Source organism: Vombatus ursinus, unplaced genomic scaffold (assembly GCF_900497805.2).
Source record: "Vombatus ursinus unplaced genomic scaffold, bare-nosed wombat genome assembly UNPS02014774.1, whole genome shotgun sequence".
NCBI classification, from domain to species: Eukaryota; Metazoa; Chordata; class Mammalia; order Diprotodontia; family Vombatidae; genus Vombatus; species Vombatus ursinus.
Genome location: NW_020954552.1, coordinates 20,573,028 through 20,645,116, shown reverse-complemented (window position 1 = coordinate 20,645,116; position 72,089 = coordinate 20,573,028). Strand labels below are relative to the sequence as shown.

General features: G+C 38.6%; 2 protein-coding genes across 12 annotated transcripts; one reads left to right on the top strand and one right to left on the bottom strand.

The window, feature by feature from the left end:
- Positions 1 to 26,655: 26,655 nt before the first annotated feature.
- Positions 26,656 to 47,129, bottom strand: UTP15 (UTP15 small subunit processome component). Its single transcript, XM_027864139.1, has 13 exons — positions 46,953 to 47,129; positions 44,579 to 44,762; positions 43,767 to 43,859; positions 43,465 to 43,649; positions 41,232 to 41,410; positions 39,956 to 40,081; positions 38,241 to 38,376; positions 32,140 to 32,224; positions 29,261 to 29,410; positions 28,655 to 28,756; positions 28,354 to 28,487; positions 27,733 to 27,791; positions 26,656 to 27,136 (listed from the first exon to the last, which is right to left on the bottom strand). Exons 2-13 carry the CDS (start codon positions 44,666 to 44,668, stop codon positions 26,904 to 26,906), a joined length of 1,572 nt encoding a protein of 523 aa, XP_027719940.1. The 5' UTR covers positions 44,669 to 44,762; positions 46,953 to 47,129; the 3' UTR covers positions 26,656 to 26,903.
- Positions 47,130 to 47,223: 94 nt separating this feature from the next.
- Positions 47,224 to 64,393, top strand: ANKRA2 (ankyrin repeat family A member 2). 11 transcript variants are annotated; one of them, XM_027864200.1, is made up of 10 exons: positions 47,224 to 47,369; positions 48,355 to 48,484; positions 52,731 to 53,120; positions 55,560 to 55,718; positions 57,021 to 57,086; positions 58,172 to 58,269; positions 58,967 to 59,092; positions 59,494 to 59,560; positions 59,652 to 59,732; positions 61,906 to 64,393. In XM_027864200.1, exons 3-10 carry the CDS (start codon positions 52,832 to 52,834, stop codon positions 61,995 to 61,997), a joined length of 978 nt encoding a protein of 325 aa, XP_027720001.1. In that variant the 5' UTR covers positions 47,224 to 47,369; positions 48,355 to 48,484; positions 52,731 to 52,831; the 3' UTR covers positions 61,998 to 64,393. The 11 variants fall into 11 exon arrangements, with proteins under 11 accessions (XP_027720001.1, XP_027719994.1, XP_027719998.1 ...); XM_027864193.1 differs by having other exon boundaries at positions 48,279 to 48,484; XM_027864197.1 differs by having other exon boundaries at positions 48,261 to 48,484.
- The last annotated feature ends 7,696 nt before the right edge of the window (positions 64,394 to 72,089 follow it).

The following is a 72,089-nucleotide window of genomic DNA, read 5'->3' as shown; positions in this document are numbered from 1 at the left end:
AAGTCAGTCAGTGAATGAACAAACATTGACTAAGCACTTACTATATGTGCCAAATGCTTTACTAAGAAGTAGTTTAAAAAACGTTATTAAGAAACACATATGATCAGAAAGGGAGGCAGGGGAGTCATGGAGCAAGAGCGAGGGATGGCCAATGAACAACTCAAGGACAAGACAACACAGCATCCATGAAATGTTAAACAAACCCAGAATAGGTAATCTCGTAAATTAGTCCACAGAAGATTAACAGAAAGATCTGGCTAGACAAGAATCACATGAGATGGATGAGTTGAGATTGCATTAGTGCCCACATTCTGAGGACATCACCAATTTACTGAAATATCTAAGTGTAAGGAAAAAGACTTTGAAAAAAACCTAATAACTGACTTGGGGGAAAGTTAAAAAAAAAGTCTCCTCATCATAGACTGGAGTTAAGTGACTTGCCCAGGGTCACACAGCTAGTAAGTGTCAAGTGTCTGAGGTCAGGTCCTCCTGACTCTAGGGCCAGTGCTCTATTCACTGTGAACACAGTTTCACTCAATTGCTTTTCCATTTGAGAAAACAGTGAATTTACTTGCCCCATCCGGGGAATCAGTCAACAAAGATTTAAGTGCTTGCTGTGTGCTGGGCACTAAGGATACAGAGAAAGGCAAAACAATCCCTACTCTTTCAAGAGCTCACATTTTAGTGAGGAAGACAAATGAGAAAATACATAGGTATATACTGGGAGAGTAATCTCAGAGGGGAAGGCATTAGCAGCCGGGACTGGGAGAGGACTCCTGTAGAAGGTGGGATCTGAGCTAAGTATACAAGGAAGCAAGAAAACAAGGAGGTGGAAACAAGGAGGGACAGCATTCTAGGCATGGAAGTCAGTTCATTCAAAAGGACTGGAGAGGGAGTGTCACATTAAAAAATAGCAATTTGGCCAGTGTGGCTGGATCATAGAGTGAGTGAAGAGAGAAGGAAATGTAAGAAGACTAGATAGGTAGGAAGTAAGTTGAAAAGCCTAGAACTCTGATAAAAGGTTAGATTTCTGACCATAAGTGAGAAAAGGACCAAAATAAAGTCAAAATGCGTTCATGATTTAGATACTGTAAGCAAACTGGGAGAGCAAGGAACAGTTTACCTATCAGATTTATGGAGAACAGAGGAATTCATGACCAAACAGGAGATAGAGAACATTACGAATTACAAAATAGATAACTTTGATTACATTAAATTGAAAAGTTTTTGCACAAACAAAGCCAATGCAATCAAGATTAGAAGGAAAATAGAAAATTGGGAAAGATTTTTTACAACCAGTGTCTCTGATAAGGGCCTCATTTCTAAAATACATAGAGAATTAAGTCAAATTTATAAGAACACAAGTCATTCCCCAGTTGATAAATGGTCAAAGGATATGAACAGGCAGTTCTCAGATGAAGAAATTAAAGCCATCTATAGTCATATGAAAAAATGCTCTAAATCACTATTGATTAGAGAAATGAAAATCAAAACAACTCTGACGCATCACATAAATGAGAAGAGGATTGAACTGAGGAAGTTGGAGGAGGCAGAAAAGGATCAGGTATGAGTAGCCTGCCTGAAGGGAAAAGCTTCATCAGTCCTGGCTAAAAGAGCCAGCTGAAAGATCTTTCAGGTCTTCCTTGCTCAAGAAAGGTACATTTGACCCAGCATACCCTTTCTTCTTTCCTAGTCCCTCCCCAGAACGGATGGTCAATGGGGTAAGCAGGTTATAACTAAGGCTCAGGAGAAGGCTGGAAGGGCTTTGGCTTTCCCTGCAGGGTAGCTGCTTCCTAAGCACAGCACTCTGAGACAGATGGTAGAAGTTCCTGAAAGACCTCACTAAGCTCTGTCAGCTCAGGCTCAGTAGAGGCTGAGGAACCACAGAATCCCCAGTGGATGGTATATAGATAAATAGGTGACTCTGTCTGTAGCTACATAGCTGAACACCAACTATAGCAGAGATGTGACACCCAGTGGGGAGCAGCAGGCATATATCTGTTACCTGGTATGGAATAGGCAAGGATGTCAAAAGACTGGTAGCTCGATGATACCGGAGGCCTCTGAGGTTGCTTGTAGCTCTAAATCTATGACATGACACGATTTATGAATGAGTTGCCCCTCCATTACATCATGGTGGATGTGTTTCAGCCAGTTTGTTTATAAACAAAGGAGCTGGTACCAGCTCAGTGGACTGTCCAATGAGATTTCCCTCCATTTTAGGGATTGGTGGTGAGGGGAGATGCAATACTGCCAGTAAAAATGTGATTCTCTAAAATGATTCCCTGTGTTCTTTTTGCCCTGGGCAGATAGATGACATAACAGATAGAGTGCAGGGCCTGGGATCAGGAAGATTTAGCTTCCTGAGTTCAAATCTGGCCTCAGACAGCTGTGTGACCCTGAGCAGGTCACTTAACCCTGTTTGCCTCAGTTTCCTCACCTGTAAAAGGAGCTGGAGAAGGAAATGGCAAACCATTCCAGTATCTTTGCCAAGAAAACCCCAGATGGGGTCACAAAGAGTTGGACATGACTGAAAATGATTGAACAATCTGTGATGCAAGAGTTTCACATACAAACATTCTTTTCTCTCCTTCTCTACTAAATCTGAGGTCCTCAGAGCACACTTGCAGATATAGCTGAACTATTTCATGTTTAAAAGACAAACCTAAGAAAAATAGGGAGGCAAATACAAACTTTCTTCTTCAGTCAGAATACCCTAATGTGATTACAATCACCTTTAGGTGCACCAAAGAAGCTAAAAGTCCAGCAAGATGAAACACGGAGCATTATTTGTCTTCGATGCCTTCCAAATACTCGGTATTCTGCATTGTGAGAGCTAAATATTCCTTTATGATTCTCATGAATCAAACCTAGCACTCAAGATGTCACTGAACATTTTACAATCAAGTCTCTTAGACAAAAACACCCTCATTACAGGGTCCAGTTTGTATTTGTTTTTGCTCAGGCAGTCTTTTTAGTATTATCTAATTCTGTCACCCAAATGACTGAGATGATCAATGGGAGGTTTGAAATGCCTCCCTCCCCCCCCTTCCTCTTCCCCCTCCACCCCGGGCCCCAAGGTTAAAGATTTGGAACATCCCTTTGTAGAAAACTTTCAGAAATGGGGCCATTTTCTTACACAAAAATAGAACATATAACGAGAAAAGGAGGCAGTAGCAAATGGATTAAAGAAAGAAAGAAGGGTTTTGTAGCAGATTGGACAAGCTGAGGTTTGAGTTTTGCCTTTGATACTAACTGCATGACAAATTGTGCAAACTCTAAGTAAATCCCGTGGTGCTTGATAAAAGCACCCAGGCAGAAAGTAACATTTATCAGCCCAAACACATATTTGCTTTTCCCTTGGCAACCAAACTTCATTATTCTTCCATAAGGTAAGCATAACCTGTCGTATAATGCTGGTCGAATGGATCCAATCAGTTTTATTCCACAACATAAAAGGCAGGTTGCTGGTTTTCATCTGTCAGATGAAAGTGATATTTTTTCCAAGCCAAAATGTTGGAGTGGAATATTTCAAGTGTACATAAAAAGGAACAAACTTAAGATGGATTTAATAGACTTCCTCACCTCAAGAATCTTGGATTTCATCAGTCTGGGTGGTCTCTCCACCCATACAGACTGTGACACCTTTAGGACTAAGGAGAGGGTCTTTCAAGGCTGCCACAGCGGAAGAACCTGTCACCGGGTGGATGACCTGCAAGGTGCCTCCTCAGACTGAGGCTGTCCTCAAGCCAAAGCATCCCAGTATTCCAGAATTAGAAAAGACTTCAGGACCCATCTAGTCTAAGCTGACAAAGGTTTCAGCGGCTTCTGAGGTCCCGCTGTGCTCTAGCTGTGTCATCTTCAAGAAGCCACCATCCAGGCTTCACTTCAGACCTCTAGTGAAGACCCTACTACCTCCCAAGGCATCTCATTTAACACTTCTGTACTTAGGGTAGCCATGTGGCATAGTGGCTGGAGGGCCCGAGCCTGGAGTCAGTGAGGTCTGAAGTCAAATCCGACCTCAGACACTTACTAGTCGTGTGACCTTGGGCAAATCACTTAACTTGTCTGCTTCAGTTTCTTTGTCTATAAAATGGGGGATAATAATAGCACCTATCTCCCAGGGTTATTGTGATGATCCAAGTTTATAAAGAACTTAGCCTAGCACATAGTAGGCCTCATAAAAATGTTAAGAATGACGATGATTTATAAAGAACAATGCCTGGCACATAGTAGGCCTTATAAAAATGTTAAGGATGATGATGATGATGATGATGATGATGGTGATGATTACAATGATGATGATGATGATGATGAGATTTTGATGACAGTGATGATGATGATGACGATGACAATGATGGTGACAATTATGACAATGACGACGAGGATGATGGTGATGTTTTCCACATGACAATCTTCACCCCTTACTCCTAGTTCTATGCTCTGGGGCCACGCAGAACAAGTCTTATCCCTCTTTCACAAGATAATCCTTCAGCTATCTGAAGACAGAGATCACCTCTTCTCCAACTAATCAAACTAGTTCTTTCCATCATTCCCCATCACTGTACTTAAGCATTTAACAAATGTTTTTTCATTCATTTAAATGGCATGTTCCTTTATCATCCTTTATACCTCCTTCTAGATACTTTTTAGCTTGTCAATGTCCTTTTTAAACAAATGACACCAAGAACTGGGCATGCTCTTCCTGGTATAGTCTGAACAGAGTAGAGTACAGAGGAACTATCATTTCCCTAGTCCTGGCTTTTCTTAATGAAGCTTAAGATTGCATTAACTTTCATGGCTGTCACATTATACCATGGAGTCCACTAAGAACCTCTGATCTTCATTTAGAAAGATTGCTGTGATGAACAAGCAGATTTCAGAAAAACCTGGAAAGACTTGTACAAATTAATGAAAGTAAAATGAGCAGAACCAGGAAAACATTGTACACAATATCAGCAACATTGTATGATGATCAACTATGAATGACTCAGCTCTTTTCAGCAACACAACAACGTAAGAGAAGTACAAAGGACTCACAAAGGAAAATGTTATTCATATCCAGATAAAGAACTGATGAACTTTAAATGCAGATCGAAGCATATTTTTTTCACTTACTTTATTCTTTCTCATTTTTTTTTTTGATCTGTTTCTTCTTTCACAACTGTGACTAATATGGAAATATTTTTATATGATAGCACATGTATAAACTATATCAAACTGACTACCATTTTCAGAAAAGGGGAGGGGAGAAAAATTTGGAATTCAAAATCTTGTAAAAATGAATGCTAAAAAAGTTCTTGACATGTAACTGGGGAAAAAAATAAAATACCATTAAAAAAAAAAAAGAAAGATTGCTGCTATCTAGCCACACTTCACCCACCTCATACTTCTAAAGCTGATTTTTGGAACCCCAGAGTAGAATTTGACATTTAGCCCTACTAAATTTCATCTTATTAGATTTGGCTCAATTCTCTAGCCTGATGGGGCCATTTGGATCTTGACTCTGCCATCCAGTATGTTAAGTGATTCCTGCCAGTTTTGTGTTGGTTGCAAATTTGACAAGCATGCCATCTATGCCTCCATCCAAATCATTGATAAAAGGTGTTAGTTCATCAGTCAGGGCCAAGGACATTCTATTAAAGTTTTCTAAGTTGACATCCTCTTGCTTACAGCCATTCCCTCTTCTTTGGATACCAAGAATCACTAGATTTGTCTATTGCTATTCTTCCTATGCTGCAGCTACTCTTAATAAACATCCATCCATCACTATGTACTTCCTAGAAGCCTTCCCAACTTAGTAGGCTCTTCCAGAATCAGAATCATCAATCTAGAATTAGAAATGAGAATCAAAGACCATCTAATCCATCTCCATTCCTTTTAAGATGAAGAAACTGAGGCCCAGAGAGGTTCAGTGACTTGTCCAAAGTCACACAGATAATAAATGGTGGAGCTGGGATTTGAAACCAGGTCTTGTGAATTCTGCTTGTTTTTTTTTTTTTCTAGTATATTATGCCACCCCTCAACTTGTACATTCCACCGGCATAGCTTTGATGAACCCAGAGTCACCTCTGTGGTACAATGAGACACCATTGTTGTTGTTGTTGTTCTTTGAGGCAGCTAGGTGGTGCAGAGGGTAGAATTCTGGAACTGGATTAAGGAAGACCTAAATTCAAATCTGGCTTCAGACTCTAGCTGCATGACTCTGAGCCAGTTACTTTAATCTCTGTCTTAGTTTTCCCATCTATAAAATTAGGATAATAACAGCATACTATCTCCCAGAGTTAATATAAAGATAAAATGAGATAATATTTGTAAAGTACTTTGCAAACTTTAAAGCATTATATAAATGCTAGTTATTGTTATTATCATTTTGATCTAGACCTTTGATTTTTTTCAGCATGAGGAACCTCCAATGTGGAAATTTAAGAGTTGCACAAGGTGCTAAAAGGTCAAATCAAATGTTTATACAGCTAGTACATTATGTGTCAGACTTGGACTTGTCTTCCTGACTCGAAGGTTGACCTTCTAACCACTGTCAGACAATTGCTCACATAAATATACGGGTAATATGGGACGGAGGGAGAGAGACAGAGAGAGACAGAGACAGAGACAGAGAGACAGAGAGAGGGAGGGAGAGAGAGAGAAAGAGACATATATACATATGTGTGTATCTCTACATATAACCACTCACTAGTCAGGGGGAAAAAGTATGGTTCATGTTTATTCATTTTTTTCTATTAGAATGTAGCTTTTTAAATAGAAGAGATCCAAATCATTTACATTTTCTGTGTAGCAGATAGCCTTGTTGACTATTCCATTGTTGTTGGAATCATCTGTCATCTTTATTCAAAAGTCAGTTTCATTTGCTTATGCTTTAGCATCCTATCCTTTTTTTGATAAAGGGAGACCCCAAATCACAGACGAATAACATTTTAGAACTGGGATTCAGATGTCAATCACTGTTTTTGTAAATGAGCCTGACCACTAGCCAACCTGTCTCTCACAATTAGACTTAAAAACCCTTCGAGAAAGACAATGTCTCAAATAATCCCTGTTTATATTTCTAGTATTCTGCACAGGAACCCTTATTTAATTCAACAAACATTTATTAAGTGCCTACTTTGTACCAGGCCCACTGCACTAGGTGTAAAGAATACAAAGACAAAAAAATGTAATGATGCCTACTCTCAGATGGCTTCCAACCTACAAGGAGAACCTGGCTTATATGGAGAAAACATACATACACTAAACAAATAGAAAATCATTTTTGGTGGGAAGCATTAACAACCAGGGGATGAATCAGGAAAGGTCTCTTGTAGGAGGCGGTACAGGAGCTGAGCCTTGAAGGGAACTAGGGATTTGAGGAAGTGGACGTGAGATGGGGAGAGCATTCCAGGCATCAGGGACATCCTAGGCAAAGACACGTGGCAAGAGATGGATTGTAATGTATAGAAAACAGCGAGCAGGGTAGTTTGGCTGGAATATAGAGTTTGTGAGTGAGGGGAACATGAAATTGATCTGAAAAGACAGGTTGGACCCAGACTGAGAAGGGCTTTATGTGCCTGACAGCAGAATTCGTATTTTATCTTATGGCCAGCAGGGAGCCCCTGAAGCTTCTTAAGAAAAGGAGTGAGCCCGTCAGACCCAAGCTTTAAGATTTAGGATCCACACATTTGGCAAGAACTTATGTATGAATGTTGAGTTAGAGAAGGGAAAGATTGGAAGCAAGTAGTACTGCAATGGTACAGGTAGGGGTTGTAGTTGTTTAGTCATTTTCAATCTTATTCAACTCTTCATGACCCCATTTGGGGTTTTCTTAGCAAGGATACTGGAGTGGTTTGCCATTTCCTTCTCCAGCTCATTTTACAGATGAGGAAACTGAGACAAACAGGGTTAAGTGACTTGTCCAGGGTCACACAGCTAGGAAGTTTCTGAAGCCAGATATGAACTCAGGGAGATGAGTTTTCCTGATTCCCGGCCCTGCACTCTATCCATTGCTCTGCTTAGCTGCCAGATAGAGGTGATAATGGCCTAAACTAAGTAGTAAGAGGTGTCTTTACAGTAGAATCAACAAGACTTGGTAATTAATTGGACAGATGGGGAGCAAAGGGGGAGTGAGTGAGAGTACATGTAGTAGGTACTCAATAAATGTTAGTTCATGGTGATAATCCTGAATATCCCTAGAGTTACCTGTTTGCACAAATAGGTGCAACCCAGGGAGACAATGGCAAACTCTGTTCTGTCAACAACCATTACCTGGACTATTAAAGCTGCCTACTAGATGGGCATGCTTGTATGTGTTCAATAAATGCATGCTTACCCAAAAAATCAGCTTACAGGCAATCTCTTCTATTTTTTACCATATCCAGGAACTAAAGTTTTGGTCTTCTCACAGCTCAATCCACCTAGTTTACCCCAACAGAAACCCCGCAAAAGTCTGTTTTGTCACACACAGAAAAGCAATGGAAATACTTGGACCTTCACTGAGGATTTTATAGCATCATAGAATTAATTAGGTTGTAAGCTCCTTGAGGGTAGAACTGTCTTTTGCCTTTTTTTTTAAATCCTCAGCACTTAGCATAGTGCCTGGCACATAGTAAACAGTTAATAAATGTAATTGAGAGGGGCAGAGGTGTCAAACATGCTACTCCCGAGGGACCCAAAACACTCTTGAGTGTGGTAAGAACCAGACTAAAACATAATTGTGAAATATTTAACAAAATAAATAAAAATACAACAAAGCATAGATAACATTACCTTTTAAAACTACATCAATGTGCTGCCTGAAAGGATTTTTATGTATGGATTAGTGGCCCCCATCTCTATTTGGGTTTGATACCACTGCTCTAAGGTACTCTGTGGGCTATCTAGTTCAACCCTCTCCTTTATTTTTTTCCAATTTACTAGTATTTTATTTTTTCCAATTATATGTAAAGATAGTTTTCAACATTCACTTTTATATGATTTGAGTTCCAAACTTTTGTAAGATTTTGAGGTCCAAATTTTTTTCTCCCTCCCTCCCTTCCCTCTACCCTCCCCAAGACGGCAAGCCATCTGGTTATAGGTTACACATGTACAATCATATTAAACATATTTACACACTAGTCATGTTATGAAAGAAGAATCAGAATAAAAGGGAAAAACCATGAGAAAGAAAAAACCAAAAAGGTGAAAATAGAATGCTTTGATCTACATTCAGACTCCATAGTTCTTTCTCGGGAGGTGGATAGCATTTTCCATCATCAGTCTTTCTGAATTGTCTTGGATCATCGTATTGCTGAGAAGAGCTAAGTCTATCAAAGTTGATCATTGCACAATGTAGCTGTTACTGTGTACAATGTTCTTGGTTCTGCTCACTTCGTTCAACATCAGTTCATATAAGTCCTTCCAGGTTTTTCTGAACTCCACCTGCTCATCATTTCTTATAGCACAATAGTATTCTATTACATTCATGTACCACAACTTGTTCAGCCATTCCCCAACTGATGGGCATCCCCTCAATTTCCAACTCTTTGCCACCACAAAAAGAGCTGCTATAAATATTTTTGTATATGTGGGTCCTTTTCCCTTTTTTGTGATCTCTTTGGGATACCGACCTAGTAGTGGTATTGCTAGATCAAAGGGTATGCACAGTTTTATAGCCCTTTGGGCCTGGTTCCAAATTGTTCTCCAGGATGTCAACACTCTCTTTTAACAGATAAGATCCAAGGCATCATTACAAATGAGCTCAATGACTTGACCAAATGATAAGATTCAACCCAGATCCTTTGGCTCCAAACCTAATGCTCTTTCCACTGTACCACAATCTAGTTTTGGTCAGCAACCATGTAAGTATCACTGGAGAGGACTTTTTTTTTCCATTAAGAACTCAAGGGCTGGTGAGCCCTGTTTTTTTTGATAATTCTATCATTCCCCTAAAGCAGGAGTTAGGGAGTCAGCCTGGGGTAGGGGAAAGAACGCTGGACTGGGAGTCAGAAGAGCTAGATCTATACTCCATCTCTGTGATTTACTACCTTGTGTAGCCTCAGCCTATTCACTTAACTCTTCTGGGCCTCAATTTCCTCACTTGTAAAGTGAAAGAATTGGAACACGTGGTCTTTCACTCTTAAATCCTCAGTAAAGTAGCTCTGGTTTAATCTGCAGCCAATCTGGCCTAGGTTGTGGTAGGCTTGGCATCGTAGTCATCACAGGAATCCTCTGCACTCCCTTCCCAAGTCACTCAATGTTTTCTGAAAAATATGAGAATTAGAAACCCCAGATCTAATGCTGACTCCCTTCTAAGTAGACCCAAACCCAGATAGCATGGTACTATGGAAGGACCACTGAATCTGGAGCAACATGGCCTGGATTTGAATCCCAGCTCTACCATTTGCCCCCTGTGTGACCCTGGGCAAATTACCTAACCTTTTTCAGCCTTAGTTTCCTCATCTATAAAATGGGGGGGGGTTGAATTAGATAACCTCTAAACTCTCCTTCAGTTCTAATTCTAATTCTATGAATTTATTAATCTATTCTAAAAGGTGTAAGTGTATTTTTTTTTAACTTGGTAGGGTTTTTTTTCTTAAATAATATTGTCTTCAATCGTAATGCTCCAGGATGAACTTGGGTGACTCAAACATTGACATTACATATTGCCAAGACCCTGAGTCACCAGCTAAGTAACTAGTGTTTGCTCAAAACAACCCTGAGACCTTATGACCTGATTGCAAACAGAAAAACCTACATTGGTTGAAGTGAGTATCAAATTACTCTTATTCTAACTAGCAAATAACCAGCAGGCCCCTTTTCTGAGAAAGGCAGCAAGAGACCCTGTAATGTATTTTAATGCTCACCGAACATGAACAGTGGTTGATGGCCCCATGTTTAAACAATGAGAGTTGCTATAGCATTTATACCAGCAAAGGTCCAACAGAAGCAGTATTTCATTTGCAGGTACAATCTGCCATTAGATCATTGGAGGCACTTGAATTGCGAAACTCCAGAAATCTTTCAAAGACCAGAAATTATTAGACTAGATTTGCTTTAAAACCCCTGTACCAAATAATAGTGTATTTTCACTAGAAGCAAACTAACCAAGGGTATTAGACTAGATAATCTTATAAGGTCCCTTTTAACTCTAAATATAAGATCCTAGAAGAGAATACATACATACACATAAAGAGAGAGAGGGAGAATATATACACACACATATGTATACTACATAATACACACACACACACATACACATATATATAGGAGAGAGAGAGAGAGAGAGAAAGAGAGAGAGAGAGAGAGTATTGCATTTATAGTATATTTTGGGCTTCTTCCAGTGTTGCCAAAATGTTGGGCTTTGAACTTCATATTCTACATACACTTGTACATATGTGCATGCATGTGCATATATGTGTATGTTTATGTGCCATATATGTATATATACCTAGACATACATATAGGTATATATACATATATAAATATGTAATATATAATATATATAATATGTAAGTTTGGGGCTTTATTATATATATATGTAAAATAAAGTACAAAGCCCAACATTCTGGCAACAGTGGAGGAAGCCCAAAATACATTTTAATACACATATTTACAGTATATTTGCTTCTAGTTCATTTAGATAGGGAACTCCAGGCATGGATACTTCCTCCATTGTTGCCTATTGGCTACTCCTCTGTGATTTATAATCTTAGATGACAAGTGCCTGGGGCACTGAGCAATTAACTAACTTGTCCCTGGTCACACAGCTAGTATGCGACAGGAACTGGATATTAAGCCACGTCTTGCTGACTCCAAGGCTGGTTTCCATTATACAATGCTGCTTTTCCTAGGCAATACAAAACTGTAAAAATCAAAAACAACCCAGGATCTATCAAAGGAGGAACACTGGATCAAGAGTTAGGAGATCAGTGTTCTAATCCCGCCTTTATTATTGATGGTTTCAGTTCTCCATTTGCAAAATGGGGATGATAACCATTTACCTGCAAACTTCATAGATATGTTGGGTTTGGGACTTTATTTTAAAAGAAAATGAGCCCCCAAGTATCTTTTCATAATTATTATGTGTTAATATCATCTCTACATCTGGGCTCATGTCTGAATTCCAAGAATATTCTTCCCTAATATATGTCGTCCACTGGTTTTCAGTGACAATTCAGCCTTCACTTCCTTATGCCTCCTTGATATAAATGTATGAGATATACAGAAACAATAGTATTGACCTACTTAATAAATCAATTCCTGTTACATTTTCTTAACTTTCTACCTTTGACCTCCTTAGGGTATGAGAACCTCTGGGTCAAAGTGTATGGAAATTTTCGTGATTTTCTTAGCACAAACTGTTTTCCAGAAAGGTTGATCAATTCACAGCTCCACCAATAGCATATTATGTGCCTTGTCTGTCCACAACCCCTCAAATATTCACTATGCCCATCTTTTGTCATCTTGACCAAATTGCTTGGTGTGAGGTGAAACCTCTGGGTAATTTTGACCCATCCATCTTTAAAAACAGATCAAATGTTGTTTCCTTCCAGTTAGCCTTCTCTGATAAAACTGTGTCAGGAATAATTTTTCTTTTCTCAGGGGTGTAATAGCACTTGTGCATCTCTCATTTACTGAGATGCTGTGCTGTGTATATAGTAGGTGCCTATTTGTTGAATGCAAGTAGAAAAGTGAAAGAGCTAGTTCTCAGTTGTTAATGTTGCAGTGACAATACTTCTGCCCTTCTTATAACTCCAGTGAAATGGCCAGTGAGCAAACCCCGTTGCTGACAGCTGGGTTAGCTTGTGTAATGACTAAAAGGATGTTTTTCAATATGGGCAGTAAATGTAGACAAGCAAGCGTTGGACAGTTGTGTACTAAACTCACTCAGTCCCAGACTGTCCCTAGGACAGTGTTGGCAGGCAGCCGCAATAAACTTGAGCAGTCTTGAAACAGCAGCAATAACCCCCAAATCACAAGGCGGTGGGGTGGGGAGTTGGGCTTAACCAATTGCATTCAGGTGTGAGGAGCTGTGGATGGCTGGTCTTGGCTGGGGCCACCTGCTACCAGCGGTCTGAGTCTTTGAGGTTAAGATCAGGGCAGAAGTCGGATTATCAAAGCATATCCCCTTTGTAGGCATTCCAGAGGAGTTACTGGGTGGGGCTTATTTGCAGACTTGTTTGGAGTGCCAGAAGAAGCAGTAGGTTTTAATTATTGATACCTTATTCCAAGGTCCTCAGTGGTCACTGATTTAAAAAAAATCAAACCGGGAGATAGAAAGAATATGGACCTTTGGGAGCCTTAATTGATTGTTTTCAGGGTTTTTGAAAATCAAGCAATTTCCACGGGACCAAGCCACAAGGCAGACAAATGAGACATGATTTATCTTACCATAAAAAAATAAAATTTAAGTCTGCTAGCGACTTCTCAGTACTTTCATTCATCTTTTGTATACCTACTATACGGAGCACAGTATTAGTCAGTGAATTAGTAAATAAAAGGTACACAAGCATTATTCCAGGTTTGAGAAGGGAAAGATCGCTCTTGATGGGGGCATGGATTTACGGATCAGGGAAGGCTTTCTGGAGGAGGAGGCATTTGAGCTGAGTTTTTAAAAATGAATATGTCAAGACAACTCTGAAGCTTCACTTCATACACAGCAGTTTGGCAGTGTCCTCCCCTAAATTCATCCCATCCGGTCCATCCAATTTGGGGGGAACCTCCCTCACTTTCTCTTGCCGTCTCAAGGTACCAGTGGTACCTTGGCTATCCTGCTGTCATTCCTCATTCTTGCTACATGGCTAACCCAGCTTATTTTCCTCTGATACTAATGTTTGAGATGTGGTTTACTCCTTTTCTTCAGAGTTCCTCATACTGGTTATATGTTATAATCTGCTCATAAACCACCACATGTCTCTCCAGTACACTCTGGGTGATATTTATTTTTAGTTTTCGGAGGCAGTTGTATATATGTCTTGTTGCCGTATAGCAATACATGGTGGAATGTTAAGACTTTTTTAAATGGGCCTTTGCTTTCATGGGAAGCATGAAGTCAGTAAAACAGTTTTGCAATTACCTAAAAGCAATTCAGCTTGCTCTCCTTCTGTTCAAATCTGGGACCAAATTGTCCATCTGAACTGTCTGTCTCAGATATCCATACTGTTGGGGCACTCTATATGGTGTCCATCTAAATGCATGGTAAAACCTAGATAATAGACATTCCTCGTGGCTTGGACTCTCCCATGTGGATGATCAGGCAAAACTCCTTTGAGTGATTAAACATCTCTGCTAGAGGTTCTACAATGTCCTGTGGCTTGATGTAATCAGAATAATGTCACCCATAAACAGGAGGACTTATTATCCACAGGGAAACCTTCTTCATGCAAGACCCTCTGTCAAATCTCTTCCATCACAACAGAAAATATTTTTTGGCAAGCATATATCTCCCTGTCATATGCCTTTCACTGATTTTTATTATTAGAGGGTCATGGAACAGAGTTATTTCTGTTGTTACATCTCCTAAGGAATCTGGAATGATTTTGATATAGGGATGGGAGATGCCTTATTGAGAAAGGGCATATAAGGCAATATATATTGAGAAAGTGAGGGAGGTTCCACCATATTGAATGGACCTGCTGGGATAGGGGAGGACACTGCCAAACTTCTGTGTATGAAGTGAAACTTCAGGATGGTCTTGACATACTCATTTTTAAAAAAACTCAGCTCAAATGCTTCCTCTGCTACAAATCAAATGCTTTTTCACAATTAATAAATAATAAGCACACTGGGATCTTATATTCTCTACGTCTTTCAGTCAATTGTGAGATGGTAAAAATGTGGTCCATTGTTGAATATCACTTGCCAGAACCGACTTTTTTTTTTCCTACTAATGCCCTCATTGAGGAGGCCCTAGATTTATGCATACGTGACTCTCATAAAGATTGTGTGTTTGTGTGTGTGTGTGTGTGTATACACACATATACAAATATACATATACCTACACAGATATATACCTGTATGTATATGTACAGGAAGGGGCAGCTAAGGAGCATCATAGTGAACTGAATGCCAGGCCCGGAGTCAGGAAGACTCATCTTCCTGAATTCAAATCTGGCCTCAGACACTTACTAGCTTTGTGACTCTGGACAAGTCACTTAGTTGCCACAGTTTTCTCATCTATAAAATGAGCTAATGAAGGAAATGGCCAACCACTCCAGCATCTTTGCCAAGAAAACCCCAAATGGGGTCACAGAGAGTCAGACACAACTGAAATGACCCAGCAAAATATACAGGAAAGGAGGCATTATTGTTTATTGATATCGTCAGTCCCCTTTTGGGGGTTTTAACAAGGTCTGATATCTTTTCCACAACATTGGCATCTCTCCTTCCTTTCGACATCTTCTATCTGAATGTCTCTCAATTTCTTCACAATTGTATTATCTTCAGCACTAACCTCCACAAAGTCCAATCTGGCTGATTTTCCCATCTTCGTCCTCTTCAGTGCCTTCTCTGCCTTGTATATAAGCAATACAAGACCATGATGATAGAGGATAAGTTTGGTGGTACTGCTGTCCTTGTTAGAGAAAACATTGTTAAAATAGATTTACGTATCTCTTCCATTCTTCTGTTTGTTATTCTCCTTACATTTTCATCCTTGAACATCCTTGGGATGGCTTAATCACTTGGATGTCTTGCTAAATTTTCTATAAATTGGTTTGACCATCCCGCTGCTTCTCAGTGCTTTATGAGATGTTGCTGCTCTATTGTCCATCTCTCTTCATGATATCTTATAGACAAGTTTATATGAACCCACTATTGTCTTTGGCAGCTCTCTCTCTATTTGGCCGGTCAAATATTTGCTGACTAAGGCTCTTTCTGGGCACTTTCGATCTCCTTGTTGTGCCAATTAGTTTACATTGGCTAAACTACCAGATAAAATTGTAATAATTGTTGTCAATTGCTGTCGTTTCTGTTGTCCACTTCCCATTTTGATTGTCAATTAATTGTTAAGATACTAGGGAATTAAGTTGTTTCAATTAGAAGTCTTATGTTTTTCTCATTAAAATTCCTACTTTTCACTAATTCAAATCTTAGTTCTGACAAGTTGGTGGTCTGAAGATACAGACAGCTGACTCAGGAATTACTCCCACATCAATAACATTTCTTGTCTTTTAAAATGTAATGCATTTTGTTCTTTTTGGCGCTCCCCATACCCAGCTCCCCCCAATACTTTTCTCAAAATGTTCATGATTTAAAGACACTAAGCTTCTGTGCAACCTTCAGGTCTTTGGCTTTATTCCTTCTTGCTGAACCGTACTTTCCCATATAGATCCCCCCAAACTCACCTTTGCCCATGTTTGCATTGAAGTCACCAAGTATCAGAATATACATTGATTTAATTTGGTCTTATCAAGTCCTTCACAGAATTTCTCTGCCACTTTATCTTTAGCACTTGATGTTGGTACATAAACTGTAATTATTTTCATAGTAACCCTTTTGCAAATCCTTGTCATTAGTAAGTTGTACTTCATACTCAAAGAGGATCAAAATGACATCACTATGTCGGGGCCACTGTTACAATGTGTCCAACTGTGGTTGATCACACTGATACAAGCTTGTAAGGCTCTACCACTGATAAGGCACAAATAGTCCATATGAACATTTGGAGTGGCGATATCTCTAAATACGCACATCTCACATTTCTCTTGTGCTACTGCAATTCTGCTTTGCTCATAGAGCACAGCACCTTCTTTGATGCGGGCGCACCATGCTGAGTGGGCCTGTGCCAGCATCTCCCGTGTCTCACAGTCTATTCCAAAGTTCTTCAGAGAGACTTTGAGAGTGTCCTTGAATTGCTTCTTCTGGCCACTGTCTGAGTGCTTGCCTCGTGTGGGTTAATTGTTTTATCATATACGATGACTAAATATCTCATTAAATAATGTTTCTTATTGACTGAATGACTCTAGCGTATGCCAAAATATATTCTGCCAACTCCTTTCTTTGCCTCTTCAAGCAGTACTCACAGGTCATCCTTCCGTCTTTCTTCTAGTTTTGTCTATAGCAAAATTTAGTAATATTAATTTGATTATTGTTCCAAGAGCAAGAGGTGAAAAGGGAGTGGGAATAGATGGCAAGATGCCATACTGGATGGATCCTAGAGGATGATTGGAGTAAGTTTTCACATCAGAAGGACCATGAAATTGCAGGTTTAGACCTGAAAAAAAAAATATTGGAAAGGTAAATTTTGACTCAGTCTATCCTGGAGGGATAACCAATGGTAAATTAGTGGGTGAGGTTTATTATGGGCAAGTCTCTTAAATTCCCTAAAGTATAGTCCAGGTATTTTGTAACCTTTGAGCAGTGCTAAGCAGCTCCTCTTTTGGGGAGGATTTTTACAGTCTGAAAAAAACAAAATAAAATCACTTGAGTTCTTTCTATTTTACTACCTTCTTTTCTTACATAGGTCATCCCCTTCTGACCCTCCTCTATGGCAAGTATTATATGTCCAAACTCTTTTACTTATGTGTTTATTTACTTTGAATTCCCAATGAGATTGGACCTTTTGCACAGTGGATAGAGCTAGCCCTGGAGTCAGAAGGACCTGAGTTCAAATGTGACCTCAGAGACTTACTAGCTGTTACCTTGGGCCAGTCACTTAACCCTGTTTGCCTCAGTTTCCTCATCTGTAAAATGAGCTAGAGAAGGAAATGGCAAACTACACCGCTATCTTTGCCAAGAAAACCCCAAATAGGCTCTTGGAGGGTCAGACATGACTGAAATGACTCAACAACAGCAACATCCTTTCCCTGAAAGAAGCCTTGGAGTGTCTCTGCAGTTGATAGAGTATCTTGTAAGGAAGATTTTTCCCAAAATATTTAGCTTCCACGTTGTTCATTTATTGTTATAGTAATAAGAACTTTCGCATACACGTCCAGTGCCTAGCACAAGCCTTCTTCCACAAGGTGATGGTTCAATAAATGTTCATTGATTAAATGAATGAACGAATACAGAGATAACTTCTAACAAAACTCTCAGTGCTACTAGGGAATACTGATTAGAACTAGGGAAAGAAAGCAGGAAAAGGTCCTTGGATCTTGTGAATATACTGCCACCTTGTGGTGATAGTTTTTTACAAGGTTTGTTATTAAAATGAGGTTTTCTGATTGGCCATGTGAATTTGTATTTCAATTGTGATTGAAATTGGGGAACATTTTCTACTTAAGCTGCATAATTTATCTTATGCATGGCAACTTACTGCAGCTCACATGGAAATTAACCATTTATTCAATAAATAACCGTTAATTAGTTCAATTCTGCAAATATTTATTAAGCACCTTCTATGTATGTTCAGGGCTCTGAGGTAAACCCTGGAGAAACAAGGTGAATAATCAATTGTTTTTGTCCTCAATCAATCTAGGGGATCTCAGGATGGGAAGAGGATCTCAAAGGTCATTTAGTCTTAACCCACACCTGAATTAGCATCCCCTCTAAAACATTCCTGAGAAGTGACCATTCAGTAGAGAAATTTACAACCTAATTGTACCCACTGTGTGTACAGGGTAATTTTTTTGATTGCAGGTTGGAGGACAGTAACATTGGTCTCACCCTCAAGGAGTTTCCCATCTAGTAGGAGACATAAAACATGTACACAAAACTCAGTAAATCCCATCACCTAAAGCAAGATTAGTAACATAAAGACAGCAACAAAGTATAATAGGAAAGAATTCAAAGGAGGGAGAATTTTTTTCTAGCTGGGGTTATCAGAGAAGACTTGATGGAGGAGGTAGCATTTGGGCTAAGGGTAATAGCCAGAACCTACTATTTGCCAGGCATTGTGATAAGCACTTTATAAATATTATCTCATTTGATCTTCACAACAACCCTGGGAGGTGGGGGCTATTATTATCTCCATTTTACAGATGAGGAAACTGAGGCAAACAGTATTGCCCAGGGTCACACAGCTAGTATCTGAGGACAGATTTGAACTCGGGTCTTCCTGACTCCAGCCCCAGAATTCTTTCCACTTTCCAATTAGTAGGATTTTAATAGGCAGAGTTGAGGAGGTAAATACATACCAGGAGAAAACAAATGGAACCTTAAGATACAGAGGTGGGGAGGCATGGGCTAAGAGTTCAAAGAAGGGCAGTGTGGCTAGAGTGTTGTGTACCTAGTGGAAAGCAGATGGAATTTCTTGACTAAAAATGTCAATAGGTCACAGATGGTACAGGCATTGAATGTCAGGCTAGAGTCTGGACATTGGAGGGCAATAGGGAGCCATTCAAGGTTTGTGGTGGAGTGAAGGTATTACACAATGATGTTTTAAGAAAGATTAGCCAAACAGTACAGTAAAGGACGGGTCAGAAGAGAGACCAGAGGCAAAGGGAATAGGTAGGAAATGACAGCACATTATTTATATAAATCACTAGGTGAGGAACTGAATCATCTAAATAGGCTAATAGGGTTGTGAGGATGACAAAAATGCTTGGAGCTCCTCTCCCAAAAGTAATTTTGGGGCTCAGTGGAGCAGCCAGGTGGCACAGTGGATAGAATAACAGGCATGGAGTTCAAATCCGGCCTCAGACGCTTCCTGACTGTGTGATCCTGGGCAAGTCACTTAACCCTATTTGCCTCAGTTTCCTCAACTGAAAAATGAGCCAGAAAAGGAAATAGTAAATCACCCCAGTATCTCTGTCAAGGAAACCCCAAATGGGGGTCAGGAAGAGTCACACAAGACTGTAAAATGACTACACAACAACAGAGCCTAGACAAGGGTAGAAATGAATGTGAAATGAAGCAAGCACTTATTACTATGATCTCGGCACTGTGCTAAGGGCTGGGGATACAAAGAAAGGCAAATATGGTCTTTGCCCTCAAAGAATTCACATTCTAATAAAGGAGACAAGATGTGAATAATTAGATGTAAGTAACTAGATTAAATAATAAATATATGTAAATAACTAGTAAATAACTACATACAAGATACATACAGATTATATGGGAGTCTTAAGCAACATCCCCTCCAATTTCTCTGAGCTGTGAGTAAATGACTGATTTATGAGTAAATACCCCTACTACAGCCACCATGAACCACAGAAAGGGAGCAGGCATGAGTGTAGTCTTTTTAATCAAAAGACTTGCAAAGTAGATGACATTTAATGATATGCATGACCATGATTGGCGAGGAAGGAAATGAGCACATTGAGGATGGGCTCTGTATCTCCAAGATCTAAGTCTTAAGCAAGAGAGAAAGGGGTGGGGGTGGGGGAGGGAAGAGAGGGGAATAGAGGGTATTTAGGCTCAGAAAGGAGAGAAATGAGTAGGGGAACGTTGCCAAAGGGGAAAAAACTGACTGAGTGGGCCAGACGAAGAGTAGGATGGGGTTAGAAACTGACCCTGTGATTATAATGGTACAGGGAACTCTCTCTATCAATGTAGGTTAGCACTTTCTCTCAAGCTTTGTCTGAGAGTTATCTTGAGTACTTAGTTGCCTGAGTTGAGGTTACAATAATAATAATAATAATAAGCTTTAGTAGGGATCTTCACAACAATCCCATAAGGTAGGTGCTATTATTCTCCCCATTTTACAGATGAGGAAACTGAGGCAGAGGATGACTAGCCCAGGATCTCACAGCTAGTAAGTATCTGAGGCAGAATTCTAACCCAGATCTTTCTTATTCCAAGTCCAGTTCTCTACCAACTGAGACACCTAGCAGCTTAACTTACTTGCCCAGGGAAATATAGCCAGTATGTGTGAGAGGTGGGATTTGAATCGAGGTCTTCCTAAAACCAAAGCTATAGCTGTTGTGGGCATGGGTGTGGATAAGCTGTAGCTGGCGTGGATAAGAGCCGGTAAAGAAATAGCAAAGTCCTTTACAGAGCCACTCTAGTTAAGGTTGGAGCCAGGTCCTCTGACTTCCAAGTTCTGTACTCTTTCCATGCTAACCCTCCCTAGAACACCTGTTTCTGACACAAATGATCTACCTGGCTTTTCATCTCAAGACAAGCGCACCTGCTAGCTTGTCCTATGGACTCAGGCCCATGTATATCCTAACCTGGGCTCCAAACTGGAAGAATGTTAACAACAAAAACAAAAACAAAACAAAAACAAAAACAAAAACAAACAAAAAACCTTGTGTCTTCTAAAACAATGATGTTGCCAAGATCAATCTTGCTCCTGTGCCTATGTTCTGACTCTTGTTATCCAAACATCTGTGTCTGGGTTTTAGCCTTCCTGAGTTAAGGTTATAGGCCCCCTATAACCAGCCCCTCTGTACCTAGATTTCAGTATATGGCTTACAGTCTAGTCTACTTAATCCTACCACCTTCCCATCACCCCACATTCCCGGTCATCCCTCTTGCCCTCATTTGTTCCTCTGCAGCCGGGGCAATTGGCTATACTCTGCTCCCCACCTGTATGTAAGGCAAGCAGGCATAGTACAGAAGCCCCAAAAGAGGCTGAGAAAAACCACTTAATCTGAGGGTGAATCTAAGACGGTGAATTATGTTTAAGGGGAGAAGTGGAGACTAAGGAAGGAGGGGTGGGAAGAAGGTGTCTGCCTCACTAAGGCTAACATAAGCCTTTCGGGAAAAAAAAATTGTTAACAAGTTGATCCAGACAGAGTCTGTGCTAAGGAAGTGAGTAAGCCATGAACAACCTTAGACAAACCTCCAATTTCTTCCTCCCCTGCTCCCTGCACCTGGAGTTTGGTTTTTCTGGGAACTCAGGTATGCATGACAGTGCCTTAACTTCCCACCCTCACTCTGAGGAACCCCTAAACAGGGGTTTTTCACTCTTTTGGGTTTTTCATGGGCCCTTCTGCCAGTCTGGTGAAATCTATTAACCTCTTCTCAGAATAATGCTTTTAAGTGCATAAAATGAAATACCTAACAGTATAAATTAAGTCTTTCAAAATACAGTTATCGGGGCAGCTGAGTGGTGCAGTGGATAGAGCGCTGGCCCTGGAGTCAGGAGGACCTGAGCTCAAATCCACAAAACACTCACTAGCTATGTGACTCTGGGCAAGTCACTTAACCCCAATTGCCTCAGAAAAAAAAAATACAGTTATCAAAATATATGTTTTTTTTTAAATGCACAAGTTCATGGACTCCAGGTTAAGAACCCTTGCCTTAGAAGAACTGGCCTTCAGGTAGGTTATGGAGGATTAGAGGACACTTCAGGAGTGTCCAGAGGAAGACAGGGTCTCCTCATACCTGCCTAGGCAGATAAGCAGCTAGAGTCCCCTTTCGCAGAGAGGGCAGGTAATCCTTAGAGTATGCCCCTCTTTAAGACTAAATGACCCACTGGGGCACACTCTTATTGCATCAATAAAGGTAGTGTAGGCCAACTCCCCCTAGCCTCTCCATCAACTTTGATACCACATTCAAGGCTCTGTGTGTCATCTTGGGTTGAAGAATAAAAAGACACCAGGACTGAGACAGATCCTCATAGCCCCCCAAGACAGCAGACAATGCCACTATAGAATAACTGGCCCAAGCGACAGCTGTAACCTGCTTTACTCTCTCACAAAGGCTGCCACAATTGGACTCTGATCTGTCAATATTAGGAGCATGAAGGTTTTGTGGTTCCATCTGAGCTCCTTGGTAACTTAATCCATAAACTGGCCCTACCTAGGATTCATCTAACAGAAATACATGTGCCAGGTTGTGTGGGTTTTCCAATTTCCAGAAAGTAGATGGCACAGTGGATACAGCACAGAACTTCAAATCAGGAAGAGCTGAGTTCACAACCAGCCTGGGACCCTGGGTAAGTCCCTTGACTGTTGGTCTGCCTGTTTCATCTGTAAAGTGGGGATAATAAGAGTAACTAATTCCCAGGGGGGTTGTGAGGATAAAATAAGATATTTGTAAGGTATTTTGCAAACCTTAAAGCACTATATAAATGCTAGATATTAAAGCATTAGACACCAGGAAAGTAGATGGATTCAGCCCTTAGGTCATCCAGATGACCCTTATACTTTCTCAAATATGGTACCCAGACCTTTCCAGAGTCTAAGACCATTACCCACCTTACTTTGAATATTCTTCATCTCTTAGGTGATATCTTTTCTAAACTTCATATATTCACCATCAGACTATTCCAAAGAAATAGCTATTTTATTTTTTTTTACCAATTTTCAAATTAAAGCTATTAAGTGACACAAACTTTTCAAAACATTAGAAAATTAATCTTATCCCATTGACCAAGGAATGAACCTATTCTGAAACAGAGGATGCTTGTTATGTCTAAGTTATATGTAACCTAAAAAGGTAACAAGATAACATACACAAACTTTTTTTTTCCTGTTGCTCCATGTTTCAATGTCTTCCTGCTAAACATGTAGGAGAAATTCCATTCAATTGTCAAGAGAATAGATATTTTGCCCAGCAGACTTGGAATTCACCTAACATTGTTGGAAGAATTCTGTTTTTATGTAGCTGTTTCCTTTTGTACATCCAGATTGCTTAGAAATTGCTCAAGTCTCACACATACAAAAAGATGAATCAGATGGTTTGAAACTACTATTTTAATGAGCAAAATCTTTCCTGACGCTCCTGGAATTTCCTCTAGTTTGGGGTGTTTATTCAGCAGACAGTCCCTGTAAGTTGGCTGCTGAGATAGATAGTTAAATGTGTACACTCAGGTTCTCAGGTTCTAGAAAACATGCTGCTGTGAAAAGAAAATTTTCTCCCTTTAGAGGAGGGAAAAATCTTTGATCAACACAAAAGTTACACTCAAAATACTACTGGTGCTTTTAGACAAAACACCCAACTTCATATTTTTAAAGCTATGACAAATTAATAGCTCTTAATATAGTTAAGAGTGCACAAAAATATTTTAGATCAAATGGAAAATGATTTGGATGAACACTAATGATTTGAAATAACACTCCCTAAGAAAGAGCATAGTGGCTGGAAAGTTAGCCACGAGTCTGGAAGACCTGAGCAAGTCCTGACTTTGATACATTCTGGTAATGCAATCCCCTCCCCTCTCAGTGCCCCCTGGCAATTGTCTATGACTAAGTGGCACACCAGATGTTGATCTGCTCTGGTGGAGAGGATTTCCTCACTGGGAGTTAACTATAGCAGTACAATCACAGGTCCAGTACCAAAAAGAAAAAAAAAAAAGACATCCCTTAACTTGAAGCTTAGGGGCAGCTATGTGGTGCAGTGGATGGAGTGTTGAACTTGGAGTGAGGAAGAACTCCAGTTCAAATCTGACCTTTCTGTATAAGTTCATCACCTAAGGAGCATTTCTCATTTTCAGTCTTCTGAATTAAATTTGTCATTGATCAGTTAATCTTTCAAAGTTGCTTTTCTATTACTGTCATTACATTGTTCTCCCAGTTCTACTCACTTTACTTTGCATCAGTTTTTAAAAGTCTTTCCAGTTGCCTCTGACACTCCATTTTGTCATTTCTTACAGCATAATAATATTCCATTCATATACTTCATTCATATATTTGTTTAGTCATTCCTCAATAGAAGGATAGTACCCGAGTTTTCAATTCTCAGCTACTATGAAAAGAATTCCTCTAAGTATTTATGTGTCTATGGGTATTTTTCTGCTTTCTTTGATTTCAGGCCCTTTGTTTTTAATACTAACAGTCTGCTGGTGTTACTATATGGCAACCAAGATGTGGAATATAAGCCTCCAAAGAATAAAAAATGAGTATCTCATGAAGGGTAGCAGAAAGATGTGTACTAGGTTGAGCAGACTGTACCATCCTGCCATTGAGAAACTCCAAAAAAGAATCAGAATAAAAGCTATCAAAGAATAGTATGATGAGATGGGCAAGCCATGAGACAAGGGCAAAGGATGACAGGTGGACAGCTCTTTACTGGTATTCTTGGGATGTTAGAAGCAAGCAAGAAAGAACTCCAACATTAGGGGTATCTCCTGTGACTTATGAAAAGCTGTGTGGACAAGGGGCAGAGGACAAACAGGCCTATATGAGTTGTGCGTTTTCTCTTTGCAGTGAACTCACAAATCAGTAAGATGATAGATCCATTTGAATATTTGAACAAATATTTAAAGTGGGGGTAAGAGTTTACAGTTAAGAGTCTGGTTAGAAATTTAAAATAAATTAACATAGTATCTCAAAAAGTATAAAATTAAGATTCTATTTGTAAAAGTTCATTAATATTAAGTTTTGCAAGAATATAACTTTCATAAAAGCAAGGTACACAAGGCTTCACAAAAAACAAACAAAAAAAAAAACAGGAGAAAGGATTCAAAGACAAAAATAACTAAAGAGCTTCAAAATAAGATCTGTGACCAAGAAGGCCAAAAGACCAGCCCTATAAATGCCAAAATATTCATAAAAGGACTTTTTGTGGAAGCAAAAAAAAAAACAAAAAACAGAGAAAATGGGTGCATCTATCTATTGGGAAGCAAATTATAGTATATGAATGTAATAAAATATTACTGAGCTCTAAGGAATGATTAAGAATTCAGAAAAATGAGAAGACTGATGAATTAGTGAAGAGCCAAAAGAAAAAAGCCAAACCAAGAGAATATAAACATCAATCCCACAATAATGTAAATGAAAATACTAAAAATCACCAGAATTCAGATGAAATTCAGTGACTCCATGATGACATACATTTAACATGGGACCATAGATTAAGACTGGAAGAGACCTTAAAGGTCATCTCATCTTATTTTCCAATTTTCACCAATGAACAGATTAGGAAATTAAGATTAAGAGATTTTCTTGAGATCACACCAATAATTAAGTGGGAGAAGGGAGGTGGGATGAACCTCAAGGCCAGTGACCTCTCCAGTGTCCACTTCCTGGTATCAGCAGCATTCTAGAGGTGCAGATAAAATTTCTAGGCGAGTTTGTTTTGCTTAACTTTTTGTTATAAGGGGGAAGGAATGGTTATTGAAATGCAACAGCATATTTTTAAAAACAAAGAATATTAATAAAATATTTTAAAAAGAAGATACGCTTTATGAGGATGAAAGGAACTGGTATTATTTGATTCCCTCCCTAATACTTTCCCTCCCCACTAAAAAAAGACTGAGTGGTAAATGAATAAGATTCAAACATCTGGAGGGCTATCAGAAGAGGAATATCAAAAGGCTATTATTATCTGAGACTAAAGAAAAGTCAGGCTCAGGGACTAGATAGGCTGGAAATCTGATGTGAGTACTTCCTGACTATAAAGAATTAAACAAACTACTGAAAGTTCTGATTGTATTTCCTTACCTAGAAAAATTAATAAAACATTCAGATACAAATGTAATCATTTTTAGACATTTAATGTTAATACATTCAAATGTATTGGCAAAGAGTAAACTGCTTTCCCCATGCTGAGGCAAGAGTGGTGTAGATTCCGACATCCCAGGAAAGCTATAGTTTCACCATTAGCTAACAGCTTCAGGGCATGGGACAGCTAGGCTGGTAGGGGACTGAGGATGCCAAATGCTCTCTGTAGAGCCAGAAATCAGTTTCGCTGGGTACAAAGATGAAAAATTCTTGAGTCTTAAGAAAGGTATCTCAGAATGGAAGCATAATCCAGAGGGGGCTCCTCCTTCCTAACAGAAACATGATATACTCTGAATACTTCTCCCCTTCCCAGATTCTGATGTAGAATACTTGCTGAATCAAAACATCAGCTCATTCTAAACATTTAAAATGGACTGTGCCCCGTACAGTAAGAGCCAGACAAGGAAAACCATCCTTCAATCTGAAGATTTTATAAAATTATTCAAAATATAGAAACAAAATTACTTCATCAAAAATCACATCTTAAGGAGATATTTATTTTCCAAATATCACTATTTCAGTGTCTCTTGAAAAATACGTTTCGATGAGCTTCTTCTTGAACGAAGTTATCCACTGGGAGTCACTCAAACAGTTCCCTTTCCAATACTGCAGGCTAAAGTTCATTTAAAGGTTGACTGATACTATTGACCAACCAAAGCCTCAAACAGCCATGCTGCTTGTCTCTTGTTTCTGGTCCCTGGAAACACCATTGGATTTACTGTCAAACACAGAAGTGCTTTCTTTTCTTATCATGGTAGCAAAAAGCATGTCCATCATCCCCAAAGCTTCTAACAGTTGTCCTTGGTAACTAATCTCTTTTTCTACAAGCTCTTGAAGCACCAAAAACTGTTTGTCTATTACTGGTGACTGTCCAATCACAGGCAGGTATATGTCTAGGGAAAAAAAACAAAACATAGTCACTAGAATTTCCTTTCTACTATAAGGGAAGATGTATTTTTTATAGACAGTAGAATTTGCACTGAAGTGTATGACAAAGAACCACTTTTGTTTTGTTACTTTGTCCTTCTTTTTTTTTTGCATAAGGTGGCGTAAGCATAGAAACAATTTGCACAATGATCTAACTCTATAGCTACGTCCCTCAGAAGAGATCAAACAAGGGGCAGGTAGGTGGCGCAGTGGATAGAGCACCGGCCCCGGATTCAGGAGGACCTGAGTTCAAATCCGGCCTCAGACACATAACACTTATTGGTTGTGTGACCTTGGGCAAGTCACTTAACCCCATTGCCTAGCCAAAAAAAAAAGGAAAAAAAAAAAAGAAGAGATCAAATGAGATAATATATGAAAGCATTTTTAATGAAGTGCTACAATAACTGTCAGTTATGATGATAAATTTGAGTTAATAAACAATCATGTCAGCTGAATTTTAAATTCAATTTTAGCATTTTCACAACCATATCTATTAAACTGCTTAAATTTAAAGACTACAAACTTCAAAAAAATAAATAAATAAAAAACCCTTACAACTTACCAATGACCATTTCAGCAACATTGATCAAAACAGGGGCAAATCTTGGCTCTGCCAGGTGCCTACAGAGGAAAAAATTGGTTCATCAGAACCAAAAGTTAGGAAGTTGTAACCTTTTTGTTATATCAGTTCTATAAAAATCTAAGTTTGTAGCACACTAGATTTGTAGTCATAAGGCCTGGTTGGGTTCAAACCTTGGCTTTGACCCTTCCTAGCTACATGACTGTGCCACTAAAAGTTTAATCTCTTCAGTTCAGTTTCCTCATTTGTTTAATGGGGGTGGGAAGGAGAATTACTTCTACTACCAGCCTCATGGGACTGTTGTGAGGAAGCACTTGGTGAAGGTTAAAGCAGTACAGAAGCGTGAGTTACTCCAAGGAAGAGGAGTGAGGACCTGTGATTTCACTGGTATATGGAACTTCCAGCTGAGGAAACTCCTTTTCCCAACCTTCTTTGCAACTTACTGCTTCAGAGAGTTGCCCAGAACAGTGAGGGATTAAATGCCTCGGCCCAGGGAACAAATTCAGGTCTTTGTGGCTTCCAGGCCAACTTTCTATCTACTACACCATGGAAATAAGGTTTTTAGGTTCAAAAGACTGTTGTTTGAGGGACTACAAAGCATACCTTATCAAGAAACTAAGAATAACACTAAGTTGTTTCTCATCTCTCCCTGCAAGGGCATTCGAAAGAGTTCCTCTTCGATTTAACTCCTGAATGACAGCAACTGTAACTTCGGGCTGTTTGACTCTAAACCTGGGCTAAAATAAAATGGAAAAAAGTCAACCAAGTACACAATACAGTAAGCTCCAAGATCAAAGTCATTAACATTATAAAACCTTTTAAAAAGGCTTTTCTCCAGTGTTTGTGAATGCTGGTAATTATACCCCAAATAAAACAATTACAGGGAAAAAATGTTGTTGCTCACCTGAAGTACTCTATCAAGAGCTTTGGAAACCTGAAAGCTTTTCAAATCTCTGTCATATGTCTGTAAGTATGTCTTTAACGGTCTGCTGACCAAAACATCATCCTGCAAAGACAAATTTTAAACAGGAAAAAAAATCTAAATCTTTCTTTTCATTCTGTAAGTGATTTTTTTCATTATCACTTTCCACAGAAGCAGGGAGGGTGGAAGGAAGAAGGGAGTACTTTTAAATATTCATACTACCATTACACTTACAAGGTACAGCACATGAAAGTAGGAAAATATTACTAAATCAATACCTAAAAAGTGAATTCTAAGAATTTGTTATAATTATACTATAAAGTTATATATATATATTATATATATATATTATATATATAAACTTATAAATTGTATCTTCTAATATCAATCCTCTTTACTTGGGACACCTTGTGAAAGCACTCCCCTCTTATCAAATCCCCATCATTATCCTTATTTTGTCATTCAAAGAACTGATGCTTTCTAATAACTTTCTTTAGGGATTGGTTTGGCCAATTCTTTAATGAGGCATATCTGATGTTGAAAAGAAAGAAATTAAGGATTTACTCTATTCTCCTCCCTCTGAAATACCTGTTTTTTCATGTAATTTTTCCCTCTAACAAACGTTCTATAGGCAGGCCTTCGTCTCCTTGGAAAAGGATCCTTCTTTGCTTCAGGTTTCCGATGTTTAACATTTAGCACTCCATTAGTCATTCCTACAACTATAGTTTCATCTTCACGCTGAAATGAATTTTTAAAGGTTGGTAAGTACTGGTGAACTGTAATACTATTTTGTAACAATCAGATACTACCCTTTTATCTTAAATAGGCTTTACAGAGTTATTTACTGCTATTTATTGTATTGCTAGATCATTAGGGTGAGCAAAAATATAAACCCAGAGGGTAGAAAAGAAAGAGAATTCCATTTTACTACCAACATAACCTTTGTGGTGAACACACACGGTGAATGGATTACATTCATTCATATGGCTTCACTAAAAAAATCATAAAATACACGAATACAGAGTTAACAACATCTTGGAAGAGTCTTAAAATATTTTTATTTCTCCTCCAAACTGCTGACTCTTCTTAAATCCTCACAGTTGGTCTTGACTCCAGAAAAGGCTAATGAGGTGGCTCTACTTTTCTACAGTCTTTCCAAAGGGATCATAGATCTAGATCACAGATCTAGAGCTGGAAGGCATGTCACTTTACAGATGAGTCAATGAGCCCCAGGAACAGGTCTAAGGTCACAGATATTTGGGATTAAGTTTCTTATACTATTAAGTACCTCCAAATAAACCAGTGGTACTAAAATGCCCTCAATCTGGTAGAGAGAAGAAATAACATGTTTAATAGAGAGAGAAAAGGCCACCAACATAAAAGAGATTCTTTACTGTGCATTTTCTTTACTGGAGGAATTAAATTTGTCCTTTAGAATTTTACACTCTATTTGGGGTGGATATTGGATCCCTGGTCATCCTTTCCAGTACTGACTGCACCTTCTCATTGGGATGCTCTTTGCTCCCCACTGCTATTTCCAGGCTTTTCCTCTGTCACCACTCAGCAACTTCTCCTCCTTTGAGGTTTACTCTACCCAAATGTCCAGATTCTGATGGTTATTAACGAGTTCAGTACCTTGAGAAGTTTCTCCCTCAATACTCCAACTGCTGCCCCAATACTAGGAGACTGCAGCACACATCCTTAACTTCCCAGTTCCTCGATATACCCAACTTCCATAACCTCTTACTCCACTCTACTCCCCTCTACCTGTTATACACAGGGATGGTCACACACTTGATTCTGCCATCACCCAAAACGATTCCATATCCATACTCAAGAACTCTGAAATTTCTTTATCTAGTCAGAACATCCTACCATTTCCACCTCTCCCTATGCCTTGTTCCTCCCTAGGCCCCCCTCCTGATTCTCCATTCTTTCTCAACCATAGCTGACTTCTCACCCTCAAAGTTCACTCTGCCCCCTGGTCTTTACACACTGGAAACACATGTTGCCCCTGTGGCCACTTCCACTTTGGTTGGTTCCACCTAGAACCTCCGTTTTAAGGAAAGTATCTCAGTCGGGTCTTCATTACTCTCTGGATTCTATTCCTCTGATGCTCCAGACTTTCTCTATGCCATGGTATCTTTTCTCTCCCTTCTCTCAGCCTATTTTTCAGCTTCTTTTTATGCTATATCTTTCCCCATTAGAATGTAAGGGCCTTGAGGGCAGGGAATGCCTTTCTTTTTGCTTATATTTGTATTCCAACATAAGCTCTTAATAAAACATTTGTTGACTTATTTGTCCTGAAATCATTCTGTCCTAATGGTGACCTTCAATCCCTCTAGCTCTCAGAACTTTCCCAGGCATTCACCCCTTCTTAGGTGACTTCACCTCCTACCTTTCCTACTTATAACCCTTTAGGTGATGAGTTCAACGCTGCCCTTTCCTCTACTCTTGAGGCCCTTGTTCTCCTGTCCCACTGCCGCCCACACCTTGTCAAGCCCTAACCTTGTATAACTCCTCCCATCCACCTCTTCTGTCCCTACTTATGTGCTACCAAACAGAGCTAGAGAAAATCATATAATCACGCTGACTGGATTTACCACACATTTATCTCATCTCCACTAGACCCTCACTATAGCAAGGCAATTCTTTCACTCCTCCCTAATTACCCGAGTTAGCAGAGAGGAGCTGTTCAATACCTTCTCGAGTCTCCCATACTATCTCCCTTTTCTCATGAAGACTTTCTTGATCCTCCAACTAATAGTGTCTTTCCCCAAAAATTATCTTGCATTTATTCTGTAATACACTTATAAGTATACGTGTTATCTCTCCTCATTAGACCATAAGCCTAGGGAAGGGGGCCATTTCATTTGTGTCTTTGTATTCCCAGTACCTAGCACAGTACCGAAGCGCACACAGGAAGCACTTAATAAATGTTTGTTGGACTAGATGTGCTTAAAAATTCTGTTCTTTTTAGTTCTCATCTCTAATATCTTGGTACACGCTACACTGTTGTTGTTGAGTCATTTCAGTTGTGTCCAACTCTTCAGTGACCCCATTTGGGATTTTCTTGGTAGAGATACTGAAGTGGTTTGCCATTTCCTTCTCCAGCTCATCTGACAGATGAGGAAACCGAGGCAAAAAGGGTTAAGTGACTTGTCCAGAGTCACATAGCTAGAAAGTGTCTGAGGCCAGATCTGAACTCAGGAAGATAATTCTTCCTGACTCCTGGCCCAGCACTCTATCCACTAGCTGCCTTACACACTACATTATATTAAGTCATTACATAAACCAACAAAATATACTCTAGATACTCTCAAACATTCTAGGCAAGAGAAAGAAAAGGAAATTCTCCAAACTAAACTACAAACCCAAAACATTCCTTTTCTGATCTGTCTAAAATGTCTAAAGGATAGCTTTAAGAAATAAAAACATATCAAAAGGAACCCAGCACAGATACTTACTGCCAATGCCAGGCTTAAAATTGATGCCGCGTAATCAAAACTGTGTACTACTTTGTAGGAAGTCGTGCTGTACACTTTCACCTTCCTAATAAGAGAAACTTAGTTACAACTCTTCTTGGAACTTTTCAGCCTAAAGTATACAGTGCATAATGTTTAAGAAAGCAAACATATGAGGATAAAGACCTATTTAATAAAATAAAATTAAGACATTATGTGAATTGTAAAAAGATTCATCATGGAGCTCCCCAAATTTATTAAATGTTTATTTACAGGCCATAAAAAAATAGAGTCTTAATACAATTTTAAACACCACTCTTTCAAAGGAGATAGTCCTTATAATAATGACTTCTATGTAACATCACTATGTCTGGTTTTAGCTGCAAAAAATAACTCACATTGGCATCATAATTTAAAATCTACAAAGCGCTTTCCCCACAACTCTCTAAGTTAGGCAGTGCAAGTATTATTGCAACCATTTTACAGATGGGGGAAATAAAGTCTTGTTCAGGGTAACAGCCAGAAAACTATCTGAACTTAGACAGAACAAAACAGCAGGCAATTCTGTCGCAGGTTGTGCCTCACTAAGACTGCTCAACTAAACTGAAACCACTCAGCTCAGTGTCAAACTGAAAACAGAAAGCTGGAGCTGCAGCATGGCTGAGGAGATTTCTATGGCTCCTTCCGGGCCTCATGTCCTCTGGCACATACCAGAGCCACTCCAATAGGGAAGCGACATGGCAAGGTGCAAAGAATACTGGGTCTGGGATCTGATCACCCCTCTTCCTCTTAAGTCACTTCAAACACTTTGGCAATTTGCCTGTATTAAATGATAAACTCAAAAAACATTATTATGAAATGTGAATAATCCCTAACGAAGACAGGCACCAGTTAAATAAATTTACCATAAGCATAGGAATAAGAGGATCAACACTGGCAAAATTTAGCACCAGTGAGTTATCAGATTTATAAGACCTAGAACTGAAAGACCTCCAAGATTGCCTAGTTTAATTCTCCTGTTTTACAAGATAAAGAAACTGAGGCTTTATTGAAATAAGTCTTCACTATCCATGAGGAGGTACAGTAGTAGGTTTTTACTAAAGGAACTTTAAGACAGCCAATTAACATTCAAAGACAACTTTTATTCATTTGTTTGTTCGTTTATTCATTCATTTTCAACACACTCACGATGGACAGCGCATGCTATGTGGATACTAGAGGAGACAGAATAATAAAAAGTCACAGAAGTCTTATTGTACTTTAAGCTTTAATAAGCTTTTTAGAAAGCTTAAAGCTGCATTAAGACTTCTGATATACCCTGCATAGGAATACAGTATAAAAAGACATTGTATCCTTACCCAAAACTGTAATCCAGATTTAAAATCAATTCAGAGCTAAATAAAATAACTTAGATATAATCAACAAATGTTTGCATATCCATACTCCAGCACCAACTAAAGACTGAGATAAATACAAGCAAAATTATGCTTACTACTTCAAAAAGAAATAATGACTACAAAAAGAGAATGCAGACTCTAAACCTGTAAAAGTTGTAGAGGAATATTTAAGGAGGCTATAAACTGCTATGGTAGATTTACTCCTATCGGAAGTGTATCAGCATAACAAACCCCAACTCAGAGCTAAAATACAAAGAGGGATGATAGTAAATTAAGAGACAGCACTGTTATAAGTTCAGTTAAGATGGAAACTATAATAGGATAAATAAAAATTCCTGAGATTAAAAAAAAATCTGTTTTGCCAAGGCATAGGATTCCTAGCAAGAATGATCCTCAAAGAAGTTTCAGCCACCTACTTGTCAAGACCTTAAACTTTAAGATGACAAGATTTAATAAGCTATGAAAGACTGATGATGCTTTAAAAAGCCAATTGTTTCCTGGATGATGGAGAAGAAAAGTTTATAGAAATGCATTTATCACTCGAAGTTCGCAAAGGGCAAGCTGACTTATCTCTTCCTGACAATATTCCATGGCTCACAGTACAAAGATCACTATGATTTGCACTGGAACTATGCAAGCAAAGGAACAAGAAGAAAAAAAATCAAGTACAAAAAAAAAGAGGTATAAGGGATGAAGTGAATCTGAACAAAGGGAAAGGCAGTTCAATGAACAGGTGATCTTGGAGATGTGGGTATAATTTCCTACAGTGGTGCCAACGACAACCCATCCACCCATGCCTCTTCATACTCCTGAAAACATTACGTAGAGGCTCCACTCACGTGTGACTGAAGTGTCACAAGTTCACAACTTTAGAATTGGAGGGAGACTCTCTTGACAACATGGGCCCCAATGGAGCACACAGCAGATATCCCAGCCTCTTACTACTATTCCCAGATCATGATCCTGATATTATCATTCACGCCAATTTTCTTGGCACAATTCTTTGCTGTCAAGATGCTGTCATTTACTCGCGTCCACCATACATCATTCCACTGCCCTTTGGCTCAACTGTCATTTTGTTTCCTCTCAGATTATGGTGGTCTCCCATTTACAGCCACATAGCAGCATTGGAAGAATACTGGTGTCAAAAAGAAGGGCTTTTTGTTTCAGAGGGAAGCTCGGGGTCATTAATGGCACGATGCAATCTCCCATACGCAGTCAGGTCTCATCTCCTATTCAATTCTGAACCCATTATTTCTCTGTAGTGTCCAAGATACATGTAGAGCTTTACACAACATCCATCCAAATGTACATGAGAACCTAGAGACAATAGGCCTACATCACCCACTTTTTTCCTATATGGAAAATTAAGGGAAAAGGTTTGAGTGATTATGCTTATTTATAAGGCTCTGCAATATTCTGAAAATGGCACAATCTGAACAGTATTATTCACAAACAGGAGCACCCAGAGGGGTACATTCTTATTCTACAGGGAGTCACTCTTCTATTGAGATTCTGTGCTGGACGTCCTCCAGGACATGTACAGGGCAAACGCCTTCAACAAGCATGTCTGTTTTATGCCTTGCCTTGATATTTATAATCATTTGCTTGTATAAAGTTCTCTTATTTTATTTTTCAGTTTTATATGATTTTAAAATAGGCACTAGAGACAGCAAGGAGAAAATTGTGTTCCACTACATCAAAATTTTTTTATAGTCAACAAAATGTAAAGTGAGATTTTACATTTATTATACCTTTCCAACAATCTTGTGACTGCAAAATTATATTCTGCTGTAGAATATCACTTGCAAAAGTTGCCTGGTTCCTTTTGCATACTTTTATCAAAAAAGTCCTCGAATTACAGGTATGGGAAAATAAACACCCACATTTAGTTACTGATATTTTTTGGATTGCTTTCTGGAGCAGTAAAATCTGAATCTTTTCCCAAGGATTTAGTATGATCTCTTTCAAGAGACCTTGAAAATTAATTTCTCATCATCCTCAAAACAGCACTGCTTCCAACAGGGACCTGTCTACTCTGTGTACACTTGACTTCATTCACCTTTATTTTCTTACACCTTTATACAGGACCCTAGAGATTGTGACATTAAGAGTTCAAATGTGGAAAACTTCACCGACACTGACAGAAGGGAACTGCTACAGAAATCCTGACAGACCTTTTATATTTTCCATCTGTTTGTTATCCTCGTTCTTCTATGTTTCTCACCAAGCTTTCTGTAAAACTTGTTTTCCTCCACTTCTTGCTCTTTTATGTGATGTTGCTCATAAGTTTCCACCATCCCACTCTGTGAGATTTTATAAAACAGTTTATATCCGAAGCCAGTGTTACCCTTGGCTGTCATCACTCTCTTCTTTGGCAAAAACAAGTGTTTTCTGGCTAAGCTGTTTCTAGGCTCTTTTAGCCTCCTTTTAACTACTGAGAATGTCAAGATTAATATGATTCAGTTCCTCCAGTAGTACGTCCTCCAGAGAAGGCTTTCAAATTTAGACTAACAACAGTTAACATCTGTAAGTGATCGAAAAACTGTGATTCTTATTACTTTCTGATTCCTGTACCCCAACTGTCAATGCAGAAAAAAAGAGATCACATTGAACCAGGAGCCATTTTGTAATTTTTTTTGCTTTATGGGTTGCAATGGCCAAAGAATTCTTCATCACACATGGGGAATTCTAGGATCCTCTCCAAACTTATCGAAGTGAGTCTTCAAATAGCAGTCTACTGCTGAGACCACACTTTCTAACCTGAATGAAACTGTTAGACTTTGTTGCTCTGCTGACATAGCCTTTGAAAACCAAGGGTCCCCAAAGTGTTACAATGTTGTTGTTGTTTGTCCTTCATTCTCAAAGAGGATCATGACATCAGAAAGGTGATATCATGACTTGCAAGTGAATTGGATTTAAGTAATGGAAGGCTGTGTAAAGTCACCAGCCTCATTCTTTTCTCCAGACCCATATGGGTCCAGCGGCAAGATATAGATCAGGACAACTGGAGAAGGCCCTGGATGCAGTGGGAAAGATTGGCCTTTTTAAGCTAAGGTCTTTCCCAGGTCTCAGGCTATCTGAGGCAACACCCATTCAGTGATTAAGGCTAGGTAAGAAATGAGGCAAAGAACAGCCTCTTTTACCTAGCCAAAAAAAAAAAAGAAAAAATCAATATGGCAGGGGAAGACCCTCAGGGTTTCTGGCCAAATCAGAAACAATTATTATTTATACTCACTCTGAACCATCAGAACCTAAACAAATGACCAAATGAGGCTTGGGCTAGGACCTACTCTTGGCCAATCAATGAGAGCCAGAGTCAGATCTCCTAGAGGCTAATGATATAAAGGAAAGGACTTGAAAATTGGACAACATATTGAAGTTGTTCCTTTTTATAGTGATCTACTCATCAACAACAGATAATCGACCACATTTAGAATCTATCACTTCAGTACCTAATGTACCAGGAGAGGAAGCAAACGCATTTAAGAAGAAGTTGAAAAGGGTGTCTGAGTTTAACCAAATAGATGGAAAAAAAAAAAAAAGAAAGATATAATTTTAAAAGTACTTAAGATCAATTTTTAAGAGATCCCAAAAATTCTTTAAAAACAACCAAGAAAATCATGAGTTGCACTTTTTTTTTTTTTTTAAACTAAAAAGTGACACCCAGAAGCCACTGGCCCATACATCTACTTTCTAATCCCTCTAAAATCAGAATAGTCTCTACATTTTTCTAAGCAATCAGTGATAAAAATATAAAGTGGGAAGGGGCTTTCTCAGACAACTTGCTACAGTAGACTATGTCTTCAAAGTCAGAAAAAAAAAGTGAGAAGTGATGAAAAGTTAAGCCCCCACTGTGCATATTTTGTTGATTTTTAAAATCATTTGAATTTTTCTGAACTTTCAGTTTCTCTCTATTACATAATCTACCTTAAAATGCAGACCAGAACAGGCTGCATGAGGTGAATAAGGTTTTAATGCCAAAACCTAACAAGGATAAAACCAAAGAAAGTAAATTATCAGTCCAATTCATTTGTGATTTTACTTATGAATATAAATATCCCAAATAAAATCTTAGCAAACACAATGTATTAAATGAATATTTTAAAAAATTATCCATGATATTAAAATAATTATTTTTGTAGATAATAACAAGAGCCAGGGAAAACCAAAAAACACTTAAAGAGTTCAGCAAAGTTGCAGGGCATAAAAGAAAAACATAAAATTTACTATATTCCTATGCAGGGTATATCAGAAGTCTTAGTGCAGGTTTAAACTTTCTAAAAAGCTTATTAAAGCTTAAAGTGCAATAAGACTTCTGGGACTTCTTATATACAAATAACCAACAGTTCACATCCTATTTATTTATAATCTAGTCTAAGTCATTTAGCCTCTTTAAGCCTCAGTCTCCATATCTGTAAAGTAGGGATGAAATCACTTGCCCAACCTAACGTGGGTGTGTGAGGAAAGCACTTTGGAAACTACAAAGCACTATACACAATTCAAATATTACAACAACACAACAAACTGAATTTTTGGAAACAGTCGAAGAAAAAAAATATTTAACTGTAATTCACTTTATAGTCCTTTGAGAAGGGAGAACCACATCTACTTTATTAAGCAGTTGAGACTTGTATACTTATCTCCAGGCAATATTTTTCTTAATTCAAGACAAAGCCAAGTCTCTGGCCAAATTAAGTTACTGACCTGTCTAGTGATCCAGAGAGTAGTCTTTGTCCAGAGCTGCTTAGACATAAGCATGTGACGGTTTTGTGATGATTTCTCAGGGATACTAGCAATTGTCCTCCTTTAAGAATGTCCCAGACCTTAACATAGCGACCTCCTGGACATAAGAAGAATCAAATATATGTTAATATGAGACACAAAAATGCTTTAGAAACATAAATCACCTTTATTGTTATTAACCAAGGAAGTACTGTTCTTCAACTTAAATTTCAAAGCCTATTTGTTTGAAAAACAAATCACTTGAAACTTGTTATGAAAACCATAAACTTAAGAAAAAATGCATTATATAATAAGATCTTCTGTTTGTGTTGATAAAAATTTTCTATTTTTATGAAAATTGTGAAATACTACTAATTTAAGGAAAACATACCTCAACAAAATTATGAAAATAGGAATCCAGATTGTATATGGTTCTCTTTTTCAGCAAGCAGGCAACCTGAAGCCTTCTCTAGAAATCTTAATTTCAAGCATTTTTTCCTCAGAAGCACAATAAAGAGAAGAGAGGGAAAAAATTCAGGGAGACCTATTTTTTGGGGGGGTGGGGACATGGGAGGGTACAGAGGGAGGACCCTGGACTGTGAGGTAGGGGATAAGATGTACGAATGATGAGATCAACAAAACACTGGAAACTTGGACACTTAATAACTATGAAACTTTCATGACTACTACTCTGGGCTTCCAGTTTTCTCACCTGTAAAATGAGGGGTTCTATCAGGTAATCTCTAAAGTACCTCTACCCTGCTCTAAATCCCATAATTCTAAATCATTCATCCTCTCTGGGGCTCAGTTTTCTGATCTGTAAAATAGGAATAATTAACATGCACTTCTTATTCAATTAGGTCATTGTGAAGAAGGCATGTTAAACCTAAAAGCTCCAAATAAATGTGAAATATTAAGTGTTAGGTTGCTTAGCATTAAGCTTTAGATTCTACTACGTCAAAGATAGGAATTCGCTTCATGGAAAGCAATCATTATAACATATCTATACACTGCACACAAGTCTGCAGCGTTTCAGGACTACACTGAGTAACTTTCTAACTTAAATAGAAAAAGGCCCTTAGCTTTGCATCATCATGTTGAAAAAATCAAAGACAATAAGTAAACAAAACTTTCTGTCCAGACTCCATGTAGAACGTGTCCAGGCTGACACCAGAGTCTCGGAAGCTTAGATTTCCTCAGAGTCTCCCTGGCCCTGCTGAACCATTAGCTTCCTGCTGGGTCATCAAGCTGAAGACTGCCAGGACTTTGGTTCTGACCAAAAATCTGCTGCAATCCCTCTGAGCTGGAGAAAGACACAAAAGTACTGAGACAATGTGGGTGCTGAGGCATTTTTCCTTCTTAAAAATAACTATGATCTTCATAAAAAGTTTCAGGTATTTAATTCAAAATTTAAGGTCAAGAATAACCCCTTATTAGATAATAACAATAATGGTAATTTGTGTTTACATAACCCTTTCATGTGCCCTTAACATCTGTTCAATTCTCCCCACTCCTTCAACAACCTGAGATATATATTCAGACACACAATGAAATTAAGCAAAGACAAATTACTCAAATGAAATAAGGAAATGTTGTCTAGTAAATAATCATCAGCAATTCAGAAAGGAAATACTAGGTATACAATGAGAAGTCAATATTAAACCTCTTTAAAAAAAAAATTGAAAACCATTCAATACCTGCAGACACTAGAAGGCCTCCAGATGGAAAGAGCAGAACGCTCTCCACAGGCTGTCCGTGCTCCACAGTCAGCACGCTTTTCTTCACTCGGGCATCAAACATTTTTACAGTATGGTCATATGAACCTAAAACATCAGTTTATGCTTTTATGAAATTGGCCACAACCACAAACAAGAATTCACAAAGGAAATTCACAATTCACAAAGTCCAAAAGGCATGGCTAATAGCATGAAGGATCCCTAAGGACGTCTGTGTGTCCAAGCTGAGCACTAAGTTTGCACTGAAGACAGCACAGTGGAAAACGAGGCTTTGGAGTCAGAAGGTCTGCCATCCAGTCCCAGGTCTGCTCACTACTGCCCTGTGTCCTTGGGTCCAGCCCCTTGCCCACTCTGAGTTCCCCTTCCTCATCTATCCAGTGAGAGTTGCATGAGATAATCCTGCCCGTCACCTCCAACTCTCAAATTCCCATGTTCCACATGTGTGCACATACTATGCTTTTCTCAGCAGTGTCTAGCTTTCCTTGATTTTCCATTGCTCCTGCCTTCACAGTCCATGTCAGTTTGCTAAACAACCAAAGGTGTAAAACCATGGTTAGAGGCAGTCATAAAAATGTAACTCTACCACCTTTGACCCTTAACTACCACTGAAGCCATAAGGCCTGACAAAATGAAATGAATTTGCTCAAATTACCATGTTAGAGCACACGTCTTTCCTTTCTGTTAAAGATCAATAAACTACAAAAATGGAAAATAACATGAAGAATGCTTGGCCATCTCTCTATCAGGGAGTCGTGTTTAACAGCAAGGTACTATGGGAGGAGGGTTGTTCATTAGGAGGTGACTGTCATCTCAAAACAAAATATATCAATAAAATAATGTATGTAAAAGAACTTGCTATGACACAGATTTACTTTGCAAGGGGCACAGAAAAGGCAAGCAGACACGAGAATTTTGAAGGCGGTTTGCTAATCACACATACACACTGATCATTACAGGCTTACTACAGACCTTCAGGCATGCACCTCCATGACCATCTATTTATAAATCTCCTCGATTTACAGATAAAGAAATTAGAGCCCAAAAAGGTCCTTTGTACCACACTGGCTCCAAAGCAAACAATAAGAGGAGGTGGAGAGTGGGAGCAAAGGATAACATGTAAAAAGGAGAAGAAACAAACCTGAATTCATTATGAAATTGGAAAAATTTCCCCCTCCCCCAATGAGCAAAAAGTGCACTGCTGTGAAATCATCTACCTCAGAAAAAATATTAAGCTAACCTGTTACAAGGAGATCTGCATTAAGTTTGCTGGCACATCCGCATCTCACATAATCTGTATGCTCACTAAAGGACAAAATTTCAGTAGCATTTGGGATGTCCCATAACTTAGTTGTATAATCATCTGCTCCAGAGAGGATGCGGTATTTATCAGCTGTAAAATCTACCATATGAACAGCTCTGAAAGATAAGAAATGGTAAAATATAAGATTATAGCAGGAATTTTATTTCTGTAATATTCTAACAAGGTCAATTTGTACGTAGCTATTAAAAATAGTAAAAAGCCTGAGTGGATGACTGGAGGTGAGGAAACTGTGGGGTCAGAAGAGAACTGAGAAAAAGTGAAGATTGTCAAAAAGCTCATTTGCCCCAATTCAACTTAGATTTTTTCAATTTCCACATCATGATTAGGCTGTCACAGAACAAGAGATTAATAAAGCAATACCAGTAAACTGATAGCTTAATTCAGTTCAACATTTATTAAGCACTTACTGTTTGCAAGAAACTTTGCTAGGAGTTTGTATACAAAGAACCATTACAGATCTATATTGCAAGAAATTTGCAATCTAATATCTAATAAGGAGGAAAGACATTTACACAAATAACCTATCATAAAAGGAAGCATAAAATCTAAGGAGAGGTTCAGCCAAAGCATTGTGAAAAATGTGAGATCTTTAGTAGATTGAAGTGTGGACCTTTGGGGACACTGTTGCCTTAATAATATGCTTAACATTTCCACAGGAAGAGGTAGCATGAATAAATAAACGCCTAATGTGTTAGGCTTGATGTCAGGAAGAGTTGGGTCCAAGTTCTGTCGTGGACACCTTCTATGTGCCTCATACAACTCAGGACTGACTATATTTTAGGGCAAAAATGGCTGGTTGCCATCCTCAGTGGTTGCCTCCACAGTGTGGAGGGAGTTTGCAAAACAGAAAGAAATAACAGGTACTTTTGCATCTGTGTAAGCTTCAACAGATCTAATAGAAAAAGGCAGTTCACATCTTAATTCAATATCTTCAATTCAGGTTCTATTAAATTAATTTAATCTTGGGGCAGCTAGGTGGTGCAGTGGATAGAGCACCGGCCCTAAAGTCAGGAGGACCTGAGCTCAAATCCGGCCTCAGACAAAACACTTGACACATACTAGCTGTGTGACCTTGGGCAAGTCACCTAACCCCGATTGCCTCACTTAAAAAAAAAAAATTAATCTTAAATATTTATTTCATTAGCAGTCAATCGCCTATCTGGATTATTGCAATAGCACCCTAACAGATCTCTGAACTCTTTATCCTTCGTGCCACTGCTAGAATAATTTTTCTTTTGTATAGGTATGGTTCAAAACACTTCATTTGCTCTCCCTTCCCATCTAATGAATAAAACTCACTCTTTTTTACTTGGCATTCAAATCTCTTCATCATTGGGTACTAGCCCTCTCCTATTTCTGCCCTCTCTGCTTCAAACTGGGCTATTCTTCTTTGAACCTTCCCAATTCTGTGCAGATAAAATTCTCTGCCTCCAATGTCCACATTCTGTCTATGGACTCCTCTCTATTCCTGCAATAAACATGAATACCATTTGGTATGAATACCACTCGGATCTTTGTGGTAAGTAATGACTTTCCTCTTTAGACTTCACGTGCTTTGTTTTGAACTGCATTAATGCACTTAAATCATCTGTGTTTTCACCTTATCCCTCTACTAGACCGACAACCCCACGAGGGCAGGGACCAGATCTTCCTATCTCCCTCAGCACCTAACAATGGTTGGTATGCTATAGACACAGCATATTCTTGTTGAATTAGTGTCAAATACTGGGTCTATCTTGAAAAATATACTGAAGAACACACTTCTGTTTTAAATTACTATTTCAGTCACAAATAATTTAAATAAAATGTCTGCAATTACTGGATAAAACTATGTCTTATCAAGCAGTTCATCAGAAAGCAAAATGTCCAACAAAACCAAGAAAAAAGGAAAAACAATTCTATGACATAATTCACTTCTAATAGAGATCCACTCAGCTACTCCTCACTGGCTTGCATATTCACCTACTTAAACAGGTTCCTAAATGACTCCTCAAAGTCCAACCTACTCCCAGGCTACCCTCAAAACATGGTACTGGGGCTTTCACACAACACCTAAACCTCCAAGACGGTACCCGTCAATTTCTTCAAGGCTACACCAGAGAATTATACTGAAAAAATGTTATCAATGGAAGTCAGATGCAATTCTTACTTTGCATGGCCATCAAATTGTCTGAGTGGTGCCCTTCCAGTCACATCGAAGAGTTGGACAGCACCATCTTCACTGCCAGCAACAAGGAGCCTACCATCTTGTCGATATGTAGCACAGTAGGCAGTGTCCTTGAAGCGGGAAAAGGTCTTTATAGGTTCTTGGGAGTATCGGCCATAAATATGAATCTATCACAAGTAACAAAGATACACCAAAACAGCTTCATGAATTTTTTTCACCACAGAGTACATGAATCAAAAGTTAAAGATAAACCACGTAAAATCAGACTTGAGATCAAGTCTTACCCTTGAAGAAGCTGTGACAGCATAATTATATGGAGGCTCTGGAGAAAAGTCTATTTTTGTCACTGCACCAAACTCTTTTATCTGAACAGGAGTCTAAATGAAAAACAATGTCATATTAGTACACTTTGAGCAATAGTGGATTAACATCTGTATATATTTCTTACAAATAATTTCTAAGAACTACTTGTGTGCTTCATCTTACAAAGAAATCTTTTAAAACTGATCAAAAACTAATTTTTTAAAATGACAATTTTTTTTTTTAGGCAATTGGGGTTAAGTGACTTGCCCAGGGTCACACAGCTGGTACGTGTCAAGTGTTTGGTCTGAGGCCAAATTTGAACTCAGGTCCTCCTTACTTCAGTATCGGTGCTCCATCCACTGTGCCACCTAGCTGCCCCCACAAATGTTTTACATTATAATGAGGAAAGGTAAAGCAGCTACAATTTATTTATTTATTTATTTATTTGGTGAAGCAATTGTGGTTAAGTAATTTGCCCAGGGTCACACAGTTAGTAAGTGTCAAGTGTCTGGTCTGAGGCTGGATAAGAGGCTACAATTTAACAAGTAGGGATAGAATTATAGAAATTTCATTAAACAACTGATACAAAATATTCAGAAATAAGAACAGGCAATCAAATTATTAGCTTAATCTTCAAGTCATTTGCTAAATTAGCTTCTGAATTGCTTTCAAATTTTTAGATTATTTAGACCATATTAAATTGGTATAGAAAATCAAACCAAAATTAAACTGTGTATTGGAAAAAGTAATATAAATGAAAAATTACTTTCTACTAATTATCTCAGGTCCTTACCTTGTAGTTTTTCCAATACAATGTATCTTGAGTTATTTTCTCACCAAGTTTGGGAAATGTCTGAATAACAACAGGCTTATAACCAGCCATTAGTCTTCACAGTTGAACTATTACCCTCTAAAAAGGGTAATCCTTAGGTATTAAAGTAGTATCCTTTAATATTTTTAATGTCCCCTTCTTTAATCTGAAAAACAGGAAATACAATTTTTATATATTGACATGAATATATATTTAAAATCTTGTTCCCCTCCTATTTTCAAAAGGCTTTGGGGCAGCTTGAATAATAAAATGGTATAAAGGAGTCATTTGAATACTAAACATAAGAAACCAACCAAAGGTAGCATTATTATTTTCTAGTGCCTAAGTTTGGAAGGTTACTTCTTGCAATAAACTTGGGTCTGTTTTTGGGCAGCTAAGGCAAAAAGAACAACACTGAGGTAGCAGAGTTTTTGTTTCTGTAAACAGGAAATAAACACTGTCACTTGTAGAGAAGGCATAAAGTTTCAAACATGATCTTATAAAAGATACAGAAATGTGGTTAAACTGAACGCTCTCTTATCAACTCTGATGAAGGCAGAGGGAAAAACAAAAAATCACAACTTAGTAAAGAACGATGAAATGAAGTGGTCCAGGAAATTTGCTTTCTAATGGTCTAACAATACAGACTGAAGACTGGGGAATGGAGACAGAAGGTTATTTTAAGATTATTCAGCTATCTGTCCAATATCAGCATCCTTAAACCTGATTTGGAGAGGCCCTAATAGCATTAAATTCATGATCTAATCTTTTAACAACTGCCTGTGGCATGCAATATATTCTATAAAATTATTTCAAGTGTCAGCAATTAATTTAGATAACAGATATCTAGACAACAAAACTAACATTCCATTGTGGAAGTTTTTTTTTTTCCTCTTACAGTAGTAATAACTCTTCTTTCTCTGATGCCTTAAGGTTTACAAAGTACATTTTCTCATACAATCCTCACAACAATCTTATGAAGTAGGTGCTATATTTATCCCCACCTTATAGATGAGGTAACTGGAACCAAAAGTGATATGTCCAAAATAACAAAGCAGTGTCTAGGTAAAATATTTAGGTCTTATGGTTATTATTATAATTATTATATTAGAAAGATTCCCTTCTTAAAATTTTGATTTTAAGCATAAGCTTAAAGAGTTAGAGATGGGGCCTGTGACACACATTGACTGTAGGATACTGAAGAAGTCACATAACCTCTCAGTGTCTATACTCTGTAAGTTGTAAACCAGTGATAGACTTGCATTAGCAGAGGAAGTTTCCTCAGTGAGAACTCCTTATACTAAAGAAATCACAGGCTGACCTTTAAAAACGAACCAAAAAAAGGCATCAAAAGGGTCATTCGAATTCAGTGAGTTATGGAAAATACTTTCCTCTCTTCCAAGTTTACATTAACAAGAATCATTAAGTCAATGCCTATATACAGTATAAAGGGGATGCAGTAATTTAGAAGCAGGTTCCCTACTTTTTAATATATGACAACGTTCGAGCAAAAGAATGTTATGCATAGCCCAATCAAAGAAGGTGACAAAAATTACATTTTTCAAATAAATCTAGTGAGATCAAAATGAACCAATGGAACACGTGCATTATACAATTCATTTTGGAAGAAATTGCTCTTATATAGGGAGACATCTGAACTTCACAATACTCATTTGAAGTTTCGAAGAACTAATGTTAATTTTGGAAAAAAGCAAAAGAGCACATGAAATGACTTTTAAAGACAAAATGCTTAGATCCTTTCTCCTCTCATCTCTTCCAATGGGAGCTGTGCAAGAAATTCGCTTAAGTACTAGAGAAGTTTAAAGTCCAAACAGAAGTTTACCATTATGAAAAGGATGAATTACATAACACTGAAGTCTCCGGAAGTGGACGGAGCTTCCAAGAGTGTTTAAAAGTTTAGTTCATGGGTTCTTAACCCGGAGTCTGTGAACTCGGGGAGGGGGGAAGAGGGAGAGGGGTTTGACGGTATGTATATACGTTTATACACCTAGATATTGATGAGTGTATTTCAAGAATTGTTTTCCTTTGTAATCATATGTTTTGTGCATTTAAAAACAAGATTCTGAGCATACAAAAGTCCAGCTCTAACTGATTAGTTAATTAAGCAAGCCTTCCAGCTCGCCCCAGACAGTGAAGCCCTAAGTCTAAAAGTCCTGTCCACAGCGCGAAGCGTGTCGGGGGACGCCTGGCCCCAGACTGTCTCCCCTGTCACCCCGCGAGGCCGCAGACGGTGTGGGTGCTCCCGCAGAGACCCAGGCCCCTGGTCGGGGAGCTCGTCACGGCGCGCTGCGTGAGAGGCAAGCACCCGGCTCCCACTGGCCGCCTCTACCCTTACCTCCCCCGGAGCCTGCGGCGCTTCGGCTCGCAGGAGGAGCCTCTCTGAGTCGTTCGACGGCCGCTCCCGCTGCTTCGGCTCGTCAGGACACCATGCACCCGAGCCAGGGGTCAGTCCCTGGGATTCACGTGTACTCCGGGCCCACGAGTCCACATCCAGCAGCCAGGTCGTCTTCCGGGCCCGTCGCACAATGTGTGCGTCATCTGCGACCCGGTGCTGCCAGATGACGTGTAGGGGAGGCGGGGCCTAGTGACGCAGAGGAGGCGGGGCGGGCTGGGGGAGGATGGCGAAGGAAAGCTAGCGGAAGCTGAAACCTGGTTGTGGCTTCCGCTTCGAAAGCCTTTCAAGTCACTGGCCTCGGGCCGAAAACGCGGGTCGTCTTAGAAGAGAGGAGAAACTGTCCAGTTGGTTCGGAAGGTCAGATGGAAAACCCCGCGTTCCTGAGGTCTGGGGCCGCGGGGAAGGAATAGGAAGTGACGCATCAGCCACAACAACCTGGTTCGGGAGGCGGCGGTGGGACGGGGAGTAGGTGAAGGATGGCGGGGCCGCAGATCGGGGGAGGGGGGCGGGCAAGGAAGGGCCTGTCCGAGGCTCGGGTCCATCCCGCGGGTCCCTGCCCGGGTTGCCTCTCGCGCCCCTGCCCCCTCCCTCCTCTGCCACCCTTGCGCCCCTCCCCCTCCCCCCTCTCCCCTCTCTCCCCTACCCCCTCCCTCACCTGCCCTTCTACTGTCCTCGCGCCCCTTCCTCCTGTCTCCCCTGCCCACTCCCTTCCTTTCCCCCTCCCTCACCATTCTGCCCCCCTCGCTCCTCTGCACCTTCCAGCTCCTCGAGCCCTTGCCCCCCCCATCTTCATTCCTCCCCCCAGCCCCTGCCTCCTCCCTCCCCTGCCATCCTCCTGCCCCTTCCATCCTCCTGGCTTCTCTGGCTTCTTTCAAGTCGCAGCTAAAGTCCCCCTTTTCTTCAAGAAGCCTTTCCCAGTCCTCCTTAGTCTTAGATCTTTACTCTGAGACTATCCGCACTTTATCTTGTAGATTTCTTGTTTGCACATAGTTTTTCATAGGCACTTAATAAACGCTGGTTGATTTGACTTGACTTGAATCGAGAAAAGTGACAGACAAATCCTGGTCACCTAACTAGATGTGTAACTGTGAGCCAGTCACTTCACCTGGCCAAACCACAGTTTCCACATCCATGAAATGGAGATGGTAACCTACCTTGCCTACCTGACAGAAGTGCTATATAAATGTGAACTATTTGATACAGTGAGCATATAATTATTCCTGTTACTAATTCCTACTCCTAATACAGGCCATAATCCCTTTATAGTATAATATCCGGATCACAGATGTAGAACTGGAAAGGACCTGAGAGACCATCTAGCCCAACCCTCTCATTTACACAGAAAGAAACTGAAGCCGGGGAAGTTAAGGTACTTGCCTAAGGTCTTACAAGGAGTGGGAGAGTCAGGATTTGAACCAAGATCCATTGCCTACAAATGAATGAATGAAACTACCTGATATACAGATAGAAAAGTAAGTCTTCCTGGCTCTCAGAGAGCTCACATTTTGATGGATCTTCATCCAGGTCATGCCTTCTAACTATGGGTGTCTGTCCCATAGTTTGTCCCAGGCAGTCTTCTGGATCTGTCTATTTCACTTGGTGAGCTCATCAGCTCCCATGGATTTAATTACCATCTCAATGCTGATGATTCTCCAATTTGCTTATCCAGCCCTAACCTCTCACATCTCCAACTGGTTATCTGGAACTGGATGTCCTGTAGACAACTTAAAATTAACATATCCAAAACTGATTTCATGATTCTTCTCCCTAAGTCCTCCCATCTTCTTAATTTCCCAGTTACTGTCAGTGGCACCACTATCATCCACACCTCCTCACTTTCACCCCCCCCAACCCAAACTCTTGCCAAGGGCTGTCTATATTCTAACTTCATAACATCTCTCTAAATGCCCTTCTCTCCTCTAACTCTGTCATTCCGCTGGTCCAGATCCTAATCTCACCTTCTACCTTAATGGAGTCAAACTAGAATATAAAGGAATTCTCGCTGCCACATATTAACTTAGAAAACCACAAATTAACATTGTCTTTATTGTATTGTATTGTATCGTATACATTTTGTTAAGCATTTCCCAGTTACATTTTAATCTTTTCTGGAGTTTTGCTGGCTTCTAGCTAGGCAGTGAGTTTGACATCCCAGTTCTATGACAAGCCTTTCCCGATCTTCCTTACTACTAGTACTTTTCCTTTTGTTGGTTGTCTTCAATGTACCCTGTATATATCTTGTTTGTATGTAGCTGTTTGTATATTGTCTCTCTCATTAGAATGTAAATTACTTAAGAACAAGGACTGTTTTATGCCTTTCTTTGTATCTCCAGTACTTAATATCATGACTGCTATATAATAGGTATATGATAAGTGATTATTGACTTGTTAATTTACAGGAAAGGTTTCAGCTGCAAGTCAGATGGAAAGATCCATTAGACCTTAGAATGCAGTGGCAAACAAAATGATAATGCATCATCTTTAATGTCATTTCCACTGATAAAAAAAATCTCGTAATTTTCTGATGTTGAACTATTTGAAAGTGCCAAAGACTGTGACCACAAGAACTTTCTTTTCTGGGTCTTTAGGAGAAGTAGTTCCTGGGTGTCATCTCCACAGGGTCTGCTTCCCAGGGTGATGGCTGCAAGGACAAGACTGAAAGCAGGACCATTGGGCTAAAATGTGTATCCACTCTGGGGGAGTAGCCCAGGAGTAGGAGCTGGTATTGGTAGTGGTAAATAAGGCAGGCCCCTCTTTCACAGGGACTTCTCCCCTCAGTGATAGCTTCTGTGCCAGGGATAGAAACAAGGTCATTGGTCTAGAAGGCACTGCTATTCACAGAGCTCTTGGGTTCAGGTTCCTAGGTATTTCCATCAGTGAGTAACGAATGGTGGTGATTTGACTTGGCAGGCACGAGCTGAAGTTCAGGCATGGAAGGTGGCTTATGTGAATGTGTAGAGGCAGGAGAAAGCTCAGGAACGCTTGTGGTCGGTTTGGCATGTAGAGTGGATAAAGGGGAGTAATGTGAAATGAGACTGAAAAGATTGGGTGAAGCCAGATCTTACAAACCATACTTTGTAAAAATACACATGAAGTTGTTTGTATTTTATCCTCTAGGCACTAAGAAGCCACTAAAAGCTTTTTAGCTTGGGAGTGATACAGACAGATGTGTATTTTGTGAAAATTATTTTTGAAGTCTTATAGAGAATGGATTAAAGAGGATTAAGAATTTAAGCAGGGAGACATATTGTGGACCAGGTGAGAGGTGGTGAGGGCCAGAACTTGAGTGTTAGTCATATCACTAGGGAGGAGATCAAGGTGAGAGGTGCTGTGGAGATCGAATCAGCAAGACCTAGGACCTGATCATACATGGAGCATAAGGGAGAAGGAACAATCAAAGATAATTCCAAGATTATAAACCTGGGTGCCTAGGAGGATGTTAGTTCCCTCAGCAGAAAAAGGAAAGTTTGAAAAGGGAACAGACTTAAAGGGGAAGAAAATGAGATTTTTCTCGAGACACTGAGACTTCCAGGTAGAGATCTAGCAGGCAGTTAGTGATGGGAGATTGTAGTTCCAGAGAGAGCCTTTGGCTAAATATATATTAATTATTATTTATTATCATTTATATAATTTATATTTATTATATGTTGTTATTTATATATGTATTGAGAGAGAGATTTTGGAGGCATTTATGTAGAGATGATAATTGAATGTGAGGGATCTATCTGATGAGATCACCAAGTGAGAAGGTATAGAGAAAGAAGAAAAGATAGCCAAGATTAGAGCATTGAGGGACAACTTCATTTAGTGTGAGATAAATGTTAATTCAGGAAAGGAGACCGAGAAGGAATGGCTAAAGGAGTCAGAGGGACAATCAGGATACAGCAAGGAATTGTGTCAGAAGCAACAGAAAAGTCAAGGAGGGAGAAATGCCATTGGATTTAGCAGTTAAGAAATTTTTGGTTATCTTTGAGGGAACTGTTTGAAAGTAAGAAACCATGTTGCACATGGAAGGGAAGTGAGTAACCATAGGTTTTCCATTTGTGCCTCAAATAGCCACTTCTCTAATTCCCACATCTGTGTGTGACACTGAATTTATTCAGCCAAGTATTCAAATTTTGTAGACTCATAGAATTTTAGAATTAGCAGGCCCTTGAAGCATGAGAGTTAAGTACAGTGTGTGTCCCACAAAGAGCCTTGGACTTGGGGTTCTAGTCGTCTACTTCATTGAGTCTCAATCTACTCCTCTGTACACTGAAGTAAATACCTCACCATGACATTGTGATTATCAAATGAGAGAAAGCATGAATGTTTTGCAGACTTTAAGCGCTCTCTTTATGTCAGTTGGTATTTTATTTAATTCAGCTCCCTTGTTTTACAGATGAAGAAACAGAGGTCCGAAGGGATTAAATGGCTTCCTTTAAATCACAGATGGTGACAGAGGTAGATCTAGAACCTAGAAATCTTAGTCAACTAGTATCTCTTGTGTGCAAATATAAACCACCACTGTACTAGATGCTATCTGAGATAGAAAATACAGGCCCTACCCTTGAGGCTTACAATATATGATATGAGAACATGTCTTTAGTGGTGTCCTATCATTTTTCTTCATTGGAATCACTACTTTCACATCTTCATATGCCATTGTAATTTATTTTCCAAAAATTTTCTAACCTTGTTCCCTCTTTCTTCTTTATGATCAATATCAGCCAAAATTTGGCCTTAGAAGATAATGTATAACCTTAAATAGGATTTGCATGGCCTTTACTCTAAATCGTTTTCCTTTTTTAATACAATTTAACATTCCTCCATCATAAAATTCTGCTGTCTCAAAATTTGTAGCAGCATTTGTCTACACCAAATGTAGGAAAATTAAACAAGATACTGCTTGCTATCTCTGCTTCTCTTAAGACATTTTATATCTTATTTTGTTTTGATTGTTTTGTGTAATTTTAGCTGCAGTAAAACATTTTAATTGACCTTATGTTAAAGTCCAGGAGGGAATGCAAATTATGATCTCCTTGTGTAAAGAAAAAATTAATTAATTTTAAAAGTGTTGATTTGTAGAATGCACACTTGAACACTGGTTTTTATTAACTAAAGGTAATGAATTATCCTGCTGTTTCTGTGCAAACGGTCTTTTCCTCTGAACTTTGTTCCAAATCATGTTCCTTTCCTTTTTCTCTAAAGATTCAAATTTAGGAGCCGTACTTATTCCTAATATTGTAGTCATGTTGACTTGTGTAGAGATATGAACTTGGTTATTCTTAGACAGTTTTATTGCTCATAGAAACTGACCATTGCTCAAGTTGCTGATCCTTTATAAGCGCTGATGGTTGTTTCTCCTGTTGACAAGAATTTAAGCCATTTGAAGCCAGTGGTTATTGGCTTGAAATTAATTTTTACATATAGCTTATAATAAATTTGAGTATAAAGCAGGTAAATTAGTAATATCTTCTTTTATGACAAACTGAGATAATTATTTATTTAATTGGAGTGTACCAAAAATAAGAAATTTCAGGTCAGAGGTTTTATATACTATTTGGTAGCAGTCAAGTGTATCTGTATGATACATTCAGAGTTTGGTATTTAGTTAAAGTGGCTTGTATTCCATGTACTACCTCTGATATTTGTGTGGTACCTTGTGCTTAATAATAGTTGTTGAATTGAATAAACTTACCTTAAATTTTGAAATGTTATTTTTCTGTATAATTGCAGATTTTTCTAATACACAGATCCCAAGAATAATCATATCTTAAAATTGAACCAAGTAGAAACCATGAAGAAACATTTTAAATATTTCTATTAAAATTAAAATCATGGCCTCATCAGCAAATCTGGATGTGGGAGCCCAACTGATTGTGGAAGAATGCAGCAACAGCTATAGTCTATCCGACATGAAAGACATTAAAGTGGAGCACCCATTGGACCAAAATCCTGAAGAAGGCCCAGCTCAGAGTGGAGCAATGGGGATGAAATTCATTTTACCAAATAGATTTGATATGAACGTGTGCTCTAGATTTGTAAAGTCCTTAAATGAAGAGGATAGTAAAAATATTCAGGATCAAGTTAACTCCGACCTCGAGGTGGCATCTGTCCTATTTAAAGGTTGAAATTTATGGTATAAGTTGTTGCATTTGTTTTGTCTTTCCATTCCCATTATGAAATTTGTTTTACACACACACACATATATATGTATGTATATATGTATACATATTTGTGTGTTTAAGTGTGTATGTATATGTGTAAATGTATGCAGAAACACACGTGCACATATATGTTACATGCACGTGCGTGTACATATATGTGTGTGTTTAATGAGAAGAGGGTCCTGAGTCATCTTTTAATATCACTTTCTTTCCTAGAATATTCTGAAGCCAATATTAAATTCTTTAAGTCAGATATAATGTAAAAGGTATATATTTTTATGTAATATATTATGTAATATTTATATAATTATGTTATATTTATATATTATTAATATATCATATATCTATATTTAATGCTGCTTGTCAAGACCTTAAATATTCTTTGCCAGATCTCCCTTTTAGTTACTTCCCTAATGTTCCAAAATAGTAAATGAAAATAAAATCCTCTTACTGTTTGCAGTGAATCACTCAAATACACCCTAGTCTGCAAATATTTAACTTGTATTAACTTAAGAATGCTGTGTAACTTGCTTGAATAATACAAATCTGCTTTTTCACTTATCATTTGATGTTTCTTAAAAATAAGAAAATTAGGAAACTAGTCTTGCTAGTTATGAGCAAGATCATTTAGAGCTTCTGTGAACACACACACATCTACCCAGTCATTTTCCATTGAATTAAAGATTATGTGCAACCAAATTGATATGTAGGTACTTATAATTTAAGTACTTCATTCTCAAGAAAGAAATTGCCACTCCAATCACATACATGTTATAGAATTTTGTTGGGGCAGCCAGTTGGTGCAGTAGATAGACACTGGCCTTGAAGTCAGGAGGACCTGAGTTCAAATCCAACCTTAGACACATAACACTTAACTAGCTGTGTGACTCTGGGCAAGTCACTTAACCCCAATTACCTCACATATAATAAGTGATAACAAAAAAAAATTGTTTTACCTATTGCTAAGGAATGGATAGTTCCTCTGATACAGTGGATTAGATAATAACATTTAGGATATAGTAGAATCATCTCTATGGATCTGGCAAGGGTTTTTCATTCTTAGACAAAATAATTGCTAAAATTAAAATAGAATTTTGACTTGTCTTCCAACTTCATGTTGAGAGATGTTTGAAAATAACTCGTAGACATGTTGGGTAGTGGATAGAAGGCTAGCCTCAGAGTCAGGAATACATCTGAATTCAGATACCACCTCTGATATAGTGACCCTGAGGAAGTAGCCCAACTTCTTAGTGCTCCAGGCAGCTATCTAAGACTTAAAACTTAATAAGTGTTTTTAATTCATATGTCACTCTTTTTGAATGATTTGTTCTCTCCCCCACCCTCCAACTCCTCCAAAAAAAGACTCTGTTAAAAAACAAGTTACTGGTAGGAAAATGAAAAGTTTTGAATATATGCATATGTTCATATATTTATTTGTGTGTATTCTTATATACACAAATAAATATTGTTTATGGTGATATATTGACTAATAAAAAGCAGTTTCATAAATTTAACCTTGAAGTAATATCAAAATGTTTTTAGGTACCCTGTTACATTTAATATTTGTTTGGTCATTTAATTTAAAATAGTCACGATCCATCTTTGAGACCAAGGATATTTCTTTTTTTCTTCTGTTAGGGAAAAATTGACATCAAAACAATAGTCATTTTTTTTTAACCTTTGGGGTTATTGACTGGGATTCAAATGATGCTATTTAAGTACATATCAGCTTTTTAAAGTCAGTAATTTTATATGTACATGTATATCCATATATATGTATGTATACATGTATATATTTTATTTATATATGCACATGTAATTTTATTTCTATATGTATATACACACGTGTGTGTGTGCACGCGTGCACGCATGTGTCTATATCTGTGTAAGCAGTCCTTTTTGGGAGTAAGGGCTGTTTGGAACCTATGATTTTGTCACTTTGAAAAACTCTTAGGATGAAAATTCCTTTTAGCAATGCAGATGAACAATTTACAGTTTTATAAAATTACTTGGGGCACTGAGAAGTAACTTGGTCACATAGCAAGTATGTGTCAGAGATAGGACTTAAGCCCAACTTTTCCTGACTCCAGGAAAACTATCCATTTCACCTTTTACTGTTGTCTTATCTAATAGTTACAATTTGTGACCAATTAGAGAAAAAATGAGGCTGAATTCCTATGCACTTAAATAAGTCTCTTCCTATGAAGTTTTCATTGTGATGGGTTGACGAAATAAATACACACTTTGACAATAAATAATTTGTATATAAAACAGAAAGTTGAAGGTTTTTTTAATCCATTTAAGTAATAAGGCTACTAGTATCAGTTGAATGTCCACTGTTATAAGCTCACGACTGTTGAAAGACTTTTTTTCATCTGTTTTAACCTGTTTGATTTAGCTGAATGCAATATCCATACATCCCCTTCTCCTGGGATTCAAGTAAGGCATGTCTACACTCCTTCAACAACTAAACATTTTTCACCCATAAAACAGTCAACTACTTTAACAAACAAACACAGAGGAAATGAGGTATCGACAACACCTCTGCTGGTGAATTGTAAGTATTTCTCAATGGTATATTTACCTTTACTAGTAAAGTAATTTCACAAATTTAACTTTGAAGTAATATCAAATATATTTGATTGTGGAGGTGACAGGGATTGGAGTTTATTGGGGGGGGGGGGTGTATAATCAGATCTGTTTTTTAGGAAGATCACTTTGGCAGCTGGGGAGGATGGACTTTGCTGGGGAGAGACAGGCAGCAAGGAGACCAGTCAGCAAACTGTTGTGATAGTCCAGGTGGGAGGCCTTGGTTCAGAATCTGAACTCAGATGATGACAGAGTCAGGAGAGAAGGGGGCATATGTGAGAGGTAATACAAAGTTTAAATCAGTATGGGAAACGAGAGCTAATGAGGAATTGAGGATGACATCTAGGATGTGAGCCTTGGTGACTAGATGGTGGTACCCTCAACAGTTAGACAGGATTTTGGAAGGTAGGGAGTCTTTGAGGAGAAAGATAATGAGTTTACGACATGTTAAGTTTAAGATGTCTACAGGACGTCTAGTTCAAGATATCTAACAGGCAGTTGGAGATGCAAACTAGAGGTCAGCAGAGCAGTAAAGGCTGGAAAAATAGATTTCAGAATCGGCAGCATAGAGATGATAATGAATCCATGGGAGCTGATGAATTCACTAAATGAAATAGTATAGAGGGAAAAGAAAAGAGGGCCTAGGACAGACCCCCTTGGGACACCCACGGTTAATGGACCTGGCCTGGATGAAGATACGACAAGGAAATCTGAAAAGGAGTATCATGAAAACCTAGAGAGGAGAGAGTATCAGGTATAATGTGTTTAGAATACCCGGTAATGCATTTCTTGAAAAACACAGACCAGTTAACAAAAGGTGACTATGTTGTTGTAGTTCCATTATTATTGTGACCTTGATTACGAAATTGAACTCATCAATTTCAAATGATAAACTTCCAGATTCACCTGATCAAGAGATAAAGTAATATAAGATTACCCCAGGGGAAATAAAGTGACAGAACCTTGAAATAAAGAGATATTAAAGTTTATATCGTATTTGATACAATAACCACAAAGCAGCCACTTTGTTACAGTGGAAGACCTTTAAATTGTGTCTTAAGTCACCTTTGAGTGTGTATTTCAATAATGCCACTTAGCTAATGTCAAAGTAATGTTACATTACAGATTAAAGACTATCTCTGTAGTATAAGCAGTCTAGTAGATGGTTTTATAGGTTGGGAAAATAAAAATTGCACAAAATAAGCAAATGAGAACTAAAGAACAATATATTTGTCATGTACCTGTGACACATTTCATACTCTTGTTTCAGCCTTATCTGTTCACCAGTTGGCTGCTCAGGGAGAAATGCTCTATTTGGCCACTCGTATTGAACAAGGTGAGATAACTGAGTAGTCTGTTTAATCATGTTATTCATGTAGAAGGAATAATTAATATTTACAGCTCTGTATATTAGATTCCTTCAGATAGGATTGGCTTTACATGGTAAACTTCATTGACCTTATTAAAAACGCTAGATCTCAATCCATGACATAGATTTAGAGAAAAGACATTATGGACTTTAACTGTACTATTATTACATTCTATGTTGCTAGGCCACGAAAATGAAGGTGAAAATCAGTAGAGTTCTGCACAGCTAACAGATTAGGGGGTAAGCAGATTGGAGGGTGGGGTGGTGAATGGAGGGAGTGGCTTCAAGGTGGGTTTCCAATATACTGTTCAAAATTATTCACTATGCATTTGTATTGTGCTATCTTAATAAATCTCAAGAATGGGAAAAGTTAAAAAAGTTCTTTAACATGGAAGCTGTAACAAAATGACTTCCCTCCTAAGATAGATTATGAAATGCTAGACATAAAATAAGACTATATAGTATTTAGTTTTTTTTTTAGTATTTTACTTAAAGATGTAGCATATGAACAAAGTCAACTGTACATTGGACATATTTTAATAAATTCAAGTAGTTTTCAAGATGATTTTGTGGATCAAATTTGAGCTCAAAATAGAAATCTTCACAGTTACATACATTACCCTTTTAGAATGGCAACATTTTTGTAATAATGCCATATTACTTCAATGGTGCAGATGATAACCCATCTACATACTTTCTTATCCTCTGTGATTGTTTGTTGTCCATGTCCTCCAATAAATAATGATAACTGACATTTATATGGTACCTTAAAGGCTTACTAAGCACTTTATTATTATATTTAATAAATCCTTCATAGAATATCTACACAAATCCAGACCTTTCTCCATATCTTAACATTGCATGAGTACCAAGGCCACACTCAGACTGTCGGTTACTCCTTGATCTTTGTTGTATGACAAGCTCACCACCTTTTCTTATGTTTTCTGAATGATACCTCTTATGTCACTTCTTGATTCAACCTATGAAACAAAGAGTAACAAATATAGCATAATTGTTTTGTTAGACACTGAAATTATTTTTCTTTTGAACAGAAAATGTAATCAACCATACAGATGAAGAAGGATTTACTCCTCTAATGTGGGCCGCTGCTCATGGACAAATAGCAGTGGTAGAGTTTCTGCTTCAGAATGTAAGAACATTTTTCACAAACTTTATTTTGTATTAGTAACTTTCAGATTCAATCATTAGTAATTGTTAAGTGTTCACTATGTATCTCAAACTGTGCTGAGTCCGTAGGGTATGGAGGAAAAAATGTAAGACATCATCCCTGACCTCAGGGACCTTACAGTCTAGTCAAGGGAACCACACCAGTACATATGAAAATAAAGAATCGTAGTATCCCAGTGATCCAGCCACCTCTATGAATAGCAGTCCCCTCTACAACAACACTGGCAAGTGTTCATCCTGCCTCTCCTTGAAGCTCTCCAGTAATGGAGAACTCACCAGCTCTTAAGGCAACCTATTCTACTTTTGCTGTAGTTTTAGGAAGTTTTTCTTGCCTCTACATATAGCAGAGTTGAAAGAAGGGAGAGTTTTGTGTGAGCTGGAAAAGGTTTCTTGGTAAAGGTGGTATGAGCAGAAGCTTGAAAATTTAGGTGGGCAAATGGAAGGAGAAAGGAATATTACAGACAGAGGGAAAAAATGTAAATTTATAAGATTGTCTTATGAATGCAAAAAGCACGTATACTATAGGTAGCTTCATTAAAGAAAATGTTATTATGTCATCCTTTTTATTATTACTGATAGTAAGTGATGATGACAATAACAATCAAGACTTTAAGTTTTGATGGAACTGAAAGAGTCATTTTATCAATTTTTTCTTCTAGGGTGCAGATCCACAGATTTTGGGGAAAGGACGAGAAAGCGCCTTGTCATTGGCCTGTAGTAAAGGATACACAGACATTGTCAAAATGCTGCTAGATTGTGGAGTAGATGTTAATGAATATGATTGGGTAAGTTGGGTAAGACAAGTTGTTACCTCTGACTTTCAGGTTGTGGGCATGTTATATGACTTGTATTTCACTCTCCTTTTCCTTAGAAGTCTTAAGGAATTATTTAAGTGATATTTATATATTTATTAATGATAACAGTAATTGGAACATAAGACTTTATAAGTTATAGACTTACTCTTTAATCTGAGAACCATTGCCTTTGTCAAACATTGAAATTTGTCTTTTCATATTTTATTTAAATTTTGGAGGGTGGTTGAAAATAATTTAAATTATTTTTAATTGCTTTTAGGTTCCTAATTCTTATTGACGCTTCTCAAATCAACAGTTTTTGAAAGATATTGCTAGAATAATATCAAATGGCTCTAGATTGACTTTTTTTCTTTCCTTGCTTTTTTTTCCAGAATGGAGGAACACCTTTACTTTATGCTGTGCATGGAAATCATGTGAAATGTGTAAAAATTCTACTAGGTGAGCCAAATAAAAATCAGAACTAGTGAGAAATTACCGTGTGTGACATTAACTTTATTTTTTTTTTCATTTTTCACAAATTATTTTTTAGAAAATGGAGCAGACCCAACTGTTGAAACAGATTCTGGATATAATTCTATGGATTTATCTGTTGCTTTGGGCTATAGAGGTGGTAAGTACTTTAGAATTCCATCCTATTTAGCTAAACCTTGTAAGTTTTTCAATGAAAATCATCCCACCAGTATTTATCCTACCTAAATTCTAGAAGATTTTTGTCATAAAACACCCAACTTCTGGCATAAACTCTGACTTGAATAAGTATGATTTACTATTAATATGACTTTATAGAAATATTAGAAAAGATATGAGCAAAGAGAAAGCAAATCTCTACACAATCTAGAAACCATTTTCAGTTCATGTTACTCTTTTCCAGCTTAAGTTTCCTAGCAGATAAGAGTATGTAAGTGCCTGCTTATTTACAAGGTGCTTTTAGCATTTCATTCACAAATTGTATTTACAAAATGTTTCATAATTGTTTTCATCGTTCCTTATAATACTTTTGTAAGTCAGAATGGATATCTCAGTTTTGCAAAAGAAATTCATTATTGGTCTGAATATAGGTTGTACTTTTCTTGAAAATCTAACCTATATGAAACCTGAATGTCACCTATAATACCTTATATAAATATACACTGAAAAATTCTTTTTCCTTTAAAAGGAGTTCTCATTTTACAGGTATGGCCTGCAGTCCAGTATTGTGGTAACAAACACAAAAGTTCACTAGACTTACTGTGTCACATAGTCAATGTCAGACTTGGGTTTCAAATGCCTAGTTTCCTTATCTACCAAGCTGTGTACTTCAGTCAGTGCATGGCTGCTTGGAAACCAGTGTTTTCAGGGATGAGGTCATGTTTCTTAAATGTGATATAACTTGTTTACAGTTGTAGTGATCCTGATTGTTTCTTTATTTTAGTTCAACAGGTTATTGAGGCACATTTGTTGAGGCTTCTACAAAATATCAAGGAATAGACTTGTCAACAGGAAATGTTCTGTAAAAACCATTTGCTTTTTTTCTTTGGCCCAATAAGTGACAGACTTGTTTACTTTTTTAAACTTTACCTCAGTCACAATATTTACTGATTTTTAAATTTTAACAAATTTCCCTCTAAGTAATTCACTGGCTTATAGTAGGCTTGCTGTGGATGTTTTCTTTATAAATGTATTTTACTATGTATTTAAAAATGTAAATTAATGTTCTATCGCATGTAAAGGTTTATAGTCAGCATAGTTACATAAGTCTTCATATCAAGTGCAGTAGTTTTATGTTTCCAGAATTTGTTCAAACCAATCCTCTCTTCTCTCTTGCATTTACCTATTGACTTTATATATGAAATTTAGGTGAATTTCCATAGAAAACCAATTTTGTTGTTAAAGTTTTTTAAAAGTGCACAAAGTGTGATTGTTTACAGAATGCTGTTCACTTATAAATGGCTTATCCGCTTGCATAGCTGTCCTTAAAAATTCAAGATATATTTTGAAATTTCTTTGGGGTTTCAGTTTAAATTGTTCTATTAGTGATTTTAAGTATTTATAAACATTCTTGTTTTAGATGAACCTGAATATAATTAAGGTAAATTTAATATATACTCTAATATTCAAATAGGTCTTGGATCTTATCAATCTGGATGTTTACTCCAGTAGTGCAATTGCAATCTCTCTATGTCTGCTTTGTAACTCTTGTTTATGTCCTCCCATAAGTTCATTTCAGGGGTTTCACCCAATGTGCTGAAGTCGTTCCTCATTTTTTCCTGACATCATGAGCGTGTCAGTGGAGCCCTCAGGCTCTCTACCTGTCATCCTTTGCCCTTGCCATGTGACTAGCTCATCTTCTCTTCTGTCATATGTTTTTCCAGTGACAGCTGTCATTCCTGTTCATCATAGTTCCTCACTGCTTATGTGTGGCAGGCAGCCTACTCACTCCCACTGTGTGCCTCTCCATTGCTCTGTGTGTGATATCATTTCTGCTTCTATAGAGACTTGTGTTTCATTTCTCACAGCCTTAAGATAGCGCTGTTAACATATTGATCTTAAAAACATGAACCTTTGTTTCTGGAGAAAATTTGAGAGCTTTCCAATCTCCTGAAGGCAGTGCATTCTGCTCTCTTCCTTCTACTTAATTCTGGGTCTGGCTTCTCCTTTGTACTCTCTGTCTCATATGGACATACAGTCAGACAAATTCTATATAATGCACAGAGTATGACATGAAGTTGGATGAACAATAGATATTCTCCTGTCCATTCTTGAATGGTTAAGAATCTCTTCAAGGAAGCTCTGCTGTGTTCCAGAACTTGATGCAACCAGCATAATGCCATCCGTGGCAGGAGCATCCAGAACACCTCACTGCACACAGGGAACCGCTCTTCAACCCAGTCTCTGAATTGGACCTTCCTTCTTACCGCCAGCGGTGGACATCTTTGGCAAGCACATGGCTCCCTGTTTTATGTCTCACACAATGTTTGTGATCTTTGAGTTATAGTTACTAAATAATGTTATTTCTCATTACTCTTTCCAAAGAATCTTGAATGGTTGTGATGGCTAGATCAAAGGTACCTTGTTGGAAGAGATTTTAAAATGGAATTTTGTTCTCACAAATCAAATGCTTTTTTTCATAATCAATAGTAAGCACAGTGGGGTTATGTATCCTCTACATCTTTCAATCAATTATAAAATGGTAAAAGTGTGGTCCGCAGTAGATATGTCTGGCAAAAGCATGCCTGTTCTCTGTAAATACTCTAATTGAGTATGCCCTCAGTGTGTGTATAGATCAGTCTCATAAAGATTTTACATAATAGAGAACATAGGTAGTGTATGGTGTTGGGCCTGGAGCCAGGAAGATCCAAGTTCAGATCTGACCTGTGTGGCCTCAGTTTCCTCATCTGTAAAGTTGGGGACAGTAACAGCACCTACCTCACAGGGTTGTTGTGGGGATCAAATGAGATAACATGTAAAGTGGTTCAAAAACTTCTAGCTCTATGTAAATATTACCTGTTAGTAATTATTGATGTTCTCCAAATTTCCCTTTTTTTTTTTTCTGTATTAGTAAGGTCTGAGATTTTTTTTCACATGCTTTTGGTATGTTGCCTTCATCACTTACCTTGTGTGAATCAGTCCTTCACCAACACCCTCACAGCCATGTCACTCCTTACTCGGTGTCCTCTTGGTCCAATCCACTTGTTGTCTTCAGTGCCATCGCTGAAATAAGCACATCTGGGACTGTAATGTTAGGGACCAAATGTAGTGGTTCCCCTTCTCACAGGTCAGGACAGAAAAAAAGCAATCTTCCCTTTTTTTTCTATTTGTTTATTGTATGTCCATTTTCATTCTTAAATATCCCTGGGAATCTTTGCTTAGGTTGATCTCCTACAGAGAAGTTGGCTTGTGCAGTTTTTTAAAAGTGCACAGATGGCAATTGTTTACAGAACGATACTCAATTATAACTTTAAACTGGTTTCACCCTCTGTTGTTTCTCCCTGCTTTTTGAGGTGATAGTGCTCATTGTCATCCATCGTAAGAGTTTTCAAAGGACTTTATAGTCTTAACCTAGTTTTGCCTGTCACCACCATTACTCTTGTCACTTAGCAAGTAAATGTCTACAGACTAAGGTGCTTTGTTAGGTTTTTTGGTCTCCTTGATATGACATTTGATTTACATCAAACTGTAAAATTGTTACGATCAACATTGATGTCATTTCTGCTTTCTACTACTCATTTTTCATTATCAATTACTTGTTTAGATGATTCAAGATTAAGTTGTTTCAATTGAATTCCATATCATTTTCTCATTATTCGCTCTAGGTTTTTCCTAATTTGTACTTTGCTCTAACAAGTCAGTGGTTTAACTGTACACAGACGGCCAAATACCTTCTCATCAATAGCAAGTTTAAAATGGAATTAATTTTATTTTTTGTGATGGTATTCAGTGTTCACAATGCCCAGTGCTTACCAGTTGTCTTTTTGAAAAAGTCTTCACAATGTAAAAGTGTGCAGCTTCTGTGTAGTCTGAAAGTGTTAGGTCTCTCTCTTAGCTTTCCTTCCTACCTATGTTTTCCAATTTATTTTGGACCATCTTTACCTATTCCTTCTTTGCTTTAAAGTCACTGAACATGGCAAAAGCAACATCTGTTAAGGCCCTGCCACATAGGCTAGCTCCTAAAAACAAGTCATGTAGCCTGGCCTGACTTTTCACTAAAAGGCAGGGAAGCTGTCCCTGAGACTTGATTGTACTAGCAAGGCTTGAGCCATTGGCAGAACTTCCCACTTGATTAAAGCATAAAAAGGCCAGCCCACAAGGAGCCAATGCCCTTCAGACTTGTTGGATATTCCGCTGTCATGAGAGTCAACATACCTTTTGACTAGGTTTTTCATATGGAAAAGAAGTAGTCTACATCTGCCTAAACCAGCACTGTATCCTTGCTGAATATTCTCATCACGCTGGCTAAGTAAACCTTTTGTATGCTGTCAGCAGCTTTATGAGTATCTCGTTTCATCTAGTCCCAAGCCTGAACCACTAGAATTGCCATTTAGGCCTGGTCCACAACATAGGTATTAAATTTTTGTGTTGATTTAATTTGGAAGGTTTTACCAAATTTTTTGTAGACTTCCTCTATTTCTTCGTCTTCTGCATTCAATGTTAGTATGTAAGCTACAGTTATTTTCTTGGTGCTCTTTTTGCCAATTCTCATCACAAACACTGCAATACTAGACAACCAAGTGTCCAGTGAAGTAATGTTTCTTCTTGTCCTTGGGTATACAAGTAAACCAACTATGACAGCTCCTTTCTTGGTTTTTACTGAGTCTTCCTTTTCTTTAGTTGCAGCTTCCTTCTTTTGGTTTCTTTTATAGTAAGAATGTCAACATTAAAATAAGTCAGCTCCTTCATCAATAAGTCCACTGCATCAGTCACTGGTCAGAGACCCTACCAGCAATTAAAGTATAAAGACCATCTACAAAAACTGATTCTTAGCACTTTGTGCCTCTTTTGCCATTAACATTTCAGAAGTGGAAGAAGATTGCATAGCATTGGGGACTATTTTCTAATTAGTTTTCCAAGGTCAAAGGACTTATCCCAATATGGCCATCCTACTACTGCAGAGGTTTCTTGCCCACATGTAGCTAGGTTGGTCCTCAGAAAGCTGTTCCAGTCTGTAGCTAATACCACACTCGAAGCCTTTGTATTGTGATAGAAGCATCCAGAGCTCATGCTTAACTGGAATGCTTCCAAGGAGGCACTGAAGTAGAACTCTGGAGAATATAAATCAGTAAAGCTGGTCAACATAGGGATCTAGCAGTGTTCTCCAACTCATTATGCTATGGTGATGATCCTGGGACAGAATTCTTAACTAAGAAGAAAAGTGTGAGATGGATTAATGCTCTAAGAATAGCAGGATGCCACACAATCGTCTCAAAGAAGCAAGTGCAAATCTGATCATCCAAATCTAGTGAAGAGAGCAATAGACTAGAGATCGACTTGACAGCTGGGTCCATGACCTAGACCATTAGTCTGTGCCTTGTAATTCTTCATGTGTGAAACAGCTCATCAGAGTTACCTCTCCCTATATTCAAGTTATTATGAAGATACCCTTCTCAAAAATGAAGTGGCATATACTTTAATTCTTTAAATATCTGGGATTTCATCCATGTAGATATAGGTTAACTTTTCCTATTCATATTACAACCCCTTGATTTACATAGATGGTTTTGCAAATTGCTATCACCAAACAAGTTAAATCATTTAGTGCCCAACCTGGTAATGAGCTCCTTAAGGTGTACTTGGGGACATGAAAATCTGAGTTCCAGTTCTGTCTTACACACTGTGACCCTGGGCGGGTCATTTAACCTCAAGCCTCAGTTTCTTTCATCTGGAAAATGGGAATGATGATGATAGCATCTACCTCACAGGGTTGTTGTAGGGGTCAAGTGAGGTAACATGTAAAGTGCTTTGTAAACCTTAAAAGTGCTGTGCACATACTAGCTATTCATATATAATCAAAGCCTTTTCAATGCAGTAGAATCTGCTAGAGCTTAACTTAGCAGACTGAGCCTTCAAACACTCAGGGTTACCACCCCAGCCCCATGAGGCAGCAGAATAGGACTTCAGTGAAAGGAGATAATTTCTAGGGAAACTCTTCAGAAGTGAAAACGATAATATCTTTCGTTCATCTTTAGAGATTCTGCTGCTGACCCACTGTCAAGATAGAATGTTTTGAGTTCAGTGGTAGAATGGTGGGCTTATGCAAAATGACCCATAATTCTTCGGTGATTATCTGTATTAATGGTGAGTATCTGGCAAAGCTGTGACATTGACCTTATTACTACCACAGTCTTATCATGAAGTTAAACATCTATGGGGAAAACTGCTATACAAATTTAGGATATTGAAAATAACTGAAATATATGGAGTGCTTTAGGAGTAGCTAGATGGCACAGTGGATAGCCTGTTGGGCCTGAAATCAGGAAGACTCATCTTCATGAGTTCAAATTTGGCCTCAGACACTTACTGGCTGTGGGACCCTGGGCAAGTCATTTAACCCTGTTTGCCTCAGTTTCCTCATCTGTAAAATGAGCTGGAGAAGGAAATGGCAAATCACTCCAGTATCTTTGCCAAGAAAACCCCAGATGGAGTCACAAAAAGTCTGAAAGGACAGAAAACAGACACACACACACACAGTGCTATAAGTTTTCTAACGTGTTTAACACAATTATCCCATTGTCACAACCCTCTGAGGTGTTATCACAATTTTACAGATGAGGATTCTGCATGCTGAGTGGTTGTGATGATTTTGGTCACACATTAGAATAGAGGAAGAACTCTAACCCATATCTTCATAACTCAGTGCCCAGGATGCTATCCATAATGCTATGCTGTCAAGAGGCAATAGATGGCACAGTGGATAAAGCGCTGGGCCTGGAGTCAGGTAGACTTCAGTTCAAATCTGGCCTCTGACACTTAACTGTGTGACCCTGGGCAAGTGACTTAACCATGTTTGCCTCAGTTTTCTCAAATGTAAAATGGAATAACAGCAAGCACCTACCTCCCAGCATTGTTCTGAGCATTAAATGAGGTACTTGTAAAAAGTGCTTGGCATATGCATAGTAGACACTCTGCTGTGTGCTGAGTCTTTTCTGCAACTCACCACCACATCCCCAGAAGTAGTCAGGAAGTTTGTAAACTCCGAAGTTCCCAAGCAATGAGTTGATATCTCCTTAGAGTCACAGCATTTTCAGGTGAGTTCTGAGTACATGCTGCCAAGGCCGAGCAGCCTTACATGTTAGTCAGTTATCAGTCCTGCTGAAGTCATCAGTCAGGGATTTTGCAGGAATTTTGGAATGAAGGTAGGTCTAGGTAGGATGAGGGATACTATACTGTCAGAGGACAGTATAAGGGCATTTGGAGTTTGGGGAATAAGGAACAGAAAGCAGGAGGTGTTAGAGAAAGTTTTATAAAGAGAAATGGAAGAACAAAGATAACACTGTCTTGTGGTGGCATGGTTACTTGTTTAAAGTCATCTATAAAATCCCTTCAAAAACAATGTTCTGATACCTCCCAGGTGATCTGGTTCTCGTAAGTCTTTAAGCCAAAGGATGACTTTTTCTCTAATTTTGATCAGGCTGAAGTTTAGTGTCTGAAATTTTGTGTTGTCTCCTACTTTAGCTTAGATCCCTTTATCAGTTAGGCAAGATTCCCCAAAAGTCAATTCATTGGTGCACTAAATGGAAAAAGACTATACTGACAGGTTATTTTATTTATTTTTTGGCTTAAAATTCACCTTCAATTCATCTCATGCTGTAGGTGTATTGTTGGATCAGACAGTTAAAGTTTCACAGTTAATATGTGTAAGAGAGCAGCAATTAGGGTGCCTACAGGGAAGCAGGACAAATGTTATGTCACCATCACTCCAGTCTTGCTAAATTAAGCTCCTGGGTTGATTTGCATGGACCTAAATTAGCAACCAGAGGCGTGTTTAGAATTAAAAGGAATGTACTCAGCCAAAGTCAAATAATAGACTGAGTTCAAGGAGCAGCAGTTTAAGCACAAGCATAAATACTGAAGAGACCAACCTAAGTAGGGCTTCTATGAGCTGACTGGATGCAGCTGTTTGTGTGATTCACAAAAGAGCTGAAATAGCTCCTGGGGCTTTATGTGAAAAGAGCAGCTGTCCCTTTTGAGAAGAGGATGCAAAGCAGCTGTAGATCAGAAAAAGACCAGAAGATGGCCCCAGTGAACATCAAAAGAAGCTGTCAGTGAAGAAGCTAAGACCAGCAGACAGCAGCTCCCTGGAGGGAATTGTAGATAAGGCCTATCAAATGTCAGTAGAACAGGGAAAGTAGCCCAGTAGAAGATACCAGAAACTTACAGTGGAGAAAGAAACAAGCAGCAATATCATTGGAAAACAGTGGTTCTAGCTGAGACACAGATCCAAGAATGGATTTCCCGGACTACCCTTATGTACTTTCCCACAATGGTGTATGAATTCATGAGAGTGTACCTCGGCATGTATGGTAAAGAGGAGTTGGTTTTCTGGAAAAAAGCACCTGCTCTGGACACAGAAGAACTGCGTTAAAATTCCATTTCTGACAAGTACTACCCGTGTGACATGGTCTTAGTTATTTAACCTCTATTTCCTCATCTATTAAATAAAAATGGAGGAGTTGGATTAGATGTCTTCTGAAATCTCTTCGTTTTTAGATCTGGGAATGATCCTACATTCCTTGTAATTTATCTTGGTTTGCTCTTTAATTAAATGCCTTTGCTTTGAACTAATGTGCTCGTTCTAATCTGTGAATTAGTGCTACTTCTATGAATCCAAAGAGTTTTGTCTTAAATTAAAAGGGACTCTCCTGCCTGCTTTAATTCCTGTATTTGGCATCAACTGGCTCTATAAATGAGTGATTTGAAAAGAGAGAGATCATACCTAAGACTTGTATATCCAATTGAAATTTATTGAAAGATAGTCTTTGCAGGGGCAGCTAGGTGGCGCAGTGGATAGAGCACTGGCCTTGAAGTTAGGAGGACCTGAGTTCAAATCCGGCCTCCAACCAAACACTTGACACTTACTAGCTGTGTGACCCTGGGCAAGTCACTTAACCCCAATTGCCTAAAAAAAAAAAAAAAAAGAAAGCCTTTGCAGCTGACCAAGGCCTCAGGAGAGCTGGAGACAGAAAGTTCTGCTAGTTCTTGGATCTATGCCCCCAAATGACCTTCTGTAAACCATCTGAGTGACCTGGAGTGACCATGGATCAGTACATGGGGATAAAGGGAAGCAGCTGATTATCTAAAATGTCATGATTATCATCATCATCATCATCATCATAGTTACTATTAATAGCTAGCATTTATATAGTGCTTTAAGGCTTACAAATTATATCTCATTTTATTCTCACAATGACTCTGAGAACCTCTGACACATGTTAAAGAAAGATGTTCTCTCAGTTTTCTTTACTTGTCAGGTGTTCTAGGACTATGCCTTGTACAAAGATGTTATCAGTTTCCTCTGCTTCCAGATCTATACTTTGGGATCTTTAAATACTGTAATGGTTTGGAAGATAAAGGAGAGGAAAAAAGAAGGTAGGAGAGGGTCTGATTCACCCCACTGCTACTTGGCAGATTCACTGGGCCTATTCTTCTAGAGATAGGGGACTGCTCTCACACAGAGAGCAGTTTAACCTTGGTTAAACTCTCAGAAATCTTCCTAGAGCCCAGAGATTCATCTCTTACTTGGCTGGCCATTAGCTAGTAACAGGCCTTATACCAAATAAAAAACAAAAGTACCATTATGCTTGGTCAAAGCATGCTATAGATACAGGATACAGCTTAATATTCACTTGGGGCTTTTTCTTCAGTGCTGCATATATTGGAGGTGTCTTGCATCTAAGAAATGGGCCAGCAACTACTTACTAGTAAGGTGTATGTGTGTGAGTCCATACAAGATATGTACGTCCTAATTTGTAGACACACAACTTGCAGGTAGCATACATAAATATTTTGGAATCTGACCTACTCCTCTCCAAGGGAAACAGCAACTTCTGCCTTGAGGGAAGCAGGAAAAAAGGTCATGACTCTGAGCTTGCTCCTTCTTTTCATATCTCGAAGAGAAGTATTAGAGAAGACATATCTACCTGCCCATCAAGTATTTCTTATCTAGGGGCACAAATCCGGTTGAGGACAAAAGTTGCTTCCCTGGAAGTTAGCTCTCAACTTACACTCATCAGTTTAATTCCTACCTACCAAATGCTGACAACGAAAGGCCGTTACATAAAATGGCAAATAGAAATAAGAGAAGTTATTACCAGAAAAGACACAACTGTGAATGAGCTCTTTAGATAGGAGGGAGATAAGATCTCAGCTCAACCTAGAGGGAGGCCTGGATCTCATCCAAGGGGAAATTCTCTGAAGGGAGGCAAGCTGGAAATCAGAACCATGTGGAGAAGTTGGCTCCCCTATACATCTGCTGATTCCAGAGTCTTTTTATCTATGTCTCTCCCAAGGAGTGTCTGTCATCATATATTCCAGAAGCTCTGCTACTAGCTTTGCACCTTACACAGGTACCCAGCATCACATTGTGCTCAGCACCCTCTCCACTAATTCAGATTCACATCTGCTTGCAATATGGAGCGAAGGGCTAACCATTACACCTCCCCCAACAGTGGGGAGTAGGTACTACAAAGTAGGTGCTTTATAAATGTTTATGACTGACTGATTAATCTCACATCCCCCTGACATTGTTTTCCTATCTCTTTTACTCACGTCTCTGATGAAGAGGTGGCCCTTCTTTCCAAGGCCAAATCCTGTGTACCTTTGATCCACACCCCACCTCCATTCCTGCACAGATTACTCCCACTATCATCCCCCTTTGTAATTTTTGACGTCTCCCTTGTCTACTGACTCCTTTCCTGATGCCTACAAACATGCCCAGATCTTCCCCATCTTTAAAAAATCCTCATTAGATAGACCATTCCCATTAGCTATTACATTATACATCTCCTCCACTTCTCAGCCAAACTCTTGAAAAACTGCCTGCATGTTTTACGTGATTGCACATGTATAATCTACATCAGATTGCACTTGCTCTACTCTCCCTCTCTTCTAAATCCTCTGTAATCTGGCTTCTGACCCCACTACTCAGCTGAAATGTTTCTCTCCAAATTTATCAATGATTATTTAATTGTTGAATCCAATGACTTTTTCTCAATGCTCCTCTTTCTTGATATCTCTTGCTGCCATTGATGCTATTGACTACCCTCTTCTTTACCCTTTCTGGGTTTTGGGAACACTGCTCTCTTGGTTCTCCATCCACCTGACTAACCATTTCTCAGTCTCCTTGTTGGATCTTGATTTGAGTGACATCCGCTAGCATTGGAAGTCCCCCAACGCTCTCTCATGGACCTCTTCTCTTTTTAGACTAGCTTGTGCGGTGATCTCATCAGTTCACATCAGTTCTACTATCTTTTCTATGCAGATGACATCCAGATCTACACATCCAGTCTGTCTTCTGAGCTCCAATTCTGCATCATCAACTGCCTAGTAGACATTTTGAATTGGATATCCTGTCATCATCTCAAACTCAGGATGTCCAAAGTAAAATTCATTATCTCCCCCTCCTCTTATGAGTTAAGGACCCTGACCCATTACTGTTGAGGGCATCATCATCTTTCTAGTCACCCAGGTTTGCCATCTCAATGTCATCCCTTGTTTCTCAGTCTCATTCACCTCACATGTCCAATCTATTGCCAAATCTTATGGTTTCTTTCTCCAAAGCATCTCTCATATCTGTCCCCACACACTGGACTACCACTGTGTTTCATGCCCTCATCATTTCTTGCCTAGAATATCACAGTAGCCTTCTGATTGGTCTCAGCCCCAAATCTTTCCCTCTCCAACTCATCCTACATACAGCTGCAAGAGTGATTTTAGGTGTGACCCTTTTAGCCCCTGACTTGATTTTTTAAAAATCTAGTTGTTCTCCATTATCTCTAGGATCAAATATAAACTCCCACTTGTCACTTAAAGCTCTTCCCTATCTTTCCAGGTTTCTTGCACATTGCTTCTCTCTGTCTAGCTTCACCTGACCAGCTTGCTGCTCCTCATACATGACACCTCCATATTCTGTCTCTATGTTTTTGTCCCTTATGTCTGAAAAACTCCTCCCTCCCTCGCCTCTACCTCTTAGAATCCTGGATTTCTCTAAGACTCAGCTGAAAGGCCTCCTTCTACAGACCTTTCCCTGTCCTCTCAGCCTTCCCCATTGAGGTTACCTTGTATTTCCTTTGCACGTACCTTGTAAATACCTCTAAAAGTCCCTGTTGTCTCCCCCATTAGAACTTAATATCACCAGCATTTAGTATAGTCTGTGGTCCATAGTAGGTGCTTAATAAAGGCTTGTTGATTGATTGACCAGCCTAGCCAAGGTTGGAGAAGTTCATCTCCAAACTGTCCATGAATAATTTGTCCACAACAGCTCTCGAAGACTTTC

Excerpts from the sequence above, each read along its gene's own strand:
- UTP15 (XM_027864139.1), bottom strand. The coding sequence starts at position 44,668 with ATGGCTGGTTATAAGCCTGTTGTTATTCAGACATTTCCCAAACTTGGT. Across the intron at positions 29,411-32,139 it reads TTTTAAGCCTGGCATTGGCA|CGTGAAGATGAAACTATAGT; the intron begins GTAAGTATCTGT and ends AATTCATTTCAG. Across the intron at positions 27,137-27,732 it reads TGTTGCTGAAATGGTCATTG|ACATATACCTGCCTGTGATT; the intron begins GTAAGTTGTAAG and ends TTTTTTCCCTAG.
- ANKRA2 (XM_027864202.1), top strand. The coding sequence starts at position 52,832 with ATGGCCTCATCAGCAAATCTGGATGTGGGAGCCCAACTGATTGTGGAA. Across the intron at positions 53,121-55,559 it reads GGCATCTGTCCTATTTAAAG|CTGAATGCAATATCCATACA; the intron begins GTTGAAATTTAT and ends TGTTTGATTTAG. Across the intron at positions 59,561-59,651 it reads ATGTGTAAAAATTCTACTAG|AAAATGGAGCAGACCCAACT; the intron begins GTGAGCCAAATA and ends ATTATTTTTTAG.